This window comes from Alosa sapidissima, chromosome 21 (assembly GCF_018492685.1).
Source record: "Alosa sapidissima isolate fAloSap1 chromosome 21, fAloSap1.pri, whole genome shotgun sequence".
NCBI classification, from domain to species: domain Eukaryota; kingdom Metazoa; phylum Chordata; class Actinopteri; order Clupeiformes; family Clupeidae; genus Alosa; species Alosa sapidissima.
Window position 1 is genome coordinate 23,988,166 of NC_055977.1, and position 71,298 is coordinate 24,059,463.

General features: G+C 40.9%; 4 protein-coding genes and 1 long non-coding RNA gene across 9 annotated transcripts; 3 read left to right on the forward strand and 2 right to left on the reverse strand.

Annotated features, from left to right (window-relative positions):
• Nucleotides 1–5,709: 5,709 nt before the first annotated feature.
• Nucleotides 5,710–8,865, forward strand: xkr8.3 (XK, Kell blood group complex subunit-related family, member 8, tandem duplicate 3). Its single transcript, XM_042077563.1, has 3 exons — nt 5,710–6,335; nt 6,776–6,963; nt 7,405–8,865. The coding sequence occupies exons 1-3, from the start codon at nt 6,004–6,006 to the stop codon at nt 8,148–8,150; spliced, it is 1,266 nt and encodes a 421-aa protein (XP_041933497.1). The 5' UTR covers nt 5,710–6,003; the 3' UTR covers nt 8,151–8,865.
• Nucleotides 8,866–9,007: 142 nt separating this feature from the next.
• Nucleotides 9,008–14,666, forward strand: LOC121696162 (XK-related protein 8-like). 2 transcript variants are annotated; one of them, XM_042077493.1, is made up of 3 exons: nt 9,008–9,840; nt 10,355–10,548; nt 13,340–14,666. In XM_042077493.1, the coding sequence occupies exons 1-3, from the start codon at nt 9,515–9,517 to the stop codon at nt 14,191–14,193; spliced, it is 1,374 nt and encodes a 457-aa protein (XP_041933427.1). In that variant the 5' UTR covers nt 9,008–9,514; the 3' UTR covers nt 14,194–14,666. The 2 variants fall into 2 exon arrangements, with proteins under 2 accessions (XP_041933427.1, XP_041933428.1); XM_042077494.1 differs by having other exon boundaries at nt 9,010–9,568.
• Nucleotides 14,667–15,163: 497 nt separating this feature from the next.
• eya3 (EYA transcriptional coactivator and phosphatase 3) lies at nt 15,164–35,458 on the reverse strand. 3 transcript variants are annotated; one of them, XM_042076119.1, is made up of 19 exons: nt 35,327–35,458; nt 30,031–30,157; nt 29,885–29,931; nt 29,275–29,387; nt 28,738–28,821; nt 28,550–28,619; nt 28,065–28,171; nt 26,977–27,114; nt 26,577–26,668; nt 25,893–26,076; nt 25,641–25,762; nt 25,212–25,295; nt 24,665–24,754; nt 24,509–24,567; nt 22,847–23,007; nt 21,860–21,974; nt 20,057–20,178; nt 19,142–19,242; nt 15,164–18,168 (listed from the first exon to the last, which is right to left on the reverse strand). In XM_042076119.1, exons 2-19 carry the CDS (start codon nt 30,061–30,063, stop codon nt 18,088–18,090), a joined length of 1,803 nt encoding a protein of 600 aa, XP_041932053.1. In that variant the 5' UTR covers nt 30,064–30,157; nt 35,327–35,458; the 3' UTR covers nt 15,164–18,087. The 3 variants fall into 3 exon arrangements, with proteins under 3 accessions (XP_041932053.1, XP_041932052.1, XP_041932054.1); XM_042076118.1 differs by having other exon boundaries at nt 25,641–25,774; XM_042076120.1 differs by lacking the exon at nt 26,977–27,114 and having other exon boundaries at nt 25,641–25,774.
• LOC121695364 lies at nt 28,848–41,345 on the forward strand. Its single transcript, XR_006026069.1, has 3 exons — nt 28,848–29,031; nt 31,278–31,280; nt 41,334–41,345. It is a non-coding gene; the product is annotated as an uncharacterized LOC121695364 (long non-coding RNA).
• Nucleotides 36,774–50,216, reverse strand: si:ch211-195b13.1 (STKc_SGK domain-containing protein). 2 transcript variants are annotated; one of them, XM_042076122.1, is made up of 13 exons: nt 49,969–50,216; nt 42,579–42,654; nt 41,414–41,489; nt 41,257–41,300; nt 41,086–41,143; nt 40,892–40,975; nt 40,521–40,652; nt 40,276–40,388; nt 39,999–40,122; nt 39,794–39,889; nt 39,481–39,636; nt 39,266–39,355; nt 36,774–38,949 (listed from the first exon to the last, which is right to left on the reverse strand). In XM_042076122.1, the coding sequence occupies exons 1-13, from the start codon at nt 50,000–50,002 to the stop codon at nt 38,785–38,787; spliced, it is 1,248 nt and encodes a 415-aa protein (XP_041932056.1). In that variant the 5' UTR covers nt 50,003–50,216; the 3' UTR covers nt 36,774–38,784. The 2 variants fall into 2 exon arrangements, with proteins under 2 accessions (XP_041932056.1, XP_041932055.1); XM_042076121.1 differs by lacking the exon at nt 49,969–50,216 and adding an exon at nt 43,157–43,379.
• Between the last annotated feature and the right edge of the window lie 21,082 nt (nt 50,217–71,298).

Here is a 71,298-nt window from a genome sequence, read left to right on the forward strand (position 1 = left end):
ACACCTTCGTAAAAATGGTGTTTTCGTATCTAACAGTAAACACAAGCCATCACAATAGCAAGCACACAATGTGCCAACAACACACTGATGGTATGAATAAAAAACACATCTGGCTTTTGCTTTCTCTGTGCACAAGGTAGACTATGTCAGTTTGAGGTCATACTTTTGTCATAGTTCTGTAAACATACAGGGATCCCAACTTCAAGTATTAGTGTTTATTTACACACATCAAAACAAACACAAGTGTGTTTTTCCAAGTCAAAACACAAAATAGCATTTCACTGAGACAAAACAAATCAGTCTACATCGGGTCGTCTCTCTCAAAATTCTGTCTACATCGCATGCAATGTCCTAGTCCAAGGCACCGGGAAAAATATATTCTGGAATGACGTATCCAGGCCTGACATGACAATATCCCCACATGTAGACTGTTTTTTTGTCTGTTTTTTTCTCTTCTCACTCTTCCTGCTCACTCCATCGTACCCATTGTACATTACCTGTGGCTTATTTATAGTGCTTAGGCTGATTGCAAAGTGAACTAATTATCTAAAACAGTTTTCACATGAGAAAGTGTGCCAGAGAGTTGGCAAAATAGTGTAAATAATAGCCATTGTGCCTACAGTTGTGCAAAGTGTGTGTTACAAAATTGCAAACTGAGTGCAAAGCAGTGTTTGTGCTTTTAGTTTTGCGAACTCAGTGAGTGGTTTTGCCATTTGTGTGTAGAGTTTTGCAAAAAAAGCCATAGTTACAAAAAATGTGTTTAAGCATTCAGAAAAAACTGTAGTTTTGCTAACTCAGTGAGTGGTTTTGCCATTTGTCTGTAGAGTTTTGCAAAAAAAGCCATAGTTACAAAAAATGTGTTTAAGCATTCAGAAAAAACTGTAAGCCATCCTTACACTAGAAAACTTTGACAAGATTTGGGAAAGATTCTTGACAGATTGTAGTCTTTTGAATAAAGCTTGAATGGAGGGCTGTAGTTACAGTTTTTTCTGAATGCTTAAACTCTAAAAACATTCTTATAGCATAATTTCTAAAACTATCAATTCTTATAGCAAAACCACTCACTAAGTTCGCAAAACTAAAAGCACAAACACTGCTTTGCATTCAGTTTGCAATTTTGTAACACACACTTTGCACAACTGGAGGCACAATCCACTGCACAGCACTCTTTTTGCGGAACTGTAAACAGAACTCACTGCTTTACACTCAATTTCCAAATGATCAACACACTCAAATCAAAGCAAATCTATACACATTATTTTCACTATTTACACTATTTTGCCAACTCTCTGGCACACTTCAAACTGTTTTAGATAATTAGTTCACTTTGCAATCAGCCTAAGCACTATAAATAAGCCACAGGTTATGTACAACAATGGAGGGAGCAGGAAGAGTGAGAAGAGTAAGAATTAGAGGAGGCTGAAGAATAGGACGTGGAGGTGAAGAAGTAGGAGGAAGAAGATGAGGAAGAGGATGCAGAGGTGAAAAAGTGAGAGGGAGGGGATGACAAGGACAAGGAGGTGAAGTTAGAGGAAGAGGACAAGGAGGAGCAGGAGGAGGATGAGGAGGGGGAAGAGGAAGGGTAAGAAGAGAAAGCAAAAAAATCAGTCTACATGTGGGGTTATTGTCATGTCATGCCTTTCCCTGGTGCCTTGGACTAGGACATTGCATGTGATGTAGACGAAATTTTGAGAGACGACACGATGTAGACTGAATTTTTTTTGTCTCAGTGAAATGACTATTTTGTGTTTTGACTTGTAAAAACACACTTGTGTTTGTTTTGATGTGTGTAAATAAACACCAATACTTGAAGTTTGGACAGAACTATGACAAAAGTATGACCTCAAAATGACATAGTCTACCTTGTGCACAGAGAAAGCAAAAGCCAGATGTGTTTTTTATTCATACCATCAGTGTGTTTTTGTGATGGCTTGTGTTTACTGTTTGATACGAAAACACAATTTTTACGAAGGTGTGAAGAGTTAAGCAAGGTGTGTTGGCTTTTGCAAGAGAACTACAATGTTTTGCTGATTGGGTGAAAGGTTTTCCTATTTGTGTGTAGAGTTTTGCAAAAAAAGCCATAGTTACAAACAATGTGCTTAAGCAATCAGAAAAAACTGTAAAAGAATTTTTAAAGAATCTTTCCCAAATGTTGTCAAAGTTTTCTGATGTATTAGTAATTGAAATGTAAATATAACAGTTGTTGAAAGTTGTCTTGAGTAAAATCATTGTCTTCTTTAGATGCAATGACTTGCAGATCGACACATAATTATTTCTTCATCTGTTGCAATTCTGTTGCAGAAAAAAAACATGGGAACTTTAATACCATTTAGGGGTGTAAAGATTAACTGATACATATCGGTATCCGTTTTTAACGTGTAAGATACGGCTACATCGATACGTGAAGACCCGTATCGGAATAAAACTGAAATGAACCGGTCGTTATATCGATTTACTTGTTACGAATCGGTTCACAACCTTTTCTGCTCGCTCAGACTCTCATTTCGTTCCAAGCAGCGCGTTTATCCCATGTCCGGTTTTGAAACTATACGTGGCACGGAATTGTGGGTAATGCAGTTCGTTTTTGGCTACATTCATTGCCCAAAGTTGTCAAATGACCTCATTACCCATACATCTACTGCAACTTAAGCACGTGACAACTCGCAACTCGGTCGTTTGTTTTACAGTTTTTTGTTTTTCAAAATCCAGCGTGAAATTAAACACTAAACAGCAACGACAGCCTTACGTTTGATGAAGGGATTTCCTTAATGTTAAATAATAATTTGGACCTTGCTAAAACGATGCACAAATTATTAGCCAATTATTTTGTTCATATTCACTCAGACTTGTGGCATTAGGTTTCTGCATTAGGTCTACCGTTGGAACAAAATAAACCCAGAGAGTTCATTGATATGTAGGCCTATTTTATTCTTGTAGGCTATATGAGAAAAGGCCAAGAGTGTCTTAAGCACTGTTTTATTTTATTTCGGTATTGTCTTACCTCAACAAGGCTACAGCTCCATGAAAACAATCAGATATAACTCTATAAAGTCTAAAAAAAAAAATATGTTGTATTTGGCTGCTGTGTTTGACTGAAATGTAGACTATTCTTTTTTCATTTCAATACAGTATATGAAACAAACCTCAGTTTAGATAATCATATTCACACATTTTTTTGCCTAATTGACAACCATGACCATGATAACTGATAATATAAAATTAATGTGCACCTTGAGCAAATTATAAAAAATCTTTCAGAATGCTTTCCATTCTTGAACTGCATCAAATTGCATCGAATCGCATCGCATCGAATTGTACTGAATCGTTTTTTATGAACATGTATCTTTTCTTGTATCGAATCGTGCCCATGTATCTAGATGCGAATCGTATCGTCTTTTACATGAGAGATTCACACCCCTACATTGTATATATTGTAAATAAAAGTAATTGTAACTTATAATAAAAAGAAAAAACTCATTACATAAGCATGAGTGAATTAAACAGACAACATTTTGAGCCATCATGAAAATCATTAAAGCACCCCGAAAGAATCACTTTTAAGTTGAGAAATAGATTTTTGATTCAGACTCGTGTGGCACACACAAATCTCCTCAGGTCCCAGATTCTCCGAAGTGAAGCAGAGGCATGATGGTGCTGCCAAGCACAGATTTATAGGACGACTTTTACAGTTGGTCCTGGGTGTTAGCATTTCTGAGAAAAAACAACACAAAATATGATAGGCTGATTTATTCATGGATAACCTATGATGATGTCCATGTCTTGTGTCAGTAAATGTTTTCATGCAGGCAGAAATCCACTTAGGGGTGAGCTGGGAGGAGGGATTTTGGTTTAGCATAATTTACATACAAGACTGAAAGAAAACATTGTATCAGGGTTGCATTAATCCCATGCATATTGTTTTGCAATTGTTTTCAACTTGCATCTCTATAAAATATCATAAACCCGATCAAATTCACAACTTACTGCAACTCTATGGAGTTTAAGCCATTTCCACATGCGGCTGCTATTGGCTTATCTGCATTCGATGGGCGGGGCTTCCGATAGGGGGGGGGGGGGGGGGGGGGCACGTCCAGAGGCACCTGATGCTAGAACCACGCCACTGCCGCCCTCCCCTGCCACTGATACCAGTTGTTATCCGGGCCAGCTCATCCACACACCCTAGTGATGGGCAAATTGATAAGCTTTGGCGAACCACTAAACCACAGCAGTGTGAAGCTAGCAACACTAATGAAAAAATCCAATATGGCTGCCAAGTGTAGATTTTTCAACATAAAAGTCCTTACCCAAACCAGTATATGTAACCAAAAATATTGGTTTGCTAAGGACTTTTATGTTGAAAAATGTATGTGTGCCGGCCATCTTTTTGCTTTTCAGCTAGTGTTGCTAGGTTCACACTGCTGTGGTTCAGTGGTTCACTAAAGCTTCATTTGCCCATCACTAACACACCCCACTACTGTGTTATGTGTGCCTTGCTTCTAATGTCTAAGTGCAGTAAAGAGCAGGGAGGAGAACTTATTCAGGTCTCCCCTCAAGCACCGCCCTCGCCCTACCAATGAATCTTGTGTGCCTCCTCAAATATAAAAAGAGGTGGGGCGCAATGATGCAGAAGTTGAGCGGGTGACATGTTTCAATTTCTTTGGTGTCCACATCGCCGAAGACCTGACATGTCTGGTCTCCAAAAGACCTCCTTTCTGTTCAAGAAAGCCGAACAACGCCTCGGAGACAGAAAAGAGCCCAGCTGTCACAAACACATCTTGCAAATTTCTACTGCTGCGCATCCTACATGAAATTGTGGTATGGCAACTGCACTGTCGCTGACCAGCCAGCAAAGCACATTGGTACAAAGACATCCACCGGAAAGTAGGCCTAGCTACTGCCATGATCAACACTGCAATTTCGTTGTACTGACTCTGCTCTATAATGACAATAAACTGAACTGAATTCTGTTCATGAATATGTATTAATGTGACAATGTTGATTCTAGCTACAGCCTTGAATGGAATCAAAAGTAGGCAATGCAAATCCATGCTGCTGATTAGGAGTTAGATCTTTCAGCACCTGAGACACATGGCACAGGAAGTGCGTCATACCGGAAGTAGTATACTGAATATGCCCAGCCAATCTGCCCATCAGCAACGGGACATAACGAAAGTTATCAACACTACACTATACACTATACTCGACACACCTATGCTACTTCATAATAAGATAAATAAATAAATAATAAGTTACATTTATATTGCGCCTTCCTAAAACTCAAGGTTGCTTCACAGACCCATGCACAGACCGACCACGAGTTGCTCCGAACATTTTGCCTCAATTATAGTATTTCAAATGTTTAAGCTGTTATTGTAGGCCTATGTCAAATGAGAGACACTTTACTCCAAAGCACTAATTTCGCTGTTGTGATTGTAGCCTATCAACCATTAAACCATAGGATAGCCATTCAACATTCTGGCATTGACCTGTCACATCAGTGGCAGCGCATAGGCTAAGTGAAGGTCACATTTTTGTAGGCTATCTTTTCGTTATTGCCTATGCAGGTTTTGGTGACATTGTTAAAGGAATCACTTAATTGTTTACATGTTATTACATTGTTTAATTATGTTTAGGGAAGTCTAGTCAAATAGCCAAAACTGTTCATCAGAAAGTACAGCCAATCACGTGTATAGGTGGGTGTGGCTAGCACTCTTTGGAAAGTTGTTTCGGAAACAGTTTTGTGGCCAACTTTGAGAGGCGAGGCATGTGGAAGAAGCAGGGGTGCCACTTATCCCCGCTAAAAATGTATTTCTTGGATATACTGGTAAAACGTTGTTAGGATAAGAGAGAATAAGGAGAATTATTTAGCGACTGGAGACAAGTTTGAGAAAAGCGCGTGAAAACTATGCCAGTGAAGCAAGGTAGTAGCTAGCTAGCTGGGAAGCACCGCTATGAAGTGATGAATGACTACAAGTTTACGTAGCAGGGAACCGTTATTCCACCATGGACTGTTCTCCCTTCTCAAAATATTCATGGCTGGATTTTCTTTTCAGTGTGATTGGTGTCTGCGCCTATGTGTTCGATGTCGGTTCCGATATGTGGGTTGCCAAAGAGTTCTACTGCCATGGAGAGTTCATTTGGTTCGGAGTGTTAGTTGGTCTCATGGTTCTGTCGTCTGTGGTCATCCAGATGTTTAGCTGGTTTTGGTTCAAATACGACAGAGATTTAGAAAACTTCGAGGTGAAAACAGCACCAGAGAAATTTTTGTTTTGCGGCCAGAGGCGTGTGAAGGTCTCGTGTTGTCTGCACGTTTTGCAACTTGGATTCTTCTTCAGGTAAAAACTTTTCTTTTAAACAGAACGTAAGCCTGTATTTAGCTCTCTAAACCGCAGTTTGGCGGTAACTACTATGTTATTGAGCTCTGAAGTGTAAAGTTAACACAATGACAACACAATGCACCAAACTGTATTGCTGTTAGCACATCGTGTACAGCACAGCAGATAGATGGCTATTCGTATCCCGATTCACAACGCTGTCTCCTCTTGTATTTGAGCAAGTACTTCAATCTTTACACCTGATTGTCATGACTCGTATAGTGTTGTGCCACAGATTTGGGAGTTTAGATGAACAGATCAGGACAACGAAAAAAGTGTCAACTGATCTGGAAACAGTCTGTGCTGATGATTATAATTTACTTATATGGGTGGAGTGTGATAATAAAGAGTTCCCTGTAGGTAATTTTCAAATATTTCTGTCGTCAATGATCTATTCTTAGGCATCTTACTGCCATTTGGCAGGGCTTCCGCGTGTGGTGGAGAGGCCAGCAGGGCTCGGAGTATGCCGTGTACTTGGTCCACGACCTCAGCATGCTGCGGCTCATCGAGACCTTTTGTGAGAGTGCACCTCAACTGACCCTAATGGCCTACATCATGCTCTTCACTAACCAGGCCAGGACCATCCAGTGTAAGTGTGCCTCTAGCCCATTCCTGTTCATAAGTCTAGGACCAGACTTAATCCCTTTATGGGAAATTGGCCACATACGTTTAAGGGTGTAACACTAAGACTTAGTTGAGTCATTTGTGAAATGGCCAGCATACCAGGACATTTCACAAATGACTATGTGATGTGTTAAAGTGGGCTGTTGAGAGGGACCAATTGGAACTGTAAATTATCTTGCAGGTCTGCATCAGTCAAATACATGTATGGCCTTTTGTCTTGAACAGGAACAAAACTGAGAGGAAGGAAGCATTGCATAGACCACAAAATAAAAAAGTTGCGCTATTAGATGGCATTGTTATGCTACAGTGAGTGTAGGCCTACTGTGTAGGCAATCGATAGAAGATTCAGGGTCTATCAGAGATGGGCCTCCTTAATTATAAGTAATGAATTGTTTTCGCCCCTCAGGTGTGAGTGTGGTTGCCTCTACGACATCTATTGCCTGGATGGTGGTGGACTACCACCGTTCCCTGCGTTCCTTCCTCCCCGACAAGGCCAAGCAAGCCTGGGCGTCATCGGTGATCTACTTCCTGTGGAATCTGCTGCTGATCGCGCCCCGCGTAGCTTGCGTGGCCCTTTTCACCTCCGTCCTGTCCCACTACATTGCCCTCCACTTCCTGCTGGTCTGGCCCACACTGGTCCTCTGGGCCTGGCGCCAGGGGACCGACTTCATGGACAGCCCGGCCGGAGAGCGGCTGTACCGGGCCACCGTAGGACTCATCTGGTACTTCAGCTGGTTCAACGTGGCGGAGGGGTCCACCAGGGTCAGGAGTATCATCTACCACTCCTTCATGATAGCGGACGGTGCCATCCTGCTGGTCACGTGGTGGTACTACAGGGACACAGAACTGACCCAGTCGTACGCCATCATCATGGTCCTGGCCATTCCCGTCTGCTACACTCTGGGGCTGCTGTTGAAGACTCTATACTACTGCTACTTCCATCCTAAGCTGTGGAGACCCCAGGACAAGAGGGGCGGGAAGCTGGAGCCAGATGGATCTATGTCTGTGTCCTGTATGGCCATGTCCACACAGACAGATACTCCTTCTGAGCCGCATAACAAGAGAATGGCTAGACACGCCAGAATTTTTTACACTGCCGGTGTCGACACATCCGAGATGGGTCAGATCAACAGACGTGAAGGCAAAACATAGTTTAGATGGATGTTACGATGTATTTTTTGAATGTTTGTCTTGTTACATGCCATTGATGCTGTTCTGCATGCTGTGTTTTCCTACCACTTTGAAGTGCACGATCAAATACAGTTTTGTCTCTTATGATTGCACTTGGTGCCAGTGAAAAGAATCAAATTAATTAGTAAATATCATGAAGTATGTTGTCTTGTTTATGCTCAAAGGTGAAAAAAGTAATATTCCTCTAAGCTATCCTTAAACATATTTTATACAAAACTGTTTTTTTTATATTTAATAGTGTGGTGAAATATTTAAAAAGCAGGCTGCGTATTTTGTGCTCATCAGAAATGTGAATGTTATTAAACTATATTTTTCATGCTTTTAGTGGAGAATAAACATACCTCACTCATAGTTCTCTGCCACATAAAGAGAATTGTACTTTTAATAGTTGTTTTTAGATATAGCTATTATAAATGTTGGCACCTTATGTATGGAAACACAGGTTATGACAATGCTGTCATTCTTAAACATCTCCGTTGAAATTTTTTTTTTAATTTTTTTTTTTTTAAATCAACCACCGACCACACAAGATTGTCCACATTTGCAAAGTGTTTTAGGTGAATTTATGCTGCATGAGAAAGTGTTGTGGTGCACTCCAACAGTGTGATGATTACTGTTGTTCAGTGTGTGCATGACTTCCTGGAGCTTGGAAAAAAATAAACTCTCAAGCCATAAACAGGTGGGCAGAGTTTTTTTTTTTACAGTGTGTAAAAATATAGTGTTAATAGGAGAGTATGATGTATCACACTGGTTGTGTGGTTTGGGTCAAGCTGTGGATCAGCTGTCCACACATGACTATTCTCTTGCTGCCCATGAGTTCATAATCATATGTGGTGTTCTGGTTGCGATTCACATGCAGAAGCAGGACTGTACGTGAGAGCATGTGACCACATTCATGAACTTTGCACAAGGTGTCGTCAGAGTGGATTGAAGAATCTTTGCTGTCATGTTAGTGTGTGTGGTGTACCATGATGGCCTGTGATTGGCTGAGCCAAAGAATGTTTTAGGAAACGGCTGCATTATGTCATAAAGGGAGGCGGAGACACCTTGTCGGGATTCTTTGAGTTGTACTTTCTTTTTCGGGTTTGTCCTTCAGTTGTTCACACCCTGGGAATACCACCATGGAAATGTTAGCAGTTTTTTCCCTTTGGCTGTTTTATTTTGGGGCAAGAGGAAGTCAGTCTCTGCTCTGTTTAAACATATCTTAGCCCTGGCTCGAGTGTTTTTTTATTTTTCTCTCTTTTTTAACCCTTCAGGAAGAATGCTTACAACCCTGGGTTGTGTGTTTGAATAAGAAGAGAAATTGCAACAACACTCAAGGAAAAATGGATGACGGCATCCCATTCCTCTATCCTTTTTCAGACTTTGGGTTGAACATCGTAGGTCTTATATTCTTCCTCTTAGACTTGATACTTGACATTTGGGCAGTTGTGACTTTTTATCAGGAGGAGGCATACGTCAGTATGGGAGTGCTAATCTTCCTGTTAGTGGGATCGTCTGTGCTGCTGCAGGCATTCAGCTGGCTTTGGTATAACTATAGCTCTGAAGAAGAGAAGAAAGAGCTTGCCAAATATATTTACCTGGAAAAGTACTTTCATAATAGAACACTACTTGGTGTACTCCATGTGTGTCAACTGGGAGTCTTCCTCAGGTTGGTGACCGTTAAAGTTCTGTGAATGTCTTGCATTCAGATAACCACTGACTTTGAAACTGTCATTTGATAGGATTTAGTGGTTGGCATTGCAAAGAGGGGGTTTTGTTACCACATGTGTTGGCAGTGCATTGAGGGTTTTGTCCACCCATTTACAGGAAAGCAGTTAGTTTCTATTTACAGTACATACTTTACCAGCTGAAGTCTGACTGCAACCACACAAACATTTTAGTGTCCAATTCATGTTGTATTGCTGTATTTATTACTTCCCTCTGTATTGTTTGATGTGAAAAATGACATCTATATTGTTGCTGATTATGTGAATAAGACAACGTCATTACTGATAAATATAAGTTCAAACAGGGCCTACTATATATATAGATATTTTCACTTCACTTCTTTTCACTATCACTTCATTCATTAGTAGGTGGACTGGATATTCTTTTAACTTAGCAACATTCAGCATTATATTCCTGCTTACCTTTGTGGCCTTGTCTCATGGTGTCTGCCGCAGGTTTGCAAGCGTGATGGAGATCTCTCTGCGTAGCCTGACTGCACAAAGAGATGGACAGAAGCAAGGCATCGCTGTCTTCCTGACCCATGACCTCAGCTTGCTGCGCCTCATCGAGACATTCTCCGAGAGCGCTCCACAACTGACACTAATGATGGCCATCATCGCACATAGAGAAGATGTTGAATGGGTCACAGGTAAAATTACAGGGCACATATTAACTATCCAGGGACCTCCAGGGACCTCAAACATTAAGTTTGAGAGTGTGCTTTTATTAAACATCTGGAATCGTCAAGCCACTGATGTCAAGGTCAGAAGTTGTGCAACTTTGTCTGTTGTTGAAAAGGTGCAGAAAATGTTGTCAAACAAATAATGCTTAATTAAAAACAAGGTGTTCATCATCAGCTTTCATTTCAATATTTCTCTGTAAATTATGTAAATGTATTAATATAAACAGAAAGTATTGAGAAATTAACACAGTTAATTGATTCTATGATGGTACCAGAAAGCTGGTGCAATCTGGAGTTGTGAGAAACACCGGATGAGACACTGCATGCCTTAGGCATGTACTGGTATTTCACATAACTCATTTTCTATGACCGTATGCAAAATGGATAATATAATAATGACTTATGCGAGGTGACAAGCAGAGAATGACAATGCTGATTCCCATGACTTATGATATACCTGAAATACCTGAAACACTTTGCCTTCTACCTTTTTCTTTAGTCCTGTGATCAGATCTGTGCTGGGAAGGTTACTTGTAACATGTATTCCACTACAGAATATAACATAACATATTCCAATAGATTACTCAAAGTGATTAACATATTTTGAATACTTTGGATTACATTGTATAATATTTTGTTAACAGTGGATGAAACAGTGAGGTTATATAAAGTTGACCCATAGTGTCAACAACAACCCACAACCTGCTTTACATTGAGGATGGTTTTATGGTTATGGTTATGGTTATGGGATTTGGCAGACACCTTTGTCCAAAGCGAAATACAAATACAAAAACAATATAATATTTAAAATTTAACAGGGAACAGATTAGAATGTTGGTCAAACAATAATAAGGAGAATAGCACTAATAAACAACAATGTCAATTCAATCAATAGCCTAATAAAATAAGCAATGAAAATGAGGGGAAGAAAGCAATAATAAACAATAATGTCCATTCAATCAATAATATAAAAACAATAACATGGTAAGACTACAGGAGAATATCAATAATAAACAATTATGTCAAATTAAGCAACAGCCTAATGGAAATAAAACAATATTATACAAATCATAATAAGAAGCGCTTAAAGAACTAAGTGCATGTTGAACAGGAATACATTGTGTGGTCATGACAGGTTTTATACAGTATATGCGCTATGAAACACTGTTAACGTCCTTGTGTCAAAGAACTTACAACAGAGATGCTTGTCTGCACATAGGCTAAACAAATTAATTTTAAATGAATTAATTTCAACAACACATGGGGAGTTACATGCCTTTTTGCAGAACACTGTTAAGAAACAAGAACCAATAATCAGTTATTCATATGTTGTATTTTAAATACATAATCCAGAGTATCGGTACATGTATTCTGTTACTTCCCAACACTGTTTATGGTCTACAGGGCAGTACCAAGCCCTACACAAACCCCCAAATCCAGTCTTTTAGACCAGTCTTACTGGTCCCTCTAAAATATCATCATACAAAAGTCTCCTTTGTGTCAAAGACAACTTTTTCTCATAGAAAACAGGAAATTGTTCTCTCCACTTACTATTTCTACGCCAAGGCCTTCCCCTCTGCTTCATACCCTCTGTATTCCTCTAGTCAGAGACATCAGGTCTGGTCCATCTGACACCTGACACTGGCTTTTGCACTTACATACACACACTGTTCAGTTGTCTTGAAGCCTGACATTCTCTTAAGAGTTCATAAGCTAACTCCTGTGCATGTGCAAAATGTGCATTTTTAAACAAATACATAGAAATATCATCTTACATGGAAACATCCAAGACCAGGGAGCAGACATAGGCCTCCTTGCTGTATACAAGTAAAATGTAGGCTACAGTTCATCTGTACTGTGGGTCGCATTTGCTAAATGAAGTGTTTCAGTGTTGTCAGTGTTGGGCAAGTTACTTCAAAAGCGTAATGCATTATTTATTACTTGTTACTGTCATCTCAAAGTAATTTGTTACATTACAATATTACTGTCTTTGAATTGTAAGGCATTACACTACGTTTACATTACTTTCACCAAAATAACAGGAAATATGGATTTGGTGTTCTCAATAGATCTTCATGTGTTCAATGCAGCTCATTACACAGCAGGAGGTGATGTGGTATGGCATAATGACTGAGCTAGGTTTAAGGCTAACAAAAGAACAATATAATGGTTGCAGTTATGGCTCATGGGACGATGTAGGCCCCAAAGGTCACTCACAACTTAATATAGTAATATATAGCCATAGTGAAATTGTATGTTGACTTTAAATGGTTCTCATCATTCCTGGTTGCCTTTCCTTCCACTTACAGTGGTGTAGACTTAATGCAAATAGTTTAAGAATAATGGCTACGATCTTTGTCTGTAAAAGCAACATTTTAGTTATTTTCACTGCTTGAAATGAGAAGTATAGCCTAACCATGTTAGATCTGTTGCATGAATGGCAGAGATAACTCAAATTCCCTTTCTACAGTCATCTAAACAAGGCAATCAAATTCCAGGACCAGCATAGATGACTTTTTTAATTCTTGGATAATCTTCTCTGGTGCCAATTGAGCATTTCTCAATTTTGGATTAAAAAGCAAAGTAACTTCAGTTACTGAGAATTGTACCGAGTAAAATATTACTGAAATTGTATTGGTAATGCCTTACATTACTGTATTACAGCAAAAAGCACTTTTTGATGTTTTTTTTAATGCATTACTCCCAACACTGAGTGTTGTGCACCACAACTCACATGTTCCTGCTTCCTTCCCTGCAGGTCTAAAGACTTTGGGTTCCTTCGCCGCAATTGCCTTCAGTGTGGTCATGTACCACCGCGTCATGCGCTCCTTCAGCAAGGACAAGGCCAAGATGACCTGGATCCCATCTCTAGTGTACTTCCTGTGGAACTTCTTCCTGATCGCCCCGCGTCTGGCAGCAGTGGCCCTCGCTGCCTCCACCCTGCCCGTTGGGATGATCGCAGTCCACTTCTTCCTCCTTTGGCTGACCTTTTTCCTATGGGCCTGGCGTCAGAAAACAGACTTCATGGACACCCCAGCAGGGGAATGGCTCTATCGGGGCACCGTAGCTCTCATTTGGTACTTTTGCTCGTTCAATGTGTCCAAGGACGACTCCAGGGGAAGGAGTATCATCTGTCATTTCATCATAACAAGGAGTATCATCTATCATTTCTTCATAGCAGTGGACAGTTTTGTCCTGCTGGGGCTGTGGTGGTGGGACTGTGTTCAGCCTTCCGTGTTTGGCATGCCAGCATGGGCTGTGTTCATTTGTGCAGGTTCATCCTATATAGTTGGAACCATAGTAAAAATTCTATACTACAAACTATGCCATCCAAATAAGAAGTCAGCCAATGAAGAGAAGTCAACCATGGAAGAGTCCGAAGATATGCTGCCGCCGGCGCCAGCGTGCCTTGGGGAAGAGAAGCCTGTTATGGACATGGTGGATTTTGCCCGATTTAAGGCGCCATCACCACCGTGCCCTGGGGAAGAGAAGCCGGATATGGACGTGGTGGATTTTGCCCCATTTAATGCGCCATCACCTCCACCTTTACCTCCACCGAAGCCTTTGACTGGGGCTCAGAAGAGGATGCAGAAGCTGGCTGCTAATTTTTAATCATAGCACTGAATGATGTGTTGTTCTTTAAAAGCTTTAAGACATATCAGACACATTCCACTATAATGTGGGTTTCAAATACAGGTTTCTTCTTTTGCACCGTAAATTAATTTATACAGCTTTTGAGAAATTCTAATTTGACAATGTTTACAAAATCATAATGGTTTATTTTTTCAAGCTGTTTACTTTACTACAGGGATCACCAAAAGAAACAGGTGCTAGTAAGTCACCAACACTTGCATTACTTTGTACATATTGTTAGATTTTTTAAATTAAAACTTCTAATATATTTTAATAAATGCTTTAATTTTTATATACTGTGAACGTGAGGTGTGTTTGGTTTGGGGTAGAAGGCTATATACAGGGTTCCCAAAGGCCGTAACCGTCGGCTTTTAGATGATCTTACAATACAATTAGCAAAAGTTTTCAGAGCTCACATTCCTGTGTTGAAATAACGCTGTTTGCTGGAGCTGGTAAGTGATTCACTCATGACTATTAAATTCAGTACATAGAGTATAATACTACTACAAACCACTGTAATCATACATGAGTTACCTACTTACCTACAAATTCAATCCCACACTAAACCATTGAAAATAGAAAGGCTCTCAGAGGGCAAACCTCCATCAAGGCCACATAGCTCTATGTATCCATTCCCTTTCTGTGATCCAACATGTTTGCGAAACTCCTCCCCTCAAACCCAGGCCCTCTGTATGTTATAGGTGTTCTGTGTCGAGCTAAGCTTTAAATAAGTACCACACCTCTTCAAGTCTAGACAACACAGTGACAGAGGCCGACATGCTAACGAGCTCCATTTATGAATGTAACAAGTTTTCCCGGTGCCCGACAACTCAGCTGACCACTTCATGTGTTGTGTCTAAGTAGTGAGCATAGAGTAAGCACAGCGTAATAGTTCCAGTGTAGGTGATCACTACAGTAAAATAATAATAATACAAATCACAAGCCATGCTGACCATTATTTAGGTTTAATTTACACTGACAGGCGCGCCATCATCCAAGTACACAGGAAAACCTTGTTGGCCCTTGAACAGTATTCCGGTCCAATCAGAGAGAATGAAAATCAAACAACGAAAACAAGTTGAAAGAGGTTATTTAAAAAACAAAATGTCTCACTGTACATACGATATGGGAATCATCACTTCCCACACAGTCAATATGTCCAAATAAGCAATGTGCCTTCATAACGTTCTGCTGTTAACATACAAAGTAACAATGCATAACATGATGCACATTTAAGCAAAATTCCAATGGTCAGTCTGAGCACTGGTATTCCAAATCACTTTTCCATAATGCAAAATGATTCCAAGCTGCTTTTTTAATCTCTTCAAAGAGAGAGGTGTTTCAACAAGGTGTTTTTCCCCCAAGAGGTTGCAGGTTGTGTATCGTATAGGCCTACAGAAGCTGTAAATGTTCTGATCACCCATCAAGAAAATGGCATTCATTGCATTTACCAGGTTTTGTAATGTTACATAACTTATACCTAAAACTGTTCATATACGTATGTACTATATAATGCCAAAGTCAACGCAAAGATTATTATTATTATTATTATTAACAGAAGATAAGAGTCATGTTCGTGATGCTGTAGATCAGCATTTGCAAAGGGGCTCATTTGGACAGAAGAAAGCCTACAGCGTCAACTATAACAGCATACCTCAAACACCCCTTTGACCAGAACAATGGGAACGGTCAGCTGCGTCCTTGAGTACCGTTAGTGATTGTCTGTGCATTAAAAGCACGCTGCAGTACGTCTTCAACAGAATGCGGACCCAAAAAGAGTGGACAGTTTTGAGAGTGAACAGGTTTTACAATCAGCAGGATGGTGTGTGTAGGCTTCAAACAACCTCTTTAAACATGATGGTTCCTGTGCAGTGTTGTTCCTGTATGAATAGAAAGTTATTATAGCTTAAGAAGAAATGTCTCAACACATACATATAATAGAAATGGTATAAAAGGCATACAAGTCCAACAAAAAAGAAAGGGGGAGGGGGGGGGGGGGGGGTGGTCAGAACACTTCAACTCAAAATTCATACACAAAAGTAAAATAGGTTTAACACGGTTTTCAATAAATCCCTTTAAGATGATGCATGTCATAGATATGGGTTCAAAAAGGCACAATATAAATATATACAGACACACACCCAGTAAACAAACAAAATCAACAAACAAACAGAGAGTACACATTCTTAATTGTCAAGCTGCATGTAAGTAAAAAAACAAAACAAAAACAATGCTCCATTGACTTCAGGCTCAGAATTGTTCAGTCATAATCTCTCGCTGACGAAGTCTTTCACATCTACCGAATCTCCCCCATCGCCAGCCTCAGCTCACAAACACTCCAAAAAAAAAAAAACAACAACAACGTCACTTGAAACAGAAAAATAAACACTACCACTGACCAGAAACATATTGCACTATCTGATTAGTTTTTCTCCCATTTTCTTCTCCCAAACATGTAACATGAGACACAAAAACAACACATCATGATGAGCTTTTTTTTGTTTTTCCTGACTCCCTCCACTTGCTTAACATTTCTATGTGGTGTGTATGACCATGTTGTAACAGGTTGAGGCATTCAGGGAACATCTATTGATGTCAGTCAATGACCCTTGTGCATTCTCACAACAACTCCTACATTTGGGTTTAGCGGCTAGGGAGGTGGGGGGTTGTCACTGCTACTATAAAGCGATTTAAAGAGAAAGGAGAAAAAGGTCACAGTTTCCTTTTCACCATTTTGGACCGGTTACACAAACAGCAGGTGAAACCTGTTCATTGTTCAGTTGACTCCTCTCAGTCAAGCCCTTTTCAAATAAATCAGCTGGGCTTGGGCTTGCCATGTCCCAATAAAAACAGACCAGCTCCCCTGCTGCTTGTCTTATTAAAAAGCATTCTTACTGAACAGGGAGGGAATGCAAGGCCAACACCACACCAAAAATGGCTTCAGCGCAGTGGAGGAAGGAGGATTTGCTGACTGGGGTTTAAGGAGACTTTTGGTACAAAAGGGAACCCTGTTTGTCCCAAGGAAACAAAACCTGTACAGGCAGTGTCCATTTCAAAACCACTCCTTGCACAGCTTCAGTAAGTTACATGTTGAATGAGATTTTTTTTTTTTTTTTCAAGCTCTGGAATGAATGGTAAAATAAAAAAGACTGCCAGAAAATGTAGTCATGACATGAGTGACTGCAACTACGGTACTACAGAAAAATATACTTGAAAAAAAAAAAAAAAACATTAAAAAAAAAAAAAAAACACCCCAGTCCATGCCAGTGCAGACCTTTGGTCATTCCTTTGGTGAGAATGCGACAGCTAGACCAACAATCCCCGGCGGCACTCGAGTGAGTGTGTGTGTGTGTGTGTGTGTGTGTGTGTGTGTGTGTGACTCCACTGGGTATGATCAGAGGTGGAAAAGAGAAGATTAAAAGTGAAACAGAAGATGTCCTGTTCCTTTCACCATGTGTGCTGCCTTCCCTTGACTGGGGGAATCCCAGGAGGCAGCTCCTTCCAGAGGAGGAGAAGGAGGAGGAGGAGGAGGATAGCTGCCATAGAGGGAGAATGAGGAGCAAGAGGTGTCCAATGGCAGTTGATCCAGTCGTCCAGTGCTCCAGTTTGGTTCCCAATGACATCACCAAGCACACCAAGGTCCTTTCAAATCCATAGTGGCAGCAGTCATTTTGTACATACTAACTGTGTGTGTGCGTGTCGGTATGCGCGCGTGTGTGTGTGTGTGTGTGTGTGTGTGTGTGTGTGTGTGTGTGTGTGAGAGAGAGAGACTGGGAATATAGTTGTATAGGCGAACACCTCCCCACCATCTCACAATACTATGCTTCTGTGTCCGTCTCTCTGGCCCATGTCTGTTTCCTCCTCCTCCGTCCTCTACAGGAAGTCCAGCTCCAGGGCCTGGTGCAGGGACACCAGGTCTCCATGCGCTGACACACGCCAGAAGGGCATGTTGTGCTGTACACACACACACAAACAAACAAACAAACAATTATTGAACAGCTGATAAAATTAACCAATTGGAACATCATGATTTCTAATGTGATATAAGTGTTACACATAGCCTAAGCCAACTATACCACATTCTGCTGTGGCTTGATCTTTTGCTCAAGAGGCAACCTGTCCATGAGGCAAACCACTAGCTGGGAAACATGCCACAAAACATTATCCATCATGGACATGAATGGGCAGTGAAGGTCTATTCATTTAGCTTTTGTCAAAGCAGTTGTATGGATAATACAGAAGGTCATTCAATAACTTCTGCATTAATGATGCATGACAAGTGGGATCTCTCTCAACAGTGAGACGCAAGACATTTTTTTTTTAAAAAGAGGAACAATTCAATGGTTAACAGGTTGAGGTCAAAAACGAGTGAGCACACATTTAGTGTAGAGTGCTATCATGAGACATGTCTCCAAGTGCTTTACATGAATCACAGGACTCCAAAGCACTTGAGTGACCGCCCGCACATGGCTGCCAGTAGTCAGTGTATTAAAATTTGAGTAATGGGTGAAATATCTTATCCAACAAGTGTTCCTTTTGGCAGGCTTTTTTTTTTTTTTTAAATGTCTAAGTCTTAGTCTTAATACAAAAATGCTAATTAGTTTTAGTCACAGAAAATATTCATAATGTGAGTAGACCATTGTTAAGATAGTGAAGTCCAACAGGAGTGCACATAACGTGTACAGTGGCATTATGAGATATGCCTGCAAGTGCTTTATGTTCACATGACTGCCAAGCTGTGAAAGCTGAGGTCTGTATAAAGGAACTACTTATGCACATGTTGCTGGAAATGGTTAACCGTGGCTAACACAGAGAGTGAGATCAAAGAAAAGAGGACATGAAGTGTAGTGTGCCATGTCGAGCCATGCTGTACACACATGGACAGTGGTGGTCTGGGCATTTCAAAATGCGTGTCATAGTGGAGTACCTGTTTCGCCGCAAATTCCTCATCGCGGCCATCCCCGATCACCACATACGTCACCTTCTTCCCGAACCGGGAGACTATGCGCTCAAAGCAGCTCTCTTTCCCTGTGAGGAAGAGCGCAGCCATTACTTACATTCCTTTTTTTTTTTTTTTTTCCCAAAAGAGAACAATACAGAAGACGACAGTTTGCACACTTAATAACATTTAATTTCAGCCTTTAGTGTGTAGTGTGTTACAATGAATTTTGTATGAATGGTCTCTTTTCATAAACATTCCTGTAATTTATCCAAAACTTGTTCCACCTTGACATTCTTACATTTAATTAAACTGAATCCAATTACTCTTTTTGTAAAACTTAGTGAAATCTTTGTTTCTCATGACATTGTAAACAGGTGATCCTTCACAGGTCCTTCTGTGTCAAAAAGAGAATAACCAGCTACTTTTTATTGTTAACAGTAAATTCTAAAACTGATAGTTCCGGTCGTTGATTGTGATTGGCTGAATCACGTTCGATGCCGCTGCAAAATCCAGCACAAACATACACCTTGACCGCATTTCGTTCTATATTACTGCGCTACCATAACTTAAAGTAGCTGCGTCTCGATGTTGCTTGGCAACCATTCAGATAGAGGAAATATATTTGTTGGCGGAAGAATGATTATCTATGAATAAATCGTTACATTTCTCGTTGCTGTCCCTTACTTTATGAAACTTTGGCAGGTATTTATAGTAACAGTTTTAGAAAAGCAATAAGCCACGAGTCCGTAGGTTACACTGATTTTACAACAGCTAAGGGGGGTTTTAGGCACTCCGCTAGCGCGTCGTGACTAACAACGCCCCTTAGCTATTGTAAAATCAGTATACCCTACGGCCTCTCGGGGCTTATTGCTTAAATAAGTGCCTGTGTGTCAGCCTTACCTATTTTTGTAGCACTGTAGATGTTCTCGATGGGGAACACCTCTCCGAGCCCGTAGAGTAGCACTTTAGCCAGCGCAGGAACAAGCTGGGTGGTGGTGACCAGCACGTTCATACATCTCCCCCTGAGATCACAAAGTGTTATAGATGAAAGTACAGCATTGCACTCTTAAAACGAATGTGTTGTCCCTATCTGGACACAGAGATTTGTTAAAAAACAATGCAAGTTGTGTTGTTCTCAACGTAAGTTGTGTTATTTTCAATATATATTGTGTAACAAATAAAAAAAGGAAACAACACAAACTGTGTTGTCCCCATCTGGACACAGAGATGTGTTAAAAACAATGCAAGTTGTGTTGTTTTCAACACATTCGTTTTAAGACAGTACTGTCAGTCAGTGTTGGGCAAGTTACTTCAAAAGCGTAATGCATTATTTATTACTTGTTACTGTCATCTCAAAGTAATTTGTTACATTACGATATTATTGTCTTTGAATTGTAAGGCATTACACTACGTTTACATTACTTTCACCAAAATAACAGGAAATATGGATTTGGTGTTCTCAATAGATCTTCATGTGTTCAATGCAGCTCATTACACAGCAGGAGGTGATGTGGTATGGAATAATGACTGAGCTAGGTTTAAGGCTAACAAAAGAACAATATAATGGTTGCAGTTATGGCTCACGGGACGATGTAGGCCCCAAAGGCCAAAGGTCACTCACAACTTAATATAGTAAAATATAGCCATAGTGAAATTGTATGTTGACTTTAAATGGTTCTCATCATTCCTGGTTGCCTTCCTTCCACTTACAGTGGTGTAGACTTAATGCAAATAGTTTAAGAATAATGGCTACGATCTTTGTCTGTAAAAGCAACATTTTAGTTATTTTCACTGCTTGAAATGAGAAGTATAGCCTAACCATGTTAGATCTGTTGCATGAATGGCAGAGATAACTCAAATTCCCTTTCTACAGTCATCTAAACAAGGCAATCAAATTCCAGGACCAGCATAGATGACTTTTTTAATTCTTGGATAATCAGAGTAAAGTAACAAAGTAACTTCAGTTACTGAGAATTGTACCGAGTAAAATATCACTGAAATTGTATTGGTAATGCCTTACATTACTGTATTACAGCAAAAAGCAATGCATTACTGTAATTACATTACTTTTTTAATGCATTACTCACAACACTGCTGGCAGTTATACAAAAAAGGACATACTGCAGTACCTACATCCACACAAATTAATTAGAGACGTGAGCTCTTGATACCAACATTAAGGTCTTTAGTCTAACATTTCAGACCTGGAGAATGTGGGGAACGTTTAAATATGATGAGTTCCTTTGCGCTAATTCAGAGCATCCTTTGTGCTATTATTTGTTTTAATATTATTTTTGATTATTAATTAATAATACCACACATGTGAGAGAGAAAAAACTTGCACTTTTCACTGCTCTTTTAGAGATGCATTTCACAATCTCGAAGAAGTTAACAGAATCCACCCCTTATATAAAGGGACAACATGTATGAACATGACAGAACATTACTTCCAAATGCACAACCATTACTTCCAAATGCAGACCCCAAAAACTCCAGTCACAGGCCCCTAAATCGTGTGCCAATACCAAGACAGCAGCACCACTGCATGCGTGCTTTGGAAGACGAAATACGGTGAACGGAAGGGGAGTATTTGTTTGACTGTTGAGTTTCAAAATGGGTAAATCCTGCCAGTGTTCAAAGCCACACTTGCAAAGCCTCACATCCGGGGTGTATGGGTGGGTGCAAGAATTTGGGGTTTCCCACCTGGACTGGATGAGCAGTAGGGACTTGAGCGCGATGCTGAGCCAGGAGTCCGTCACCGTCTCGATCTCCGTCCGCAGCCTCAGGAGCAGATCCCTCTTCATGGGGCTCAACAGACCTGGGGCAGGAAGGAGAGGACGAGCGGTTTACACACGCAGTTCCCCAAATACACGTTAGATGGCGCCGAGACTACACCTGACACCCATTCAGGTTCACTGAGGCACATGACTGAGGTCTTTTACAAGTTGTTGTAAAAGTTGTTAAGCAATTTGATGGTGAGGTAAAATAATTTTTTGAACCTAAAAAGGTAACGCAATGAAATTTAACTAGACTCCCAACTGGTGTTACAGGGGAAAACCAGAGGGAAAAATCCACTGGGAAAATCCAAGAATGCATCCACAGTGCTTTCTGGAAAAGGTCATTTTCTACAGAGACAAGATTCTACATGATAGTTTTGTTGAGGAGCTGAGGTCACAACTTCAAAGACATTCTGTTTACAGAGCAACTAACCAGTATACCTCCAGAGGTTTTCCCGAAAGTCCCAAATAAGTAGGCAAAGAATTATGGAGCTTGAAAAAGTTTGTCTGCATTTGTTTTCCTCTCATTAGACTCACCAGAATAAAGGTTCAACTCTTTGTGCATGTGAGGTGTATACTAAAATCACTCCATCATTTAAATGAGAGCTGCAGTGCTACACTCTGGGGATATGATTTTAAAAATGCCTTTAATGCCTTTACTCTTGTTCATAACACTCTTGGCTTTTACAGACTTTACACAGTCTCTGTTATGAACATTGTGTGAAGTTTTAAAGTCTGCATTAAATTTAACACAAACCTTTTATGGATGTGACATATTACAAAATACACTAAATAATGTCTAATTAATGCATTAATACTTCAAAAAATTTCAAAAAAAATAATAAAAATAAATGATACCGACTCTCTTATGTATTCAGTGTATTGGGTTTTACACTCTCTTGGAGCTGCTCACCTCCTGCGTTGCCTTTGTAGGCGTTGTAGATCTCCTTGAGACGGCGGTAGCGGAAGGCCAGCTTGCGCATCCACTCCACACCTCCCTGAACTGCGGCCGTGGGGCCCGACCCACCTCCCCCACTGGGACCCGTGAAGCCGTCAGTGGAAAAGTTGTAGTTGCTGAGGGAGCCACGACAACGAGACAATAAACAGTACATTTGATCACTCACTCACACCATGACATTTCATCAGAGCAGAGGTGGGGAAGCCCGGTTTCAAAAAGTACAAAGGCATGTACAGTATTTGTGCACTTAAAACAGGAGATATTTAGGATATCTCCTGAAAATAGGAGATAATTAACTCATCTACCAGGAGTTATGCTAATCAGTTGCTTTAGTGAATGGATGATACACATGGTAGGACTTTTACTTTCTGAAGCTGGAATAAACAGGTTTTCAAACAGGCCTGATCTTATACATGACCTATGACATATGTGATAAACTAAACCAGTTGTTCTCAAACTGTGGTGCGGGTACCACTGGTGGTACACGGACTTCTAGTGGTACTTCTAGTGGTCCAGGAGTCTAAAGATTTTTTTTTATAAAAGATGACAATCACTTCAAATTATATCAAAATATATTTAATTCAAAATCCTTAATCACGCGATTACTGAAGATCACTAATTTCAATGAAAACAGCCAGTAGGAGTCAATAGGCCTACTAGGCTAGTATAACTGTATGGAGCATTAGCAAGTGGTTGACAAGACAAGCTGTGATCAAAGGAAGTAAAGAAAAAGGAAGCAAACATGATGGATCAAAAGCATTCATGCAATCATGGCTCCGAACAGGAAGTATTAGAAAGAAAAGCGAGGTGAATATGTCGAGCAGAAACTGAAGTTGGTGACAATGAGCCCAGCAGAAGTGACTAGTGAAGCTTCTATGGCACCTGCCAGCAGCAAACGACGGAAAACAGTATGTACAATATACAATATGTTAAATTGGCCTACACTATTGTATTTTATTGCCAGTCATAATGGTGGTACTAGAGCCAATTGTTTTCTGAGGTGGTACTCATTGTGAAAAGTTTCAGAACCACTGAACTAAGTAAAATGATCTTTGCTTGAGACATGAAACCAGATCTACAGCTGCATATTGTTGCATTTAATATTTTGTAGAACAAAAAATCTGCATTACAGGCAGGTAAAACACTGTTATGTTAAAGCCCCATCCAGTTTATCACTTGGATTCTCCTATTTGAGGGTAGACCTAACCTCTGAACTTGACTGAGAAACTTCAGGAAAAAATCAGTTTGAAATCTATTCTAGGACTTATAGTACCAAATCTGTAAAATGTATTGGATTTCCAATAACAAAAAAAAAATCTATATTAAACATTCTAACTTTAAGAGGGGGGAAGCAACTAAATACTGCAATCCACAAGTAGCACTGGATATATTAGCACTGAAGTACATTTCAGGTCAAATGCATTGAAGTCAATACCAGCTGTTGGATGGATCAGTGTGTTAGGAATGTTTGGGTGGTGACAATGTCCACTATTTCACAAAAAATTCTGCACCCCACAGCCCAACCTTAAACCGCTTACAACACTATAGCGGGCGTTTGTTGGAACGTTGTGAATGGGGATCGCGTAGCCATTTGAACTTGTGCTGTGTGAAACCTACCTCAGGTCTTGGCCATTGTCGTCAGAGGCGATGTCCTCGACGTGAACCTGATCGCACTCCTGGAAGAGGGAGAGAACATGAGATTAGGGATTTAAGACACAGAGCCAGGGGCCACCAAAGCCCAACGCTGCCGTGGTGTACAACTGAGAGGATTACCTCCAGGTCGTTGAAGAACAGGTGGGTGTCTGCCAGCTCGAAGATCAGCTCCTCCATCTGCAGACCCAGATTGAGCACAGTGGCCGGGTCCTGGTCAACACAAAGGAGGAAGCAAAACAAGTAGAAAGTTCAATATGGCAGTCCAAATGAAAAGAGACAGATCATAGCACATGTAACTCAATCATTTGAGTCCTTATTACAGTGGCCACGTAGTCCACTGGGAGAGTCTCCCTTTATTTTTCTGTATGAGAATTGTTGTGCAACTTTACATAAACATGCCTGCAACTTTCATATTTATTTCTACCGATTCAAGCACAATCTAAATCAGATTCTGATTCATTGGGCTGTTTGGTACTGCGGTTAATACACAGGTGTGGTCAATAATACACAGTATTTTTCTTTTCTTATTTGCCTAAAACATTGTATCGCGGTTTATAAACGATGCGGCTAACACACCATAATTACTGTATTTGCAATGTTACACAAAGTTTGAGCAAAGCTGCTCTCCTTTACTGAATGCAAAACGATTTAATGCAGTGAGTGTCACCTTGCCAAACTTCTGCGCAAATGTGCCGGTGAGCAGAGAGTGGAAAATGATGATGGTCTCGTCCAGATCCCAGAGGAAGATGCGCTGAGAAGGGGAGAAAAGGTGGACAATTAAGAACTGTGCATCTCCACAAACTACAGAGTCAGCATCACTGTGAAAGACATTCACAATTACTCAGAAAACATTTTAGAACCCATATTGACAAACAGTAAACATGGAGCACATTTGATCTCATTTTGTGCACTAAATGAGACCATGAGCCTGATAGAACCCTGCGTTATCAGCAAAGCTACAAAAGTACTTAATGTCCACAGTTATCTTTGCTAGCATACAGTAGTGTATTACAGCAAAGCAGAAGTGGTCTTTCAGAAAAAAATGGCATAGGGCAAAGGACAAAATCCGAACAAAGATGGGGGACAAAATAGCTACCTCTAGGTCGTTGTCTATGGACTGAGAGTTTTCGGCCTTCTTGGCCTTTCCTTTGGATTTGCCAGGCGGATTCCTTCGTGAGGCGTCATCCTGCTCCCGAGCACCAGTGGGGAGGGCCACACCTGGGGATGGATCTGTGTGTTTGTGTGTGTGTGTGTGTTTAATATGAAATGATAGAATTATTGCATACTTGGCGATAGTAATATCTAAAGCAGTCATAAACACAGTCAGCATATTTTCTGGTTAAGCTACCTGTGGTATTGGGAAGGCCAGCAGGCACAGCATTCTCGTCCTTCGCACCTGGATATGCGGCGGCGGCCACCACACCTGAGACATCTCCATCGGTGCTGGGCAGCCCAGAGGGCAGGTAGCTGGTTGGAGGGACATAGTACTGGGGAAACTGAATCTGGTTCAGGGAGTTGTAGGACGTGAATTCCTGGAGTGGAGGATAAACAGGTGAAAGGGGACAGGTCAATAGTGGGTCACCTGTGGGGATGTTCCTGTAGTTCTCAACTGGCAGACCAAAGCTTTAGCAACACTTAGGCCATGGATTTGATATCCAGAGAACTTTTGGACTGACATAAATGTGTTTCTATGGCATTAAGTTGGTTTGTATAACTAAATTATTTTAGATCTGTGGCAATAATCTACTATTTATTTACTGTTAAACTGTTAAATTGTATGACAAAAATCATACAATTTCTGGCAACAATTCTGCTTCTTCATCTTTTTGTAGTCCTCGTCTGACCATTCTAAGTCTACCAGTTTGAAAAATCACTCAATCTCTTCCCATACAACCCATCAACCACGCCAAATGCCCCCACCCAATTGGCCAAACCAACACCAACGCCAGAACTCGACCCGTACCAAACTCGGCCCGTACCAAACTCGGCCCGTGCCACCTGCCCAGGTTAATACCTATCCGCTGGTGCTCACCTGGGTGTTGCCAGGTGCTGCAGCTGTGGTTGTCGCGGTGACATTAGCCGTGGGGATGTTGGTGTACACACTGGATGTAGTGAAACAGGACCCTGAATGGGGAAACCTAGTGATTAACCACAACTCATAAACCCGGAAAGCAGACAGGCGGCATGGAAGAGCTGATTACTGAGCACGTTTTGCTAAAAGAATGAAACGCTTTCTTAGTGAAAATACAAGAAGGCTCGCCGCCAGACATGGCAAAGTAAATATGCTTTACAAATCCACCATTCAGACATTGCTTAGGCTGGTCTCAGTCTCGTTTCACAGCTATTAAGTACAGCAGAGTGAAGCACAGCCTGTGTGAGTAAGGAGAGAGGGGGACCATGGGGGGTGGGGGGTGCAGCAGCAGGTGGCTTGCCTTGGCTGGGATAGGAGTAGTGTGCTTGGCCAGGCTGGGTAGAGGTATATGCGGTGCTGAAGCTGAGAAACCCAGGTTGGCCAACAGAGGGCGCCTCGGGTAACCCTGTCTCTGTTTTAATGCCAGGCCACATGGCACCTAGAAGTGGCAGAGATAGAGAGATAGAGAGATAGAGATAGAGAGAGAGAAAGAGGGAGAGAGGGAGGAAAGGAAAATGGATCAGGAGGCACAGAGAGAAAGGAAGCAGTGGGGAGAAGCGTTTAACAGGTATAACATGTGAAACATGTGAGTCAGCAGAAAAGGAGGGAAAAGAGGACTTCCACCCACAGAACTGTGGGGGGGGGGGGGTCTGAGTGGTTCCAGCCAAGATCGAGCTCTCGGGGACTTTTCCCAAAAGCATAGTCGAGCAATCAATGCTGTAACTGACTGTTCAAAATGGTAGTCTCTCTATCATTTAATAATCCTAGCTAAGTACTCAATGACACTCGGAAAAAGGCACACTTGAATCTGATGCAAAGTAAATTGCTGTCTGACTGAGAAATCACTAGATCTTCCCAGATCCCTTTTGTACGTTTAAAGGTGGAGTCCTCAATTCTTGTTGATATTCAAACTCAACAGCCAATCAAATTACAACCCTCCTTTCTGTGCTCCTGAAGCTGCGTGTTGATTATCTAGAACAGTGCAGGGAACCATAATCAAGGACTACACCTTTAAATAGCAACCCTCCTTGAAGCTGAGCTGAGAACAGAGGTTCCTAGTCCTGCTGCTAGGGTCAGAGTATATGTACTGCAATGACAAAACAAATTGCTAAGTCTGGTTTGCTTGTGTAATCGAAAGTGCCACTGTTTAGACACTAGTCTAGCAGTCTATGAGGATATGCAGAGCTGGGAATGACAGAACCAAAGCAGTGCAAGCGGTGGCCCTCCGAGAGCAGGATGGAGAACCTGCGGGTTAAAAAGATCAAACAGAGAACGGAGCGTGGGCTGTCGTTTGCACAGGCTGAATGCCAGCGTGTTTCATTAGTGGTCGAGCCCTGATTCACGTGCAAAAGACGAGTCGGTTGAGGACGAGTGAAAAGGGTGACGAACCAAAAGGTGGAAGGCCATAGGTCTGTCCGGTCTGGGGAAAGGCGCCGTACACAGAGGACTGCGTGAGGGAGAAGGCCCCTTGGCTAGCATAGGCGGTGACTGCAGGGCTGCAGGGAGGACAAAGGGAGGGAGGTAGTGATATATCAAGCATGTTCAATTTAATGCTCCAAACATAACTGTGGTGCAGGACAGCTACTACCATCACGCCACACGGCTGTTTTCGTGTAGGTCATAAACCATGCCATACAAACAGAGAGCCACATTAAAACATTCTCTATTCCTGGTCTGTTTTTGGCGTTATAGCAAAAGTTCTCCCAACACAAACTTTTCCATCTCCTCTAACACCTCAATATGAATAGATAAAAACAATAAAAAAAACTCAGTTAAAGGATAAATTACATTTATTTCATTAAATACTGGATGCCAATTGTTAATGAAAAAATGTTGACTGCAGCTGATAACTGCATCAACCTAGGGATTCTTACTTGCTTCCTTGGTAGATCTGTGAGGTATATTCGGTGCCTGTAGTTGTAGTAAGGTCTTTGCAGGTCACAGCTGGGAAAAGAAGACATTAAACAGATAAATACAGAGATTCTTGTCTAAAGATACAACAGGTGGGTGAAGGCAACATGTGCATAGAAGACAGAGTCAGGACAGGATAAAAACAATATACCATTGTTGGTATAGGAGTTGTCAGTATCACATGTTTGGTTTCCAGTTCCTGTGTCTTGACTTGACTGTTCACTACTCCCAGAAACTAAAGATAAGAATAGAAGGGAGAAAGGGATGCATGTTGAATAAAAAAAGAATTAGGGCAGAGAACCCCCTAAAAGAATATTAAAGTATATTTAGACTGGCATGCACTAGCTAAAATCGCTTTTATAACGACTTGAAGCCAAGTAGAGTGGCACATAGCAGTGCTCCATAGAGCCACCCATGGACATTAAGACTTGCGTACATTGTATTTGTTAAGTTTTCGTACAACAAAAGCTCTCATTTTTAAGGTGCTTGTTGACAGCCACGTCAACGAACAGGAGACTGGTTTGCTGACTTCAAGCTAGTGTGCACAGAGCTCATAGTACCAAAGACTAACAGGGTAAATAGAAAACAGATCATGCAGTACCTAGTCACCAGTTCAAGCTTAACAGTTCCTCACTTAGTTAGCACCACCCTCCCCTCCGCGTTCTTCGTGGTGCCCCACCGGACTTACCTGCGTCGAGATGAGGCACAGAGGAAGGGGGGTAAGGAGTGTTGACCTCTGACCCCAGAGCAGCTGAGTCATTTCTCTCTGCGGAGTCTGTGTCCTCGTTAGTTACTACAGCCCTAGATTAGACAGACACATAATTACTATTCTGTACTCAATCATTAATTACATTAATGCCCCCCCCCACACACACACACCAATTGTGAACTCCCTTTAAAGAATGAAGTGATAAAACATCCTGAACGATATGGACATTCATGTATGGATGAATTCTTTGGATATCAGAGGGCAATACTGACTTGCATGTAGAGCTGATAGCATACATTTACACAGCAGTAATGATAACTATAATGATAATGGGGGGGCACACTGCATACTATAACGATAACAATGTGAAAAACAATATCGTTGGTAATCACTTTGAGTGATTTGAGAACAATAGAAAGCTGACAGTCAATCAGAATCCATTCAAATTAGACATCACATTCATCAACTTTTTTATCGTTGGTCAGTGTCAACACTATTGTCATAGGTTCAGTTTTTTATCCATTACTGATGTGGATGGGCCTTAACACAACTAAACAAAATAACATCTTGCGTAATGTTTTGTACTTACTGTTGGCCCTCCTGACCAATGCCTGGTTCATGACGAGCTTTCTTTTTCTGTGAAATGAAAACACACTGCTGTAATGGGTGATGACTGTATTGAATCAGCATTTTACAGAAGGCTAGTTTAGACGTCCTTAAGGCTCCACCACTCACCGGTAGCTCAGCCAGGTCCTGTGACTCGTCCATGTCTGTAGGCGAAGAGGGGAAAAAGGACCAGGTCCTTCTGCCTGTCGGGATCAACTCTCGGCACACTCGCTCACTCTCTGTATCTCAGAGGGCCCTGTGACAAACACAACAACGGAAAAACAGCCACATAAATCGGATGAGCAGAATCCAGGTTTATATAGTCTCTCTGTGCCCTGCCATCAGCATCCTCCCCACCCTTGTCTCTCTCTCTCCCACCCCACTCCATCCTCCGTGCGTTATCACTCAGATGATCGGACGGAGGGGTGTGATAGACAGGGTGGTCAGTTTAATCCTTGGGCACTTCCACAGCACGAGTGGCAGGTGCTGCACGTGCGGTCGACCTGTAAATGGACACCACCGCGTGCCCCACTCTCACCAGAGATTACGACTGTCCGCGTCCACTTACATGTGACCTAACCTACATTCTGTGAAAACTATCCACAGTGTATTCTTCTTGGATTATATCAGAGACATGAGGTGTTTCGTTAGCCGTCAGATCACAGAAAGGCCTAGGGGGATAAGATCTAACCTGATTTCATTCAGGCTTTTAGAGAGTGAGTGTGTGTATGCGTGTGTGTGTTTGTGTGTGTATGCGCGTTAACGAGAACGTGCCAAAGATCATTTATATAACTGCCATATAAATTAAAAAAAGGGTAAAAAATGGGTCAGACCACCTGACAAGAAAAAGATCAAATACTGGACACTCGTTAAGGGATAGGTACGCCAACCATACACGTGAGGGACTTAATAGTACTTTCTGATGTTTTTTAGCCTAAATGGTTCTGCTGGAACTTGATGGGGAATCCTCATAGAAGCAATCATACATTCATTTTTGAACTACAAAAATAAGACTAAGATATACTCTAGATTAAGCTCTCAACTACATTTAGGAACAGCAAGTGTTTCAATTGTCATAGGAATTTCAGTTCCTATTTCTACATGGTTTATGACCCCCTACAACTGTAATTAAATTCTTTTCAGCCATGGTGAAATCTACTGATACATCTGATACTGAATTTAATATAATTTCTCTGTCCCCCACTAGATGAGTAAGTTAGGCTGATTCTGATTCTGTTTCTGTTTCATTGAGATGAATTATCAAAGAACAATTATAACAATATTCACTCTAGCCTGAGCAAATATTGTGGTCTCCTCCATTTACTTAATACTACACTCACTTCAGAATAGTGCATTAGCTCATATTAACATTGCAGATTGTACTCAATCAGCTAGAACTGATAGACTAATGGCCTTCTTTTATCACTGATTGATTTTTAATGTTGCAGAAGCACAACGTTTATTGTTCTCATTAAGTCGGTTAGAGCTTAATATCAGTTTTGGCACCACATCTCCTCCATGGAATGTGGTCATAAGAACAATTTGACTATACGCCACACTTTCGACATAATCCTGTGCAGTGATCTTGTATTCAAATTTGAAAATTAAGTTAAGTATTGTAATTCTTATGATATCATCTCCTGCTGTAACATGTAATGTAATGGAAGGCTTACAAATGAATCAGTCAAGCAGTGTCACATAGTAAAAAATGCAACTTAAGCATTACCAGATGCTGAAAGGCCTAAATTGTTCTGCACAAATAATTAAAGAACGTCAAGAACAAATGAAAAATGTATTGTGTTACGCAACCATTACAGTCAGTTTGAGCCAGTGTAAACTCAAAAAGAATGAGGCTAAATGGAAAACAGTTTTGCACCGATCTGGTTAAGTACAAGAGCAAAAATGCTGTCAATCTAAGGCTAGACCTAAATATTTGGAAAAGAGTTTTGCACTGATCTGGTACAAGAGCAAACTCATGTCACTCGTGTCACTTATCACTCATTTGTTATCAATTTGTAAACTAAGTCAGATACAAGCATACATCAATGATTATTTTCCAACTCACATAGTAGGCTCTAGAAAGCAGGCAAAATTAAAATAATATTCCAACACAATTTATAAAATCTTCACTGACTTTTTGTCTGAAATTCCTTAATTGACGACCTATGATATCAACCATACACTGAGATGTGATTATAAATTGACAAAGGGCAACTTGGGAGCTGTCTTGGTCAGAGTTTTATGAGAAGAAAAAGGGATGACGGCAAGAAAAAACAAAAGCTGTTCCGCCACTCAGGATACAACGTGAGAGAGAAGTGACCCAGAAACCAGATGGAACTCATTTACCTTTTAGATCAGATCGAGACAACTTCAGAAAGCTTTCCTGGGTTTCATCAATTAAGCGTGAGTAGCTTACAACTGCATATGGATATTTTTGTAAGTTCTAAGTGTAGGCTAGTCTAAGAATATAGTTCTATAAAGTTCTGTCATCAGATGCATATGCAACTTTTAAAAAGAGGTTTCTTTTATTCCTTTCATCTTATTCATTTTAAATAAAAAAATTACAGTAAAGACTATGAGAAGACTGACTACAGCCAATTTGGCAGATAGGATGTCTAATGATGTGTATTACTCAGGAAACTGTATAGACTCGTAACCGCCTTAACAATCTTTGGTCTAATTTGCCGTTTGCACAAAGGTTTCATCGTTTTTAAGTATATCAAGGAAAAGAAGTGGTGGACTGGATGAAGCTGGATGGACTCTTCTAATTAGGATTTCTGGAGCAAGGTAAGGTCCTAAACTATATGAATATCTACAATTAAAATTTGATACATTTTTCTTTTTTCCAGTCAAAGAATCAGGAATTCGAAGACGTGAAATGATGCATTTTTGACAGCAGCCAATAAATGTAGACATGTATATTAGAACATTTTAAACTATTAAATGATATATATATAAAACATTTCATCACTGTATTATTATTTCAAATGACCTGGTTTTGACTTAACTCTTGTTTTGTCTGTGTCATGGTGATGATTGTAGGTGCTGCAGGACTTCCAGCTACGGTTTGGAGAAGATATTTCTTCTCAACTTATGGAAGTGGAAAATTTTTCTGAAGCCAGCCATTTTGGGCACTTATCGGGCATCTATTTCAGGCAGAACTGCGCGTGCGCAAGGCTTCACAACACCAACCTCGCTCAAGCGGGCGAGATCACAACACATGATTGGTACAGTGTATTCACAACACATCACATGATTTGCATGATGTATTCACATGTTGTCTTTTGGCCCCAGAAGGGGCTGAGACACCCCAGAGGCATTCGAAATTGTCGGAAGTAGACAATCAGATAATTACGCCAGTCCAGTATGTATACATGTTTTTATATTTTGCCAGAACTTCCTGATGTTTAGACATGATTGTTACAAATCATGAATGGAAATTATTTTAAATAATGAGGAACAAATGTAATGCCTTTAGTATATTGCTTTTTATAAATGTCAGCTGTATTGTTTGAAACTGGATTGTGGATTGTATCCAAACATTGTAATGCTTTTAGACACCGTCTTGACAGGTTTAAAATAAAATATGTTGAACCGTGAGTTGAATTGTCTAAATCTATTGGTGTAAAATAATTTTTCATGAGTTAATATTGTTTTGTAGTCATAGGTGTTAAATGTTATTTTGGCGAGCGTACAAACCTAACAGGGTTGCATAATTTCTGCATAAGAGTAAGTTGTACTCTCAAAATCTGTATTTCTTTATATTTTGGTGATAAATATTATCTTTGGTGGTACATCTTACCTTATTAGGTGCTGAAAAGACACTGAATCAGAGTTTTAATTTTATTATTTCAGTGTTGCAGAAGTTACTATTACAGGTGTTGAAGTTACTCAAAGTAGTGTCAAAGTAGTGTTAATATTTTAACTCTGGTGTCCTGTGTTGGGAGAACACTGGACACTTGGACCTATTGAACCCCCAAAAAGGGTAAAATGTACTCCTATAGAGTATCATTTATACTGTCCAATTTGCTGTGCACATACCATTTTACTACTTTGACAATGACTTGTCACCTTCCCTTGTTTTTTCCTTAATATTTTTCATGTTCATTGTAAGTGGAGAACTCTAGTATTGGCACAATACTGATAACATAGTGTTTAAAGAAAATATAATGATTAACACCAAATGGGTACAATTGGTTTTATAAAACCCTCAAAGTCACTCTTTTTGCACCTTTTTTTTTCCAAATCTAGGAGGTTAAAGAACATCAATGAGTGTGCTATACAACTTTGCAATGGGTTATTCATTCTGAGAACACGTGTCTTCAGCCCTACAAAGTTTGGGCTGGCTATGAAAAATGCTTTATTCCCTGAACATTGCTTCCTAGATGGTGTGATTTTCTGATTGTATAACTAAATAAATATCAAGGGCTGAAAAAATATGAAGACAGGATTTTAACAGTAATATTTTACAGCTGCTAGTTTTGAGACACATTCATGGTTTGAAGTAAGTCTGTGACGGCAACAACATTAGATTTGAGACGGAATGACCATAACGATGTGTGAGAGGTAGGGGGTAAGTTGACGTCTCTGAGCGTCTGGTCATCTTCACAAGATGCCTAACTGTTTAAAAGAATACGATTAGATATGTCAAATGACAATATTTAAACGTTAAATAAGAGGAGGAAGCCGATATCCCATTACAATAGCAAAAGTAGTGAGTAGCCACATTGTCAGCTGAAAGTACGCTCCAGTGTTGGCCACACAAGCGAGTGGAGTCAAGGACGGGGACTGAAGGTGAAGCCCGCTTGGGAATGGACACTTGCTAGTCGATTAGCCAGCCAGAAAGTAAAACACAGCGGGCCCGCATGATGACTTCTAACGTTAAAAAGCATCAACAAGGGCCACATGCCTTACACTCATGTCCAACTAGTAAGCATATAACTAAACAGTGATGCTGGTCATGAATTCATGTGAAAGAATGCTGAGGCCGGGTTTCCCGGCTAGCTGACTTGCCAGAAATGTGTCGATAGCTAACGTTTGGATACTAACGTTAGCTAGCTAGCCATACTTTGCTACAAACAATGTTGAATGGAAGCATACCGTCAGTTTCCCATTTACAGCTAAACTGATGCAAACAGGGCTTTTACTTAATATTACAAAGCTATTCCCGAAGTACATAATTACAGAACGTTGCATTAACTTCGTATACAATGAACAACAGTTGAATAGAGGCTGATGAAGTAGCTGCTAAAGAACTAACGTTATCCATGGCTAGTTAGCGTTAGCTAAGTTATAACCAACACACACATTGGCTAAGTTAGAAAGTCAGGCTACGTTAGCTAACTGAGTTGGTGCCACAATTGCTCCAGCATTTTAATATTTATTGTATATAAAATGCAACTTTAAAAATAAAAGACAATCTTACCATGTTGGTAAATTATATGATTTCTATGTCAACGCTCCTTATTAATTCGCACAGCTCCTGTGTTGTTAGGAGCACTATCTGGCAGGAAGTTTGGTCTGTTAATACTACGCATGCGCATACTCTCTCCTGGAACACAACGATCTGAACGAGAAATCCCATCAATCCAACTAAACATGGGATTTGGCAGACGCCTTTGCCCAAAGCGACATACAAAAACAATATAATATTTAAAATTTAACAGGGAACAGATTAGAATGTTGGTCAAACTATAATAAGGAGAATAATAAACAACAATGTCAATTCAATCAATAGCCTAATAAAATAAGCAATGAAAATGAGGGAAAAAAGCAATAAACAATGTCCATTCAATCAATAATATAAAAACAATAACATGGTAAGATTACATTAAGGAGAATATCACTAATAAACAATAATGTCAAATTAATCAACAGCCTAATGGAAATAAAACAATATTATACAAACCATAATGCATAAACATGAGCATCAGTTATATATTTTCAATGCAAGGAATCCTTATACAGCAGAATAATAGACAAGCAGTACTTCTGGACTGGCAAGGGAAATTCAACAGGCCATGAGGCTAACAGCAAATTACACAGGCTACTCCTCTCAGCTCATTCTCAGTTGTGGACCCTGAAACAAAACAACACACATGCATTCAAACTCTTCTTTCAGTAATTTAATATGGGACATTTGTTACATTACAATAATAGGCCTACAGTCTTTCCTTTAAATCATTTCCAAAATAATACATTATAATATTTCTCTGTTGTCACATTAGGGCAGATTAACATCCAGCTTGGCTCATCTTTACTCCAGACTTAAATGTGAATCTCTCACTGTGGCCTATTGGATCTGGATCTGCACCTTGCATGATCCAGCTCTACATCCCCTCTCGCCCACTGTGGTCCTCTAATAGTCTGCTGTGTCGACTGGTTCCTCGTTGGAGGAATGAGTTGCCAAATGTTCTACATTCTTGTGATAGTTTTGGGACGTTCAAGAAATGTTCAAATGCTCAAATGTTCACCATGCACTTAATTAATGTTTATGTTTTTTGTTAATATACAAACTCATTATTTTCATTGTTGATATTTGATATTATTATTATTATTACTGATATTGTTGCTAATATTACTATTATTATTATGGCTAATGTAGGGTTTTCAACTACTTACAACTATTCTGTAATATTACTGTTCATGTAAGTCGCTTTGGGCAAAAGTATCTACCAAATACCATAAACATAAACATTAATGAAAATATCAATGTGAACATTTCTATCATCTTGATAGAAATGTTGGCTAGAAACATTCAGATCTGTGATTTATACTGTATCTAAGGTTGTGTGTATTTCTTTGAGTGTCTACAAAATTACCAGGTTAATATCTACTGCATGCAACTTAATGACTTCACAAACATATTCAAATATTTATGTAATTCCTAAAAATTTATTTGACTTTAATAGGTCTCATTTCAAATGTATCACTTTCATTTCAACAACGAATTTTATACAATAATCTTTCAATGTACAATTCATGACATAATAAATATACACAAAAATATGTAAAACAAAGTCAGGATAACTTCCAAATATGGAAAAAAATAAACTAGAACAGTATTGTCATTTTATATGTAATTTCCAATGAACAGAACCAAGAGAATGTTGGTCAAAATGCAACAGGTGTCTAAGTCTAAGATATACATCAATAATTCAGAATCATTTTAGGGCAATCAATGTTAAAGTTAGAAAGTCCTGATTACTCTCTCTCTTAATGTGAAATGTCACTCCAATGCTTGATAAGTCTGTTGATCTTATGCTTCATATATGTTCTAGTGGTTTTTGCTGCATAGCATTAGGGTTTCTTGCCAACATCATGCAGGTGAACTAGAGGGGTATACCTACAGTCCACACATGTCAGAACCAGGCCTATAGGGCCTATGTGCACAGACACATACAGCAGCAAACACAGACATCTAACAGTTCTCTTAAAAACGACCACTTAAAGGTTTTCTACAATGATGTATCTGGTTTCAGTACAATCAATGGTTTTCATTGCAGTAAGCTACTCTGAGAAGTTTGATAAAAATACAGAATATTTGGTTACTCGAGAACTACTATTGCTGGTAGAAAATATAATCTACATCCCCATTTCTAGTTGATGATAAAATATTGTTTTTGTTCCTATTTCACAAGCAAGTCACATGCCAAGGTAATACCTGGTCGGTAGTCGGGTACAAATGCATAAGTAGGGCAAAACAAGACATGGTTTTCCATGGATTTTATATTTCAAAATAATCATGTTAATATGATATATTAATACAACTACAATTGCAATGTATTCAATTGTTATGTAACTCAGTCCTAAAAAGAGAAAATTCTACATGTATGTGTGGACTTATAAGACTTAGAAAAAAACAAACAGACTTGGTGGAGTGTTTTTTTAAGGAAAACATGGTGCAAAAACCACTACATGGGTATCATTAGTGCCTACTCTTTGAATGAATTAAAACTGAAACAGTTTAGGAAGAGCAGGATTATGATGTACTATCTGGTTCATGCAGAACATTAAATAAGTTCATTTAAATATTTCAGACCAGATGATAATAGGTTAAAATGTTTCACTCATTATGGTATAATGATATGAACTATTTGAGATGGTGCAGTCTGATTCATATACGACCCTTTGCTCGCCATACATCCACAAACACATACAGTACTTTTCTTGACCCTTGTTTCCTGGAGTGCAATAAAGCATCAACATAACCAAAAAAAAGCATACCGTAACAACATAAAGGATGTGCCATCGTGAAAAAATATATATATGATGAACATGTAAAAATCTTGATCATATGCCAAAACTAAACAACAAATAGCACACAGCTGACACCAGTGTCAACCATCGGATAAAAAACTTGGGCAGTCAGTGTTAAACACAGTTGTTTTCCTCCAAAGCTTTTCAGCCTAAAAACATTCAGGCACTTCAACGTCACACTAACCCACACTCTGAGAGCAGCTGTGTTTCCATGGTTACAACAGAGGTGCCGGCCCACGTGTCCATGATATCAAACTTGGCACACTTCCTGTTAGTCCTAAGGATTCGATTGGATGTGTTGACAACGCCGAAAGATCATATTTCTTTTCTTTTTAAATGACGCAGTCCTCACGCTCGTCTCCTATCTCGTGCAAAGATTTCTTGTGTCCAGTCCAGGATGGGATGGTCCCACTTAGTACTGCCTTTTAGGAAGTCGGGCATCGTTGACAGGCTATGGGAAGAGGTGATGGTTACACATCTGACCCATCGTCATGCGTATGGCCTCCATTACTTTTATTTGCTGACCCCTGCAGCTTCTCCTGCCAGTCGAGAATGGAGGAACAGGAACGGGAGGCAGCACAGACTCAGGCCTGACACCGAGGGATCCGGGTTCTTCGCTGCAACCTACATTAGGTGGTCGTGGGTAGGCCCGTAGGAGAAGCCGGGGAAGGCACCGGCGGCCTCACGCATGCTGCCGGTCACATGCTGCTGGTCACCGTTGCACAGGGACGAGGACACAGGCAGATGGGTGAACTCTGGGTCAAAGTGCCTCAGGTCTGTAGGCCCAGACTGTGGAAGCAAAAAAAAAAACATTAACATTTAGTCACTGGACAGACGTGAAGACACCTATGCCATTTACAGAATACAGTATACATTTTATAGTTTTATAGTTTTTTTATATAGTATTTTAACTATTAGTGACTAACTAGTAACTGTTTTATAGTTTTGACAAACTGAATTCTCTTATTCTCTGTTTCCTTCTTTCCTTTTCATATTTTATATATTAATTGGTCAACAAATGCTTCTAACATAATGGATTGGTTGATACATTTTCACAATGCTATAAACAGTATAAGTGCATTAATGAATGATTAATTTGACTGACCACTGAGGGAACGAATGGAGGGATGATCTTCCTGGCCATGAGGTCGTCCCAGTTTATTGGTGAGAAGAAGGCATGAGTTTTGAGTTCCAGCTATGGACATAAGAAAAATACCACCTTGAATTTACATCCCTTGACTGTATGTGTGTGTGTGCATGTGTGTGCGAGTGTGTGTGCGTTTGTGGGCAGACTGTGTGTGACAGAGTAAGTGCACTTACAAAGTCATCCTTGACTCCCAGCCTCATGGTGCGGTCCTTATGCAACAGGCCCTCCAGTAGTTCACGGCCGGCATTGGACACGTTGGGCTTGAGCACCAGGGGCTTGTGCAGGATGTTGTTGTACATCTCAGCAGTGTTGCGGCTGTAAAAGGGAGGCTGAAAGAGACAGAGTGACAAATAAATCATCTCTGTCAACAATCTAATACTTAGTCATAGTGACATTATCACCATCAATATTATAAACAACAGTATGTTTGGATGTATTTTCCATAAATTATTGATAATCTTAAGATGACAAGCCATCTTCACTCACCAGTCCATACAGCATCTCATAGAGGACAGATCCCAGACACCACCAGTCCACAGTGCGGTCGTATGCTTGCTTCTGAAGAACCTCTGGTGCAAGGTACTGTGTTCAAAACAAAGTGAAAGTTAGCACAGAAAGACTACAACTAACCTTCATTCTAATTCCATCTGGATGGACTGCTATGAGATCGGGGATTCAAGTGGAATTTTACCTCAGGAGTTCCACAGAATGTGGTTGTTGTTGCATCTGCTTCCAGCCCTTCCTTGCAGAGGCCAAAGTCAGTCAAGACAATATGACCCTGGGAGTCTAGAAGGATGTTCTCTGGCTTAAGATCTCTGTGATAAGACACACACACACACAGACAGTCATCATTCAATGATTTTCCCAGCAGGCTAGAGCCCCTCGGCTAGAGGGCTATCAAGTCATCCCTTTTAATCCCTGAGAAATATGTCTGGTATCTGGCCACTTGGGGGTGCTATCGCACCAACCTGTAAACGATGTGCAGGGAGTGGAGGTAGCCAAGGGCACTGGCAATCTCAGCAGCATAGAACCGGGCACGCGGCTCCAGGAACACTCTTTCGCGTTGGAGGTGGTAGAACAGCTAGAAAACAGAGAAAGAAAGCCAAAAAAAAACTTTAACACCAACCCCACTTTGACACAACAACATGTTCTCTCAGGCTCTCTCTCTCACTCTCCTTCCCACGGCCTTAAGACTGGTACACACGACACTCACCTCCCCGCCATTGACATAGTCCAGCACAAAGTAGAGCTTGTCTGTGGTCTGGAAAGAGAAGTGCAGGCCCACTAGGAATGGATGCTTGATGTTCTTCATTAGCACACTCCTCTCTGCCATGATATGCTTTTGCTGGGGACGAGAGGAGGAGATCAGGTCAGCTTGATATCAAACCACTGAGGTATCAAACCACTCCGCATCAGCACTGATAGCAACTGGTTGTACTGATACAATTGAGATGCTTAAATCAGCATCAACATCAGTTAAAGGTGTAAAGAGTTAAAGGTGAACTCTGAGCCAGGTTTGACTCTGGTGAGAGCATTTTCAGTCTTAGGACCACCTGCTGTCTGAAGACAGGAACTGGGTATTACCTCTTTCTTCTTCAGGATGATCTTCTTCTGCAGGACTTTTACGGCATAGTACTGAGCAGTCTCCTTGTGCCTCGCCAAAAGGACCTAAGACAGGAACACAGAGAGGTCAACATCTTCCAACCAGAGGCAGGTCTGTGTAGCAGATTGTTTAGTGATGGCAGTAAATGCCACATTGTTCATTGTCTTGAGCTTACCTTTCCAAAGCTTCCTTTGCCAATGATTTTCAGGTAGTCAAAGTCACACGGCTTAATCCTGGGGAAGGAGGGGGAAGCAGAGAGTGGGTTATGAGTGGGTGTTCTGAGAAAGGGATATAAACTGCATATGGAGGGAGAGAGAATTGGGTCAATAGTGGAAAATCTACTTACTGAGTCTCTTCTGCCAGAGAGCTTCTTGGTCCAGTCAGACATAGCTGGAATGGAAATATACAGAGGACAGTGTTTAGTTGGCACATCTATGCTGTTAATTCTATGACTAAGATATGACAGTTCTACTAATTGAATTCTTGTCTGGTCGTAAACTCACCGAGTTTGACTTGAGCCCACCTCCCATTGCCTCATTCTGGTTCTCATCGATTTTTAGGAATGATTCAACTGCAGCACTGTAGTTGGGAGAGAGAGAGAGATATACACACATGAAAGGAGAGTATTATAATTCAGTGTGTTTGATATCTATGACTGTTTATTTGCAATTGTTTGTTTTCAAAAACCTGGCTCTATTCTCAACCATACAGCTGTACACGTGACTGAGCAATACTCACAACACATAATTCCAGCCATTGTAGCAGTGCAGTCACACTCTCTACCATAAGATGGCAGTATAGCTTTAGTTTGTTTCTTGACACTGTGTACCACGAGTTTCTGTTTTGCATGTAATGTTTGACAGTTCTTTCTACCTGTCATAACATGAAGACGTTTATCTTGAGCTACACTTATTATATATATAGATGTTTTTTTTCTCTTTTTTTCAGAATGCTATACAAATTCGGCATAATGAGGGAGATGTTGGATACAAATCGAAATATCTGGTAGTCTTGTACCCACATCTGCTTGTCACTGTCAGTAAGACCAGTGATTCAGACACACAAGTCTGGAACAGTATAACGCCGAGACCATCTGTGTGAGTAGCCATTTACAAATCTGTGGCATTTGGACGCAGCAGATGAGGTGGTGGAAATTTCCCATGGTAGCCCGGCGCATCCTACAGCGACCTGAATGTTTAGGAGCGCAGTCCGCCAGAACAACCAAACGTTGCAATGTGTGGTGTGCGCTTTAATTGCATTACCACGTTATCCCTGTCTAGGGTACATAGCAGATTTGCTAAAGGTGCTTATGCAGCCAGCGGGAGCGACGGTCAAGACCTGACTGACATGAACAGAATTGTTGGCTCTGCTACACTGTACCCAGATTACGCTATTAATGGAATGGACATGGCCAAATTAAGAGACAGGTTGCGTGGTTCCGATTGGATTAGCTAACTGTACACTGCGCTCCACTGACCTTAGTTCAGTTGGAAAGATATTGAAAAAAATCCAATGTATGAGGCCAATTGTTCTTTAACGCATGTTTTGACAGATATATATTGACAGTAGACTTGGAAAGTGAGCGTTAATGATCGCGATGATTTTCAGACGCGGTTCACGTAAGTGGCCAAACTGAGATTTTGACAATAAGAAAACACGAATACTTACTGCTGACAAATATGCGGATTGGACACAAGCTTCTGAATGAAGTCGTTCAGACCCATTTTTCTCTCCTTGATAAAAGCTGCAATTGGAAAAGAAGGCATACGTCAGTAGGAAACCCAGTACGTCACCGACCATCCAACTCTAGGCTACCAATCTTGAATACTGTAATAATTCAGGGGGATTTGAAGCGTAGCCTATATGGCTTACATTGGGAAAAATAATGCAATGAATCCGGATTGGTGCATTCGTTGAATATTTGTGAAAACAATGGAAAAAAGGTTATTCAGAGGCATACAACCAACTGGACCACAACATACTATATCATTAACAGCCTAAGAAAAAAAAAGTCCTGTGGTGAGTTTAACTGTAAGCGTATGGAAACATCAGACATAACGTGGGCTTGATTAAGTTAAACCCCAAACTAAGTTAACGAAAACAAATTCATCGGTAAAGAAGCTGCTTAGGTTTTAGTGAGCGATCTGTTCAGAATGAGCATAGCCGAACGTTAGTTCTTCACACAAAAATATGACAGTCCTTTCTTGCCATTCTCCATTAATGTTAAGGTAAATTAGGTAACCTACCAGTCAGAACTGACATGATCCCACGCATTTTGCAGTAAGTCAAATCGCACCCAGCCTCTGTCATAGCCATGGTTAAGAAGTGAATATATCCGAGTTGGAATGTATTTCTTGAGTAGCGCACTGCTGAATACTCCAAATGCAAGGTGTTTGTTGTTTCGCTGCAGACAGGTTTGGTCTGCGTGCCGATGTACAGTTCAGCGCCACTGTCCCGCACTGCTCGAGCGCACCAGTTATTTTATACGGAGCACGTGGTTTCGGAGCCGAGGCACTGACATCACTCCTGTAACCGGGGCAACTGCCTTAGCGTGACGTCACGGGAATTCCGCAACTCCTAGTCCTGCCGGTAGGAGGCGGGAATGACACCAGCTTTGCAGCTGAGCCAACCAGTCAACGAAGGCGATTGTTTAACCCCCCCTCCCTACCCCCAACACTTTTCTATCAATGGAAAGATACCGTGGAAGAGGCAGCTGGTCATAATCTGCTCTCCTCTGTAGGCTATGAACAGATTAACTCCATTCTGAGATCGCCGTTAATCATTGGATAGGCCTACAACTGACCTGGCACACCACATCAATCTGCATACAGAGTGATGTAGCCTAGCCTACAGCTCTGGAAACAATTAAGAGACCACTGCACATTTTTCTGATAGCATCCGATTGCTGAGTGACATTCAAATGAGTTGATGGTCATATTCCAATTTGCAGTGGTCTCTTTGAATATGACCGTCAACTCATTCAAATGCCACTCAGCAACCTTAGGATGAAATAAGAAAAATGTGAAGTGGTCTCTTAATTTTTCCAGAGCTGTATAGCCAACCCATATATGCTAGACCCTACCATCATTCTAGGGCCATTATGCTGATAAAGGGCATATACAATTAAGCCTATATTTGCTACCTTGGAAATCCAGAGTTCTCTCAAAAGCACAATTTGAATTGTCTCTGCGAGACACTCTGGCAATGAGTAATCAGGGGCGGATTATGAACTTCCGGGCCCCTGGGCCCAGATGTAGGCCTATTAAGGGCCCCCCACCAGACCCGGCGGCAGACACAAATTCACGGACGGGCATTACACCTTTCCAGGGGGGGCACGGGAACTTAAATTGATCACGGTAGTTTAAGCTTACACTTGACAAAACATTCTAATATGAAAATATAGATGCAATTGTTGTAAAATGGTGCAGCTCATTTAAGAGAGCCCCGTGCGCAGGGATGGAGAGAGAGAAAGCGAGAGGGGATATGCATGTTATAACTGAGATGCCACTTTCAGATAGAGTGTTAGGGAGTTAGCCCCGAAGTTACGGATAACTTCGGCCCTGGAGTGGTAACAAGCTCCCTGTTCTCCGACTAGGTCAGAAGAAAAAAACAGTAAAGGTTAACGCTATCAAACAAACTCAGAAACTACTAGGCCTACTTCTACTAACTACGATATGAGATATAGCCTACCTGCGAGCCGATAAGCCATATTTGTCATCGGATGACAGGGGTTAGTGCAGAAGTGAAGTAGACTGTGCCACGTAACCTCCTCTCCATTTACTGTAGGTGATGGGCTTACCTAATGTTCCTGATTGATTAGCTACGGAATAATACATATTTTACAAGTTTTATTTGCTACTTGCTAGATTGACAAACGTATAATATATGCCTACATTTAATAAGTGTTCGAAATCAATCTATGGGATTGGGGTTGGTTGGTGCAGCCAACCTCGTCCAGGGCGGGCACAGATGACTTCCAGGACGGGCCTGGCCCCCCAAAGCCCCCCCATGACGCCGGGACTGCCCCCCACTTATTGTCATATATGTGGGAGGGGGGGTTGGGGGTCCTCCCCCAGAAAATGTTTAATTTGTTTGATGTGATTTCCTGTATTCTGGTGCATTTTGGAGATGGCCAATACTAAATTCAATCAGATTCATAGCCTACATCCTGATTTGTTGATATTGAGGCAATGATTCCATGCAAAGGCTTGGGCTTCAGGGCCCCCTGACCCCTTGGGCCCCTGGGCCTGGGCCCGGTAGGCCCGTGCAGTAATCCATCCCTGTGAGTAATGATGCATATTACTTTTACCCCTTGCATCGCGAGGAACCAATCACATCGGTGTATCTGATATAGGCAGGCCATGAGGCGAGCTAAACAGATGACAACAGAGCTGCAGCGAATCAGTCAGTGAACACTGGTCGTAGTGCTATCCAATTGCGTGCAGTGAGATTTTCAAATGCATGCTTGGTGCCACCCCTCGAGTTGGGCCATTTTCATTATTCGTGGCCAGACCCTTAATCTTTCTAGATTACCAGGGTCTGGATTTTCCAGGCTATATATTTGCTATATAGTTTAAAATAAGAACACAAATGCACTGAACATAGGTATATTGTAGCCTGCAGCACCAGGCTTAGCAGCAGTCACCTAAGGTTATTAGCAAGAAGCTCTCTTGACTGACAGAATTAAATTTGAACTTCAATGTTACTACAGAACCCTGCAGTTCTTGTTTACAGGTATTTCTGCCCTTTCCTAAAGCACGACTTCATGCAATATGTGTTTAATTTACTTGAAGCCTGACTCATTCTCCAACAAACACTGCATGCCCTCCCCATACATTGAGGTCAGAGACGCCCACCCACCCACCACCCATTTCTATGAAGCCGGTCTACTTATCATTGATTGAATCTGAGCAGGTCAAGGTTGTGTGGTAGGCGGCCTCCATACAGTTATGTAAACTGCAATTATGGGCGCAGTGCTGCTGTGGCATCACATCATGCCTCGCTTGGCTCACATTCAGCCATACAGCACAGCACAGCACAGATGTGGTCCACTAACCCTTTAAGTTATATAAGTGTGTCATAACACTAAGCTAAGCCAGCCATCGCTCCTATCTATTGGCTCTTCACCCTTAGTCCCTACGCTTAGTGGCTTCCTCATAGCCAGGGGGATAGGATGACAGTCTTTAAAGGGCTCTCTATATCCCCATGCAGTTACTGAGAAAAAGGGGCAGAATTATTCTGCATCTCTTAGTACTAGTAATGATGCATGGTGTGTTACGACATCAGTCATTCACATTACTGATGCAGTGCATTCCTGGAATAAGAACTCAATGGACTTTTGAAAATGTACTCATTTCATTGTCTAATTTATAGCCTGTATAAATGTACTCCTTAGTCATATCTGTACAGTTATGGATGCACATTAAAATGATTGCACTCTTTTTCATTAAAGTCATGGATGCACTGTAAAATTGTTATTGGGCTATTATTTGTTTTTATTTATGGGCATTGATTTTGTTAGCATAGCAACTGCTATTCATCATGACGAGGAACTCTGTGACAATTGAGAGTAAGAAAAAGAGTAACAGACAGCTGAGATCCTGCCAGGCCTTTGTGTGAATGAATTGCTTCTGCCAAGATCTGTCAGTCAAGGTCAGGACAAATGGCAAGCCAAGCAGTCAGTCACTGATACTTATCCTCACCCCAGGAACCAACGCCATCCTGGAAACGGTCAGAATCGGATCTGGCTCTAGGGTTTGGGTTAGACCCACTGATGTGGTCTAAATCTAGGGACTGACGTTTGCTGTACAACTAATATAGATTAATTTAACCTTTTTTCAATTTTTAAATGTATTTTTAAATTAAACTTTTTAAGAGCAACAAAATGAAGGCCACCGTACAAAAAAAAAGAAAAGAAAAATACTTTTCTCAACTATTTCATCAGTAGGAATTGCAGATACTCAGTATTTAGAAACAGTATTTAAAAACACAGCCCCACAGACACTTAAGACAAGGAAGCTTTTCAAAAAAGACCACGGGACTTTCCATAGTGCAGCTTTTTTTGTTTCACTTTGAATTTGCATACCACTCGTGATTTAGGGGTGAACGGAAACTCCACTACAGTGGTGTGTGTGTGTGTTTGTGTTTGTATTTGTGTGTGTGTGTGTGTGTGTGTGCTTAGAGGGTGGTTTTCACTTGTCTTCAGCGTATAACAAATGATTCAAAGACAACACGGCCTCAGCTCACCCACTGCTTTTGCAATGGCAATGTCACCCACATGACAATGACAATAACCACCCACCAACATCAGTGAAAACATACTCACACAGAAACAGCCCCAGAGTTGACACGTCCAACTTAAATGAAACAGCACTTTTTCATTTTCTACAAGTACAAAATGCAAAGCCCTTGCTTCCCTTCCTACAGACACAGGCCTCGTAATAGGCAAGGCTGTGCTACTACCAACAGTTACAGCACCCCCGTGTGCCACACATTATGACAGATCCTCGCTCAGCTCTCTGTCTGCCTGCTGCTGATGCCAGTGGAGACACATAACAGTGTTAATGGGTATTTATAGCATGTGTAGTGTAGAGAGAGCACTTGCCATAAAAACGATTGCCCATTAGATGCCAACGGAACAGGTGGTGCGGACTACACACTTCTTCCGTTTCGTAACAGAATCCCTCTGAGTCACAAAAAGCCACAATATTTGTTAAATATATCTTATATTTTATATGATATATGTGTGCCTTTTTCTTGTTACTATAGTAACAATATATGGAGTGTAGCTGTGGAGACAGCAAGCCATCACAGTAGAGTAGAGAGAGAGAGAAGCCTGTTCGACCATGGGTGACTGTGTGTGGGTTTTGTATATGGGCAATGTGTCGCCAGGTCAGGTTCCAGTTTGCTTTTGGTGGACAGATTGGGTTTGGGTGTGTGCGTGTGTGTGTGTGAGTAGAGGGGTGGGCAGTAGCAGTGAGTCACTGGCTCTCCCCACACACCTCTCTGCCTCAGCTTTGTCTCCTTTCCTGCTGGGGGGCTTTGGCACCAGTGTGGGGGAACTCACACCTCGCTGCTGCAGGCAGATCTGGCGAGATGGATTGGGGCTCCACTGGGCTTGAGTCACAGACGTTCCTCTGCTCCCTCAGCTCTCGCCCACACATTCACACAAACCGCATTGATTTTTCACAGCCGTGCTTTTCACTACGAGGACTACAGAGGCACTTGGATAGTAGTATGTGTCAATTATACAGTGACCATTTTCTCTGTTTTTCGTTGATGCTTCTGAATGATCATTATCTTGTTCTCTCTATCCTTTGCAATCTGACTTTTATTGTTCTCTTACTGAAGGTGATGATGTATGGGGAATGGGTCGATGACACTTTTTGAGCAATAAAAAAGAAAGGATCACAGAAGCACATAGATGTTTAGGTTGGTTATTTTTTACGGAAAAAAATCAACCTAAACTTCTGTGTGCTTCTGTTATCTGTGGTCTGTGATTTTTATGTAAAAATAAGCAATCTAAACCTCTGTGTGCTCTGGTGATCCTTTGTCTTTACTGTATGACTGGTCCTCTCTCTCTCCCTCTCTCTCATTCCATTTGCTCTTCCTCTCTTCATCTTTGCTCTTCCTCTCTCCTTCACTCCCTCCTTCTAATCCTACACCTGCAGTCGTTTCTATTGCCTCTCTGCCGGCCTTTGATGGCTGCACCTGGGAGACTCGTGGGAGGCCTGGATGTGCGGACTTGCAGTCTCAGGCAATCAGACAGCCAAGCTGTTGCAAGCTCATGCTTCCCCACATTCAATGATGCAGTCAAAATCCGCACTACAGAAATAGCAACTTATGAAGAGAAAATGTAACTTGTATAGTAAGCACAAAAAAAATAAGCAAAAAAGAATAATTTTGTTGCATCCTACCGAATGTTTAAGATACAACATTTTTTTAACATAGCCACCTCACGGTTGAACGCTAAATGCAGTTGACAACACCACAGTGTTTACACCCCTTGGACCCATTCCACATGTGTTCTAGTTTCTCTACAAAATGTGACCACAGCCACAGCGATTTGGTCATTCAGTTTGTTACAATACAAATGTCAATGCAGAGAGAGGACTTTGTAAGCAATGTAAGTGTCTATCATAATCTTACAATTAATAATTAATAATTATCTGTGATATTTTAGTACACAATAGTAAAGCTATGCCCCGAGCATTTCAGCAGAAAATGAAACCCTTTATTAGTAGCGGGTGCCTGTTTGAATGGATGTTCATACTCCTTGTTTCTGCACCAGGCTCTAAGACTCAGACTCTAAGAGAGCTCAGTGTGCATCAGTGCATCTGGAGAATCAAGCAAAAAGCCCATCAATTCGTCAGGCAGAAAATGTTTCTCTGTAACAGGCCTGTCGTTTGTTCTCCTCAATTTCACCAGTAGTCAGTGTGAGTACACAACAAGTGATGGCCAGCTCAGAGGTTATTCATCTGTTCCAGTATGGTCAAAACAAATTCATCAGTATTCAGAGGTGCAGAGAAAGATACAAAGCATTGCGTGTTGGATAACCCTGTCTCTGCTAGATAATGTCTATGGTGATGGATAGGTGGGACACTGGATGTCTTCCTCCCTAATCTTATCTGCTGCTGCTGCAGATGATACCGGCTAAGTTTTGAATCACTGGGATGAATCAAGCCATGACAAGGCAGAGACAGAGAGAGAGTCAGGGAGAGGTCAAGAAAGGGGAAACATCTGAGCAGAAAGAAAATGAAGAAAGATAGAGAGAAAGAGAACACAGAAAGAGAGAGAGATTAAGAAGATTAAGAAAGTGGTAGAGGAAGAGGAAAGTGTTACCAAGAGAGAAGTGCAGAAGCACAATGAGATAGCAAAAATCCAGCCTGCTGCCTGACCAATAAATAAGTAAATAAATAAATAAATAAATAAATAAATAAATAAATAAATAAAGCTGACATAAATACTCTCAAAATATCCAGGTGAATATATGATACTTATTATCACCGATCCCAGTTGAATATCATACTTTTCCACCAAATGAATTTGAAGCTCTCACCTATGAAAGACTTCTTGCTGGTCTTCATGGCCATTTATCTGTTGGATTAAAAGATTCCCTTATGTCTGCAGGTGTCAGTCTGACACAGAGAAGGCTGCTTGTGTTGTAGCTTCTCAGCAGTGGGCCATGTTTTCGCCTGCGTCTTCGGATCTAATTCCCCGGCAGGAGCATCCCTGGCAGCTTAAAAGACTGGCAAATCATTTCCTCTATTACACTTCCCTCTCTCTCTCTCTCTCTCTCTCTCTCTCTCTCTCTCTCTCTCTCTCTCTCTCTTTTTCTCTCCACAGTCTGGAACGATAGCCTAGGTGATAGTGGATACCCAGGAATTGTGACGCACCTGAAACCCCTGCCTCCGCCCATTACCACCCCCTCCACCACCACCACCACCATCACACACACCCAACCCCCTCTCCTCCTCCACCTCACCTGTTTTCCAATCACCCTGCATCGACACAACTGAGGCAGGTGTCGAGTTACGGGAGCTCTCCTGAGTATGGCTTCACCCCCGGGACCTGGTCACCGGGATACCGAAATCACAGAGGGGAGGGTGTGACTTAGCACGCTCACATTTTAATGATTTCCTTAATTTCCATTTTGTTTTTTTGAAAGTATTAACCCCCACGAGACAAATGCATGATGAAAAACAGTGACAGGGCACATACTGTTCCGACTGTTCCTTCACTGGTAGGAGAGGGGAGGCTCATGAAACAGACACTACACCTCAGACCAAAGTATCCTGCCACACTGGTTTGCATTGTAGGACTAGTTTCAGTAGAATATGCAGGTCACATGCAGGTCCTTTCAGTTGTGTTTCCTTTTAATTTCCCAGGTAGATTTTCATTCAGGCATATTTCTTCATACCTCTATTTAATGTATAAGTATATACTTTTTTGATCCCGTGAGAGAAATTTGGTCTCTGCATTTAACCCAATCGGTGAATTAGTGAAACTCAAACAGCACACAGTGAACACACAGTGAGGTGAAGCACACACTAATCCCGGCGCAGTGAGCTGCCTGCTTCAATGGCGGCGCTCGGGGAGCAGTGAGGAGTTTAGGTGCCTTGCTCAAGGGCACTTCAGCCATCCGGTCGGGGCTCGAACCGGCAACCCTCCGGTTACAAGTCCAGAGTGCTAACCAGTGGGCCACGGCTGCCCACTTGCTGTCTAAATGTAGTTAATTATGTCTAAAGGTGATGATACATGGGGCCACTTTTTGAGCATTGTTGTTGGGCAACCACATAACTGGTTCTATGTATTCTTATTGGATGATCATGACAGTTTGCACGTTGATGATTAAAGATCTCATGGAACAAAACTGTTTACCATACCAATGAATGTGCCAGAGCAGCAAAACTCAGGAACAATGGCACGCAATTGTGGCTCAAAACATCTCCTTGAGTACCGTCAGCTTTAGTTTCGACAGACAGATCTGATCTCTGATCTAGAGACTGATCTTCCTACATGGTTGTAGAAACAGATCTGGGTCTGAGAAGCATTTGAATGCTATGGTGCGGTAGAGCAGCACACACGTCTTATTCAATTTTAAACATTTTAAAAAGGTTGTAGGTCACTTTGGGAGGTACAGTATAAGTGTCCAAGAGATAGTGTAACTTCGTGAGTTTATGTAGAACACGTGAGACACATTGTAGCTATATTTTCTGAGGGTGTAACATTACCACTCTTGCACGGGGGCGGGGTTCTCCATCGTTGCACAGAAAGCCATGACGATGGCTCTATCGAATTCCCAGTGAAAAAAAACACTCCCATGTTCTTTGGTGCAAGATCAGGGAAATGTTTTTTTTAGATGTACACAAAGACTGTACTCTTCTTCTATCTCTTGATTTACATTTCTGACTGAAGACTCTGATATGATGTCTGGAAGGCATTTGAATGGAGTTTGTTGACCTACTGTCACAGTAGAGCAGTAAAGTAGCACACATCACATATTCAAATAAATTTGAATGAGTTCGTTCTCTTGTGAAAGCAGGTCTAATAGAGGTCAGTTAAAGTCACATAAAGTAACACAGGGCAGAGCTGAGTTCTGTTAGCTATACTGAGTACTGAGAGAAACGGGTTCTTGAGTTTGTCAGAGATATGACAGTCCTGTGTTGGACTCTCTATCCTATGGCACAGAAACCCACGACGATGATGGCTGTATCGATTCCCCATTCACGGTGTGAAGGCCAACCCTGTGGTCATTGCTCTCCTGTAGCTGTGTGAACAGACACATGGCCATGAAGCTGTTTTATTTTAATGGCCTTGGCAGTAATAGAGTCCGTGCTCATTCGCTATCTGCCTCTCCCCATGCAGGTAGGAAGTGATGACAATTCCAAATAAATAAAGAAATAAAATGAATAAGGATGGGTTAATGACTCGTTGTGAAAAAAATGTAATTACCTCGGCAGTCTATTAAATCCACGTTATTAAACACCTCTAGGGAAGCCGGTCAGGCTTTATAGTCTCTGTGGCTATTTCATTGGAACTGCACTGGCATTACATAAACGACACTCACTGTGATGCCAGCTAGGACTGTAATGGGCTTATACTCTCGCTGTGCTATCATTTTTAAACCAGTCCCATAAAAACAGTAGCAGTGATCAGTGCCTTGCAGAAGTATTCTACCATGAACTCTGAATGACCATTGGCTGGGACTGATGTAATTGTGCACAGTTCTGCTTTGAATCAGTGCTGACTGTTCAGATCTCAATCCACAACACACACACACACACACACACACACACACACACACACACACATGCACACAAACGCGCGCACACACACACACACACACACACACACACGCAAGCACACACACACACACACACCGACAGACACACCTTGGATTTCCTTGTACTTCTCTTGGTATTCCCCATCTCTGTATCCATTCTAATAAGGATGTTCAGACATCATGTTGAGCAGGAAAAAAGGCTTCTGATAATCCTTTCTGTCTCCTCTGATCAGCCTTCTCATCTCACTCAATCAGGAACTAGTGCAACTCAGCCATTCAACTGAAAGCCTGGCGGTCTAACGAACTTGGAACGTGTTATTGCAAATATTTGCAGCCAATAATCTAAACCGTGAACCTGGTTGGATCTCATGAAAGTGTACAATAATATAAGCGCCTTTCTATAATCATGGACACCTCAGCCTGGTTTTCAAAGTACAAAAAAGATTAGCATACTCGACATAACTCAGTCAGGTCATCGGGTTGCTTTGACTGAGTTAAGATATTTCAATGTGTCATGTCAAGTTTATTACACATGAACTTGACACTTCACATTTACATAATTGAACTCAGTCAAAGCAACCAGATGACTTGACTGGGCTCTCTATGGACCAGTATCTACAGTGGCCAGGAAAGGGGAACCGTCAGTGAATTTGCCAGTAAAGGTCACTCCATGCATTTTGGAGCACTTCCTCGAGCACATCACAGTAGGGGCCTCCTCATTCTCTCTCTCTCTTTCTCTCTCTCTCGCTCTCTCACTCTAACTCTCTCTCTCTATTTCTCTCTCTCTCTCTCTGACATTCCTCCTGGTGTAAACCTGTCACAGAGTCACGTTTAGTCTCTCTTTCTCTCTCGCGGCAGCCATGTGATGGATGAAAGGTCTTTAGACTCGTGGGAATTAAGCATGGCAACAGTTTCCCAGCCATTGTGGCCTTCTGTTTAACAGAGATAGGCCCATGGCCCTTTAGTTCCTATAAAGGGAACCTTCCTTTATCGTGATGCTTTTTTTCTATTTCAGGTATATTTATCCAAAGCTATCACAGTAAACTTAGAGGTTGGTTTATGTATTCACTGCCAGGTTTGAGAGCAGTTTGTGTTGGTTTTTGCCAAAATGAACCTTGGCTACTACAGTTTTTTTCAACTGCTTACACACTAAATCTTTGCTTGTCACACAATTTTCTAAACATGTCTTCCAAACATCATAACCCCACACCAAATCTGCAAAACCATACACTAATTCTCAATGTTTGACTCAGTTTTCAATTTACTAAAACACATTTTGCAAAACACCACACACAATTTTCTACTTAACACACAAAAATCTAACAGGAAGTAACTTGATTTCGTTTTTCAAACACAACCCATCAAAATGCCATGGCACACTAAATCACCATTGCTTCACTCTCTCTCTTCACATGTGTAAACACTCATTACTTTATGGAACACCATCCAATCATTGCCTTAGTATAGGCCTACAGTATGAATAGATATAGTATATATGTAGGTATGGACCCTTTCAATCTGGCCCTAGAGGATTTTCGGTTGAAATGTTCAGAACCAATGCAAATACTTTGAAAGGAATGTTCTACAAAAAGTCGACTTTATGTACAGTAAAACTTTTTTTGTACTATATTTTTGTGTCTCCCCAAGTTACCATTAGCTCAATACATTTTTCTATAGACCTATGAATACATACCCCCCCCCCCCCCCACACACACACACACACACACACACACACACACACCAAACACACACACACATACTGTCACAGTCACACCAGGTTCTGTTCCAGCCACACCCACTGCTCACTCTCCTGAAGCTCCCCTCACTCGTTCACACTCCCCAGTTTACTAATGACCTGCACCTGTTCCCAATCAGCCTCACTCCCTACTTAAACCCCAGTCTCCCCTCAGTCTTTGTCTGGCCTCGTCAGAGATGACACCAAGGTGCTATCCACCAGCCTGACTCACAAGGACTACTCCTCCTGGATTCCCTTTGCCTGTTCCAGCGTCCTCCTGGTCTGACCCCTCGAGTCACCTCCGAATTTGGATCTAGTTAAAGGAACCATATGTAAGATTGTGGCCAAAACTGGTACTGCAATAACTTTCAAATTACTTTAGAGCAGTGTATCCCCTCCCCCTCCCTCCTGACTCGAGGTTGCCAACCCAGATGGCGAAACACTACTGACTTTGTGATTAGTAGATAGGAAGAGGGTGGCACATCAGGCCAAAACACGACATGACATGACAAAACACAACATCAACATCAGTTGAGGGCTGCAACTTCACTGGCCAGACTACTGTTGTCAGTGATATAAGTATTTGAAATGAACATGATTTCTTAATGTCTAGTGACATATCAGGGCCATTTTATGATTAATTACAGTGCATGAAAATGCACTGTTCTGTTATCCGAAGTCTTTCCTTGAATTTCCCCTGGGGATCAATAAAGTATCTATCTATCTATCTATCTATCTATCTATCTATCTATCTTCTTCTTATTACAGTGCATGAAAATGCACTGTCCTGTTCTTCCTAGGCATTTTCTTCTTCTTCTTCTTCTTCTTCTTCTTGTAACGCAGTTAATGCAGCTTCAACCGTTTAACGTCATTCAAACTATGTTACGTAGGTCTTACTTAGGACATGTGGGCTATGTATTTTTCATCTTTGTAACTTTTATACTTTTTAAACTATTAATTAAAAACTACTCAAAATTTACCCATAGACTTAACATGGGCTGATGACATCACAATAGAGCCGTTAAGCAATTAGAATCCTATGGCAGGTGTTCAGGCCACCTGTCCCAACTGCCATTCTCAGGCTTTAAGCATACAAACTGGCCCTATTAAGACTACACACCCTATTCAACTGCTTCCTCTGCCAAAAACTGTTTCAAAATAAGAGTCCTCACTACAATATTTCACTGTTAAACAATTTAACCCTTTAAACTACTGAACTTTTTAACTGTTCAGCCATTGTAACTGTTACTTGTCATCAACTATGACTCCTACCCACTGTAGCTAGTTAGCATGGTTAGCATAGTTAGCATGTTAGCATTGCTAACATTGTTAGCATTTGAGCAAAACTGCTAAAAATGATTAGCTAAGTAACATGGTTAGCATAGTTAGCATGCTAGTTAGCATTTTTAGCAAAACTGTTAAAAATGATTAGCTAAGTTAGCTAAGTAACATGGTTAGCATAGTTAGCATGCTAGTTAGCATTTTTAACAAAACTGCTAAAAATGTTTAGCTAAGTTAGCTAAGTAACATGGTTAGCATGCTAGTTAGCATAGTTAGCACAACTGCTAAAAATGATTAGTTAGGTTAGCTAAGTAACATGGTTAACATAGTTAGCATGCTAATTAGCATTTTTAACAAAACTGTTAAAAATGATTAGCTAAGTTAGCTAAGTAATATGGTTAGCATAGTTAGCATGCTAGCATAGTTAGCATGCTAGTTAGCATAGTTAGCATGACTCCTAAAAATGATTAGCTAGGTTAGCTAAGTAACATGGTTAACATAGTTAGCATGTTAGCATGCTAGTTAAAATAGTTAGCATACCTACTAAAAATGAAAACATTAGCTAAGTTAAGTAACTTGGTTAACATTATTATCTTTGATAACATATTCCAACTGTCAGTTATCGTCAATTATCTACCTAAATAATTTAACCATTTAAATTATCCACCTATTTAACCGTTCAATCATTCCAACTATATTAAACCTTATCTACCAAGTAAATCATTTAACTATATAAACTATCCACCAATTTAACTGTTCAGTCATTCCAACTATATTAAACCTCATCTACCTAGCAACCAATATAGTTTGTTTTTACTCTGTATGATATTTTACATCATATTTTTTGCATTTTCATGCACTGTATTTCCTTCAGGAAATGCTTTTCTAGTTATTATTATTCTTCCCACCAAATTTCTGCGTCTAATTCAGCTTCAACCGTTTAACGTAGAAACATTCGTTCAAACTTTGTAACGTAGGTCTTGAAAAGGAGACTTGAGGAATGTTTTTTTCACTTTTGTAAACTTTATACTTTTTGAGATATTAATAAAAAACAAGCTTATTTTTCCCCATAGACTTTGTATGGGGACTATGACATCATAATGGGCTAATTAACTTGATTTGCACCTGTATCAACTTCCAGCTGCTCAACTAGGTCCCATCAAAAAGCTAGTTTAACTGATTGCACCTGTATCAACTGTTTTCTGCTCAATTAGGCCAACTCTCTTTGTGTATCTCCATTCTACAAGGATATAAGGCACATTCCATCCAACTTTCTATCCATTCATCCTCTTCAAACCATTCACTCATCTACCCATTAAACTATCCCATCAACATCCATTAAACAATCTGCCTATCAACATCCATTCAACTTTCTGTCTTTCAACATCCATTATACTATCTACATTTAACTTTTAAACTATATACTCTGTCTCAGGCTTTAAACATACAATCTGGCTCTACAGATCCTGTTCAACTATTTCCTCTGCCCACAACTGTTTCAAAATAAATGTCCTCACTACAATAATTCACTAATAAATAATTTAACTATTTAAACTACTCAACTATGTAACTGTTCAGCCATTTCAACTGTCAGTTGTTATCAACTATGACTTCTGCCAACTGTTATCAAATAAAAGTTTGTTTTGCATTTTATGTTAATATACAGTATGTTTATATTTTCATGCACTGGTAATTTCCTCAAAATTACATTTTCTAGTTGAAATACATTTCTTACATATGGTTCCTTTAAGTCGATCTTCTGTGTTTTGGGACTTCTTCCGTTACAGTTTTTTTCAAATGCTTACACACTAAATCTTTGCTTGTCACACAATTTTCTAAACATGTCTTCCAAACATCATAACCCCACACCAAATCTGCAAAACCATACACTAATTCTCAGTGTATAACTCCGTTTTCAATTGACTAAAACACATTTTGCAACACACCACACACAACTTTCTACTTAACACACAAAAATGCCACACTTATTCACCAGTGCTTCACTCTCTCTCTTCACATGTGTAAACACTCACTTTACTGAACACCATCCAATCATTTCCTTAGTATAGGCCTATGAGTAGACATACTGTACACTCTATGTATGGACCCACTCAATCTGCTCCTAGAGGATTTACAGTTGAAATTTGAGCAACAGTGTTTACATGATGTATCCAAAATGTCACAACCCATTTCCTGGTTTTTCTTTTAAATAAAACTTATCTTGTTTGAACTCTACCTCCCTGGCCTGAGTCTGTGGGCCGTGACACACACACACACACACACACACACACACACACACACACACACACACACACACACACACACACACACTCTTTTCTTTGGAAAAAGCAAAGTAATTTGATAGTCAGTCATTTCCGTCTTACTGTAGGAAAAATCAGCTTTTTCAGAACTCCATGTACATCTGGTGGTCATTGTACTGTATTTTGCTTTGTTCTTGTTGGCTGTAAAATACTGTATTCGCAACAGCAAATTATTTGGGAAAAATCTCTATTTTTGGTTTCAACATTGCTTGCATTTTTACTGTGTATTTCAACTTCTCTCTGTAGATACCATAACTTTCACTCTTGTATGGAAATACATAAAGCCTATGAGACAGAAGAGTGTTGTTTTGAGCAACAGTGTGTACATAATGTATCCAAAATGTCATATGACAAAAGTGTTTGTAATGTGGGGCGACTGTTTGATTTTAAAGATGTGTTTATGACATTTTGAATGTTGTGTCATTTTGCTGGAGATTTTGAGGCATTTTGCATTTTGTGTGAGCAATTGTTGGTTTTGTGTGTGGAGTTTTGAAAAATAGACAGTTTTGAAAACATGTGTAAACAGTAAAACTGTAAAAACATGTTACATGGCGACAAAAGAACCTATACAGAAATAGCAGGGTCATGAGTCACTGGCACAATATTTTAAGCTTTGAGCTTAGTATGGACAAGAAGTAGATCAAACATTTATGTTGGCTTTGGCAAAATGTCAAAACACCGATACTAAATCAGCTCTGCAACGACTGTGCCAGTTAGAGGGGGGAAATGGCAGAGAGCACATTGTTGTGTTGAGTTTGCCAAACACTGACTCAGCATAGCAAAGTATTCAGACTATGCATGCTGCTACTTTATTAAATTGTTGTGCAAACCATTGTGAAAATGATAAAATTTCCTGAGACAGTCCTTAGTGTATGCAAAGGTGTGCTTTATCTTAACGTCAACACTGAGGAATGATGACACAGTGACCGAAACAAACACCCTTTGTATTATTTTACAACCTGGAGAAGTCAAGTCAAGCAAGTCACACATCTTACAGGAATAGGAAGTCAACTACTTTAAACAACAGAGTCCTTTTCAACAATTCAAAAGAATTGTGGAATTTGTTTTCTTTTAGGTGGGCATTTTTACAAGTCATGGTTCCTGGAAGAAGAAGAAAAAAGCCTGCCCACACAGCCATTGTTTTTCTTAAAACAGATATGGTCAAAGTTGATTTCCTAATAATAATAATAATAATAAGCTTTTTGTATAGCACCTTTCATACACAGAATGCAGCTCAAAGTGCTTTACATTTGAAGCATGTAACACAATAATAGTCATTATCAATCACTTTTCTTCATTGCTAGGGGCCGTTTATGATCCACTCAGCAACATATCAAAAATATAGAAAATGACGTCATAAGACTGGCAGCCTTAACTCTCTTACCCCCCACAAGCACGCCATATGGCAACTGTGGCAAGGAAAAACTCCCATATTCCAGGAAGAAACCTTGAGCAGAACCTGACTTAATAGGGGGAGCCCATCTGCTTTTGGCTGGCTGCGCCCTCCAATAGCAGCAGATGTAGAATAATCTGAAAAAGTAGTCTACAGGATAAGATGAGTTAACTAAAAGCTGTTTTCAGATCTTTTTTAAAAATATTTACTGAACTCGCCTGCTTGATGTACAGAGGCAGGGTGTTCCATAGTTTGGGCGCATAATGGATAAAAGCAGCTTCTCCACTTTGTTTGTGGAGCACTTTGGGTACGATTAAAAGATTAGAATTGGATGATTTAAGTTTCCTTTGTGGTTGATAAGATATTAAAAGCTCAGAGATATATGAAGGTGCTATGCCATTCAGAGCTTTGTAAGTAATTAACATAACCTTAAAATCAATTCTATAGGAAATAGGGAGCCAGTGCAGTTCAGCCAACACAGGGGTGATGTGTTCTCTCTTCTTAGTCTTAGTTAAAAGTCTAGCCGCAGAGTTCTGTATGAGTGCCAATTTCTTTAGATGTTTTTTGGGAAGACCAGTCAAAAGTGCATTGCAGTAGTCTAACCTGCTAGTGATAAAGGCGTGAATTAGTTTTTCTGCATCTTGTTGAGTTAAAAAGGGCCGCACTTTGGCAATGTTTCTCAAGTGGAAATAGGCTGTCTGAGTAACTTTACTGATATGGGGCTTAAAACTTAACTCTGCATCTAAGATGACACCGAGGCTTGTTACTTTTGGTTTGACCTGGTGCGCCAAGTTCCCCAGATTACTAAGAACAATATCTCGCTTTAGTTTTGGTCCAACAAAAAGTACCTCTGTTTTGTCATCATTTAGTTTAAAAAAAAAATCCTAGTTTCATAGCCAAGAACCTTTCAAATCAGCCGATAAGAACTTGCTCTAGAATATATTGTTCTGCCAGCCACTTTGTATGGGGAGTGGTTAAATCAGATGCCTTTTGTTGCCTTTTTAAACAGTGGTCATTCACTGTGCCTGTGTCCAGAACACACTGAATGAAACTTGATCCAAGTGACCCCTCTCAAGTTTCAGTTCTTTCACCATAACTGGTTGAACAAGGTGCTAACTAACTAACTAAATGACTAAAGTCAAGATATTCTCATTCATTGCACACACTTATATAAAATAAATATCTTCTCTGTGCCCCAGGTCACATACAATGAAAATGGCTAGGTGTTGCTAAATGCAAATGTGAAGATAGTAATTTCTCTAGGAAAGCCTCTATGTCACAGCAATACCCATACAGACCTTTGGTAAATATGGAATTTGCTCTGCATGTCCATCTGACCATGAGGCCATTACAGTAAAGCCCATTTCCAATATCCCTAAAACCCGGGCACACACGCTAATATGGCATGGACGTGTATTTCTTAGGAATTGAGCAAACACCTGCATTTAAAATAGAAAAATGGCTGGCACACCCTGAAGAAGGCTGCTTGTGCCGCTATGCGTGGGTTGCTTCTCCCTATGTTTTTAAACGTTCTATGATGAATTAGCCAGTTAAATAAAGGCTTTTTATATTTTTGAAGAAGAGTGCCTTAGACCCCCTTTTTTCTATTTACTACTGGATTCCCGAACCCAAAGAGCACCTTCAAATTTTTGATTGGAACTTCCTGAGCACCCTGGACCTCTTTGTCTTTTCAAGATACCTGCATTTAAAACCTTTGTTTACAAGATTGCTGCACTTCTTCAACAATTTGGTAAGAGTTTAAATGCACCAATTTAAGTTTAATTTCAATGCTAGTTACGATCATGCTGGAAGTCATAAGTCAATGAACCTTTTCCAGACCTTTTCTAGATAGATAGATAGATAGATAGATAGATAGATAGATAGATAGAAACATACACACACATCGAAATAAATAGAATTTAGGATGCTCTGTGCAAGTGAATGTAAACTGTGATAGGTTTCTATATGTATAGTTGGTAATGGCCTAATGTGAAGACTTTTATTATATTTCCACAGGATGTACAGACCACAGCGGTACACAGACTTACATGAATACAACAGGTGTGTTGACAATTGATTTGACAATAAGACCAAAATTAGTTATAAAATAAAATAACAAAGTGCTGCTTTCTAAAGAGTTGTTTTAAGTTTCTGCTATGTAATGAAGTCCATTGTAGAAGAAAAGAGCAGGTAGTCAGCCTAATCTTCTGTCTCAGCAGCGTGGGAATAAAGTTGTCTAAGAGACAGAGTAGCAGAAGTCTCAGGTGGGTCATGGCCAGAGATGGGGTTGACTGTTCCCTGTCTAGGACATGCTATAGATAGCTCTGGAAGGGCCATCTTTAGACAGAGATTAGTGAGCACTGTTAAATCAAGGCCTGCTAACCACACGGCTTATGGCACCGACCTCTCACAGAGATCAGTCCCGGCCGATTGGCTGACTCCTTTCCAACCTGTGCACCTATTGGCTGATGTCTTCCTGGTGACTGGGCACTTTGGTGACCTCCTTTGTCCCTGTCCACTGCTCAGGTGAGATGAGACAGCTGACAATACATGTGTGGGGGTAATGTGGTGTGTGTGTGTGTGTGTGTGTGTGTGTGTGTGTGTGTGCACATACAGTCACTAAATGTACACATAAATTAATTTATTATGTGGCCCCCCATGAACGGAATTCCACAAAACTTGCATGCATTCAGAGGGTGTCATAATGATCCTACACCTCCCATTTTGTGCAGTTTTGACCGTGTCAGGCGGAGATACCTGCGATTACAACACCTCATTTTTGCTTTTTCATTTGTAACTAGGTGGCGCTATACATCAAATGAGTGGTCATGGGATGAGTTGATATGGCCCCTTAAGACCGTGTCAAGACTTGAACTGTAAGACTTTTTGAGATATCTTGAACACAAAGAACATTACAAGAACAAAGTGTATAGGCCAAAGGAAGTAATGATAATATAAAAATGGTGAATGTAATTAATGTCTTATCTGTTATCTTATAATACATTATGAATTACATTATATTACATATTCAATTGGTGTTAAATATTATTACTTAATATTGTCTAAAAGATTATGTGATATTCTTGGGTCAGTAAAATCCATCTTTTAGAGTTTTTTGCAGAGTAGTGGTCAATCTATCTTGTCATTTTCATGTCATTAACTGAGTAAGAACGAAAAGCTGGCCATGTATCTAGGCCACTAAAGTCACCTCCACTGATATAATGTTTTATTAATATAGTACACGTGTGTATAATTTTAGTGCAGACTCATAATCTCCATGCAGCAGAGATTTTAAGGTCTTTGCAACAAATGCAATAGATGCCACTAGCAAAGATGGTTAACATTGGTTAAGTACAGGATCATGTTCAAGCCATCCAAAAGTGTAGTGCCTATTTAAACACTAGCATAAGAGAGACAAAAAGTAGACAACAGGATGTCATATCTTAATTATGATAAGAGTGTCATATTGTAGTTGTATTGTTGTATAACTAGGATCAAGTAGAGTCAAAAATCTTGTGTTATCTCTATTCTATGTAAGTACTCTATATGATGTTTTGTATTATTTTGAATTTTGAGAGTCTTGATGGACATGTCCTGCTATTACTTATAAGTGTCTAAAACTTCAGGTGAGCGAGGTCTGGTGAATTGGAGGATCCTTCCTAGAAAAAAAAAATGGGTCAAGCATCCGTGCTATAGTTGTCTCACCTCCACTTAACCCACCTCCACATAACGTGTCCATGCCATTGCTCTTATCCATTGTGTGTGTCTATTTATAAAGTCCAAGGTCATAATCTTAACGCAGTGGGGATTTGAAGACGTGTTTTAGTCCCAGCTGGAGGCCATTTTTGCATGTTAAGAGACTGAGTGATGCTCTGCTCGGGTAGGTAGATGGTTATGCAATGCTGGTGCGATGAGCAAGCACCCCATGGCACATGTACTTATTAGTCAATTACACACTCTTCACTGCCTGCAAAATAGAGTGCTTTATTGCCTCTCCAAACTTCCAAAGTGTGTGAGTAGAATTACTGATTTGTGAGATGTGAGCTCTCCTTTGGAGATGCTGTGTTCATAGACGGAATGTTATCTGTGCATATCACACATGCATTCCATTGCATGTAAGATAATAGGATTATGGGTATACTGTATGTACACGAGAAAAGCATGTGAAGCCCATGCTGAATATCACATGCAGTGATTCCACGGCAGCTTCCACATGACACCTGACTTGCATCATGTGCCTGCTTGGCCAGCTCTGGGAAAGGCTGCTTTGAATACACACACACACACACACACACACACACTCAAGCCCCTTTTACATGGACAGTTTTTTTGTATTTCTGATTAAACTATTCCGAATTCAAATGTTGTGTTTACATGGGGTATGTTCTATTCCAATCATGGGTTTACAAGCACTCTAGAATCTTTGATCGGAATAGCTGTTACAGCTCCAGCAGGCAACCCGATTGACCGTACATGGCTGTTTTGGAATAAGAGCAGAATAAACCACCCCTCACCCTTGTATTCATTCTGAATATAAAAAAATATAATTGGCAGTTTTATTCCGATCAAGGTGTTTATATGTGTTATTTTTATTCCGATTCAGCCGATTTAGGGGTTACAGACAAACAGGGAGAGTGAGAAAGTCAGACAGGTATACAAACACACACATACACACAAACACACACACACACATACACACCTTGAAAGTCCAGACCCAGAAACCTATAAGCCACCCCTTAGCTCCCATTAATTCCCTCAGTGCTCTGTGTTGTTAGCCTTAGCATCTATGACAGCTCCTGATAGCCCCACAGTTTATACACACACCACAGAGACTGCCCCGACCCCTGGTCACTTGGTCAGCTGATTCAGATTTAACGTTCACCTTAAAGAGCCTTTATGATCTACTTAGGGAGCAGGCTTTATGCAGAAGCTTTCACAGTAGAGCTCTTGTTTCATAACTATGGTTCATCTGAAACGGTGGATAAGGTGAACTAACTATTCCTCAGGTGACTCAAGGCATGTGTGTGTGTGTGTGTGTGTGTGTGTGTTTGTGTGGGTGGGTGGGTGGATGTGTGTGGTGGGTGAGGCAAGGCAAGAGTCTACATCTGGTAATTCCAAGTGCTTAACAAATGAGCAAGCCCTTTTTACCCTTGAGTCATGTTTGCCTGTGGCCTGTAGGGTTTTTGAGTTGTGTTTGCCTGTGGCCTGTAGCTTTGTCCCATTCCCCCTAGTCAGCGCATCTGGCTTTGAAATCTTGAGCCGCTTTATAGCTGGGTGTAAACGGGAGCATACCTATGTTCCCAAGGTCCTATGTTCCTAGGGCCTATGTTCCAAGGGTATATGTTCCCAAGGTCCTATGTTCCTAGGGCCCTATGTTCCAAGGGTATATGTTCCTAGGTCCCTGTGTTCCTCAGGGCCCTATGTTCCCAGAGTCCTATGTTCCCAGAGTCCTATGTTCCCAAGGCCCTATGTTCTTAGGGTTCTATGTTCCCAGGGCCCTATATTCCCAGGGTCCATAGGACCTTGGGAACATAGACTCTAGGAACACCATTTTTCATGTTCCTATTATCTATCATGTTAACTGGGGAACATAGGACCCTAGGAGCGTAGGGCCTTGGGAACATAAGACCCTGGAAACATAGGGATGACCCTACTGTAAACGAGGTCGCTGAGCTACAGGGTGACTACTCTGCAGGCCTGCAGGCTGGCGTGGGGAGTCTGGTCAACCTGAAGGACAGTCAGCGCCCCCATGGAAAAATATTGCATTATAAATAGCCCCTCTTTGCCCCCTCCAGCAAGCGCAGAGTACTGTGTGTCACAGGCCTCTTTGTAGTTAGATAAATCCGGACACAGATGCAGACTCAATTAATGTAGGCCTATCTAATACCCTGGCATTAAAAATTACATCACTACAACTGCTCATAGGCCCCATGTCTTTTTGGAGCATGTCATTATAGCTTGGTGAAATAAAGCAGATTGCCCGATGGTTTCGGGTAATCAACAGAAAGCGAAGGGCGCGTTTGGAGGTGGGGGGGTTAGGGGGGTGAAGTATAATTCAGGCTATGTCATTCTTCGATGTCACCACCACTTCCACCATACTAGATCATCCCACTGCCATGACGCCATAATGACCAGAGGGCATAATGGCTGCTGGCTATGGGGGAGGTTACAGGTTGGTTACACAACGCCACACACACCACCCAGCCTAGCCACTGCCCACTCCCCACTGTACTGTACCTCTCTCTCTCTCTGTCTCTCTCTCTCTCTCTCTCACCCTCTTAGGCTTCAGTATGGAATTACTTGGGGGCTGTGAGTAGACATGAGGGTCAGAGCCACCAGCTCATGATAGGGTGCCGAGGTGGTTCTGTGGGGTTCTGTTGCAGTAACCGTTGCTTGTGCGACCAAGGCTATGCAAGGTGTAAACTTCATTTCCCAGATGCCTTTAAGGAGCATGATAGCCACAATTCTGGAACTCAATCCTCATGACCAGCACAGCTGTCTTCCATGCTTTTTTGCATGATCATGGTCATAATGCAGGATGGTGTTTCTCACCCTAAAGGTGAGAAAAGTCATAAGGTTATGAGGCAAAAGGTTGTGGGTTATGAAGGTTGCCAACTAACAGTCTTGGCCAACTAGACTTCGAGGAAGGGGTTTCAAGTGATCCCTCATTTTGCTAATGGCATCAAAGTCCAGAACTGTCCAGTGATTTACGAGAGAGCTGAATGACTCGTCAAAGGTCCCGTGGCACTGGAACACTGACTTTGGTGTTTTGGTCTCAGTGAGGAGCCGTCATTTGTCATCATCATGAGTCAACCCCTGAAGTCCAAAGAGAACACCATGTCCTCTCAGCCTTCCAGCTGCGCTCTCTTCCTTCCGCCTCTTCTTGTCTTCTAAAGGCCATGTGGTGCATGCACATCTTCACCACCATTTCCCATGATGCTCTTGTGGTGTTGACATTAGTGGTCCCATTAGTCCCATTAGGGTACACTCAGACTTGGCTTCTTTTTCTGACAAGAAAAGTTGTACAGACCGCTTTTTTGACTTTTAAAATGATTATTTTTTTCACTAGAAGTTGAACATTTCTCGACTTTAAAAATAGCTCTAAGCTGCAGAAAAGGGTGACCGCGATCACATTTTAAAAGAAGCCGAGGACTTTTTTGAAAACACGGTCTACATAGGATTATAATGCAAAACGGACGCCAGCATCTGTGAAAAATATGCCAAGTCTGAACATATTAGAGAGTTTATGTATAGTATGTTGTATGTTAAGTGGCAACACTATTGCTTGTTGCTGTGAGTGCAAGCAGTTTCTGAAACCGCAGTCCTGGCTCCTCGTCCAGACACTTGTAGTTTGATGTGAATGACTGCTCTCAGAGTGGACTGGGTTATGTAACTCTGTTTAGGTGCCTCCTGTCAGCTTGGGATGTGTGCTGTAATTAATGTTAAATATGGATTTACGCAAATGTCATCAGGAGAGAGGGCCACCCAGCGTGTGCCAATGACGTGGTATAACACACTGAATAGTGTAACAGAGATCGCTTTTATATATTCATATACTGTTTTATATGATGTACAGTGGTTTTGTGCAGAACATAGACAAATATAAGAAAATGAATATGTATGTATTAATGTATAATATACAGGTATGTTTTCTCACACAAATGTTTCATATGTGAGAAAACATCCATTTGAGAAAATGTCCATTTGAGAATGTTTCTTTAATGTAACACAATTTACATTATAAAATCATTCTCAAATGGACATACAGTATTTTAGGTATATTTGTACGAGGGACGGAAAAAAGTCGAGAGGTCACCTGTCTGCACCAAATGAAATCTACCTCTCTCATCACAATCAAAAGTCCCAGGGTACTGAATTACATTTGTTTTGTGCCTGAAGTTTGCCAACCTGCATGTGGTAATTGCTATCCTCGCCAACTCTGATGTATGGCACATGGGTGGACCTGCACTCAGGCACGTTAGTGGATATAAAATAAGAGAATTATACCCTTTTTCGCAATATAATGGGAAGCTATTTGGAGAAATGCTGTCGTCGGCAAGGCAAGTGCCAAAAGGTGAGAAATATAGCTGCAATAAATAAACAAAAGTCAAAGTTCCCACTGAGAGAAGAGAAAGTCTATGAGCATCTGCAGGCCAAGTGCATTTGAGGTGGCTGATATCTCACTTCTGAATCTGACTTGTAGGGAGAAAAAAGACTCCTTACGTAAGAGTCTCATTTAAGAGGAAGAGAGGGTGAGGATGGGCAGGGAGATGGGGAGAGAGTTAGACACAAGGGAGGAGAAAGCAGAAGGGAAGGTTGGGGAGGGGTGGAGGAGAAAGGAGAGGGGAGGGGTGGAGAGGCTTTGATGGGCAGAGCACCCTATGTCCTTTTCTCCTCTGTTTGAAATGAAAGCTCCTCGTGGGGAGGGTTGGTGTGTGTGTGTGTGTTTGTGAGAGAGTGTGCATGTGAGTGTGTGAGTAAGTGACTGAGTGTGTGTGTGTGTGTGAGTGTGTGTGGGTGGGTGTATGTATTTGTGATCCTTCCCCCCCCCCCCCCTGTGCAGCATCACTTTTGATCCCTCCTCTGTCTGATAAGACAGGCCAGGCCTCATTACGTCTCCTCTCTGAGATGCAGTGGTGTTCTCGCCTCCGACCGACGCTGACACTAATTCTTAATCTAAGCTGCCATCAGGAGAGAACATCCTCTCATCAAAGGTCCCCAGTCTCTTTGAAAACCCCCTGCTGTCTACTGCAGCGACTGCTGTCACTACCCTGCACCAGACAGAAGCACTCTGTGGAAGTGATCAGGCTTGAAGCTGGCTCAAGCAGGACCTGATCTTGAAATTATCCATTGCACCAGACCAGGGGCCAAACCAAACAGATCCTAAATCAGTTGTTATATCTAGTTGTTTCTGCACACAAAATTTAGTTTATATTTCTATATGGCTCTGGTACAGTTTAGTGCTGTGCTACAAACCTTTTGAGACATTAGACTACTGACAGGAGAATTTCAATTTGCTGAAAACTTAGTGAAAGAAATGTAATGTACACTGTTGGTATCTGTAAATCTGTTATCATCATCATCATGTAAATGTAAATCAGGTTTCTCGGCCAAGTATTGTGTATACAAGGAATTTGATCTCTGCATTTATCCCATCCATGAATTAATGAACACACAGTGAACACACTGTTATCGGCCATCATCAGTCATTGGTCATCATCATCAATCGTCATTATCACCATCATCATGTCTCACTAGGTCTTGGGTCATATGGAAACATTGGCAGTTAAATGTATTACTGAGTCTGGTATCTGGGTCTGGATATTCAGAGTATGTGTGTGTGTGTGTGTGTGTGTGTGTGTGAGAGAGAGAGAGAGAGAGAGAGAGAGAGAGAGAAAGAGAGAGATAGTTTATGTGTGTGTGATAGATAGATAGATAGATACTTTATTGATCCCTAGGGGAAATTCAAGTGTGTGTGTGTGTGTGTGTGTGTGTGTGTGTGTGTGTGTGTGTGTGTGTGCAGTATGTGTTTGTTTGTGATGTATGTGTTTGTATTTCTGCATATGTGTAAATTCCTGTGTATCAATGTCTGACGATTGATTTTCAATGGAAAAAACAGGCAGTATTTTAAGCCTGTGTGTGTGATGATGGCTTGCCTCTCTCTCTCTCTGCCTTACATAACTTTCCATATGGAGTGGATCTGGAGCAAGGGAAAAAGAGAGAGAGAGACAGAGAGAGAGAGAGAAGGGGAAGAGAGGGAGGGAGGGAGGGAGGAGAGAAACAAGGCTGCAGTGGAAAAAGAGTCTTGTGACCTCAGCAGGTGCTCCGGCCGTGTCCTGTTTAGGGGATCCGCTGCTGACTCTTCTCACACCCACTTCCACAACAACTTCCGACGGACCCCAGAGAAGCGGAGAAGCCGCCTGAAACCAACCCAATCTGGTCTAGGTCAGTCCTTTCCTGAAGCAGTATAGACCCTTTCAACTGCATAAACTGCGGGGGGCGGTGGTAGTGTAGTGGTTAAGGAGTCAAGTTGTCGGTTCAATTCCCAGCTTCCACCGTTGTGCCCTTGAGCAAAGCACTTAACCCCAAGTTGCTCCGGGGACAATGTGATCCCTTGTAATATAGCTGACATATGTCACTTTGGTCAAGAAGTGTCTGCTAAATGTAATATAATGTAATAAACAAACAGGTGCGTTCCTAAGACATTTCCGGTGGCACAGAAAACAACATTGAGCTAATGTTAAAGGGAAATTCCGGTATTTAGCACTTTGAGTCCCTTTTCTGGTTTGTTTTGGATGAACTACAGTGGTGGACACCGAAATTTTGATGAGTGGTCCTGTCTCGACTTTTCTGACTCGTTTTGAATCGCCTTTGACTACTCAGAGTGGCTGGCAACAGGCATACTCAAACATGTCCTAAAAAACCCTTAACGTTCGTTTTCAAAACTGTGCAACTCACCGAGTGGTTAGTGGTGTTCGTTGATGTTCCAAAACAAGTAGCGTAGCAAAATACAGTTTCTGTCGTGTTTTATTTGGCATTTTGTAAAATCCCATTGATTTCTGTTGAAAGACTCATTGCAGGTTGATATTACTGTGCCACCATCTATGCTTCAGGTTCAAATATTAAGCGCAAGTTTATACGCGGTTGTGAGGTGTCTGAAAAAATAGTTCCACAATAGCAAATAAGACACCTGGAAATCATACATTGCGCCGATATATTTGATTTTAATAATCAACGAACACCACTAACCACTCGGTGAGTTGCACAGTTTTGAAAACGAATGTTAAGGGTTGTTTTAGGACATGTTTGAGTATGCCTGTTGGCTGCCGCTCTGAGTAGTCAAAGGCGATTCAAAACGAGTCAGAAAAGTCGAGACAGGACCAATCGTCAAAATTTCAGTGTCCATCACTCTAGTTCATCCAAAACAAACCAGAAAAGGGACTCAAAGTGCTAAATACCACAATTTCCCTTTAACTTGGGGACAAACAAAAATGTTAAAAACAAGTTTTAATAAACAATTTGTAGGGCATCAAACTAAAGTCTGATTCATTTTCATTTCAAAGTATCGTTGGTTGGTCTGTGTTGGTTTTAAATGTTTCAACTTTCTAGGAACAGGTTGAAACAGTCTATACTGGGCCGCTGTCATTGATACAGGTCGGACCCTATCTCGCTGTTACCCACTGAAGTTAGTCTAACATCAGCTCCACCGTGATGGCTATTCCTCTTTCCTTTGGACCCCATAAGAACAAATAAGACATCAGGCAAGTGCATGCTGTCACTGTTAGTGAGGTAGAAGTGTATTTTTAAAATACATGTTGTAATCATTCCAGTCTCCCGATTGCACGGCGCGGCAATATAGTCACTGCTTCCAGTGAATTTGATAAATCATTCATAGCGTATATTTAGAGGCCTACACTAAACTTTGTTTGTGTCGTGCAAGACAACAAAGGCCCAGGACTACCCCCAGGGCAAGGGACTCATGATGAGTTCAGCTAAGTTACGGTAAATAACTCTGTAATGTAACCAGTGGGTAACATAGGCCCTCACATGCAACTTTAATCATCTATGACATACTGCTACAAAGATACCTGTGCCAGGAGTGAGAGAACAAGAGAAGAACAGAGAGTGGTGAGATAGAGAGAGAGAGAGGGGGTGAATGAGGGATAGAGACTGGGTCGAGAGAGGGGTAGAGGCATAGAAAGAGGGAGAGAGAAATGACGAAAGATTGTTTGAAAAGGAGAGGGAGGTAGAGACATGTAGAGGAAGAGAGAGAGAAAGAAAGAAAGAAAGAAAGAAAGAAAGAAAGAAAGACATGAGTAAAGAATGAAACAAAAGGAGAGAGGATGAGCGCCACTGGGTTGAGACAGTTCATG

Excerpts from the sequence above, each read along its gene's own strand:
- xkr8.3 (XM_042077563.1), top strand. The coding sequence starts at position 6,004 with ATGGACTGTTCTCCCTTCTCAAAATATTCATGGCTGGATTTTCTTTTC. Across the intron at positions 6,336-6,775 it reads CAACTTGGATTCTTCTTCAG|GCATCTTACTGCCATTTGGC; the intron begins GTAAAAACTTTT and ends ATCTATTCTTAG. Across the intron at positions 6,964-7,404 it reads CCAGGCCAGGACCATCCAGT|GTGTGAGTGTGGTTGCCTCT; the intron begins GTAAGTGTGCCT and ends TTCGCCCCTCAG.
- LOC121696162 (XM_042077493.1), top strand. The coding sequence starts at position 9,515 with ATGGATGACGGCATCCCATTCCTCTATCCTTTTTCAGACTTTGGGTTG. Across the intron at positions 9,841-10,354 it reads CAACTGGGAGTCTTCCTCAG|GTTTGCAAGCGTGATGGAGA; the intron begins GTTGGTGACCGT and ends TGTCTGCCGCAG. Across the intron at positions 10,549-13,339 it reads AGATGTTGAATGGGTCACAG|GTCTAAAGACTTTGGGTTCC; the intron begins GTAAAATTACAG and ends CCTTCCCTGCAG.
- eya3 (XM_042076118.1), bottom strand. The coding sequence starts at position 30,063 with ATGGACGAGTCACAGGACCTGGCTGAGCTACCG. Across the intron at positions 28,620-28,737 it reads CAACTCCTATACCAACAATG|CTGTGACCTGCAAAGACCTT; the intron begins GTATATTGTTTT and ends TTCTTTTCCCAG. Across the intron at positions 18,169-19,141 it reads AGGAATTTGCGGCGAAACAG|CACAACATGCCCTTCTGGCG; the intron begins GTACTCCACTAT and ends GTGTGTGTACAG.
- si:ch211-195b13.1 (XM_042076121.1), bottom strand. The coding sequence starts at position 43,226 with ATGGCTATGACAGAGGCTGGGTGCGATTTGACTTACTGCAAAATGCGT. Across the intron at positions 41,490-42,578 it reads AATCCGCATATTTGTCAGCA|TGCTGCAGTTGAATCATTCC; the intron begins GTAAGTATTCGT and ends TCCCAACTACAG. Across the intron at positions 39,356-39,480 it reads TGGGAGTCAAGGATGACTTT|CTGGAACTCAAAACTCATGC; the intron begins GTAAGTGCACTT and ends TTATGTCCATAG.